The sequence below is a fragment of the Eretmochelys imbricata genome, chromosome 2 (genome assembly GCF_965152235.1).
Source record: "Eretmochelys imbricata isolate rEreImb1 chromosome 2, rEreImb1.hap1, whole genome shotgun sequence".
NCBI lineage: Eukaryota > Metazoa > Chordata > Testudines > Cheloniidae > Eretmochelys > Eretmochelys imbricata.
The window spans coordinates 15,880,247-15,952,335 of NC_135573.1; positions in this window are offsets into that span (position 1 = coordinate 15,880,247).

Here is a 72,089-nt window from a genome sequence, read left to right on the forward strand (position 1 = left end):
TAACACTCCACTGCAGGGTCGGCCTTATGGGTGGGCGACGTGGGCAACCACCCAGAGTGCCGTGGTCAGGGGGGTGCCGTGGTCAAGAGGATGCAGAAGGGCCGTGCCCACCCAGGAGGCAGGGGAGAGAATAAAGGGGGCTGCAGTGCGGGAGCCAGGCACTCAAACGTGTCCCCTCTCTGCCCTCCCAGCAGCATGACACCTGCAGCGCCGCCGTCGCTCCACCTACTAAGCGGCCACCCGCTGCTCAGGAACAGTACTGAAAGGGCATCAAAGAAAGTTCACCCAGGGCGCCATTTTCCCTAAGGCCGCCCTGCCCCACTCATACGAATATCAGGCTTCAGAGCTACCCAAATACTCTGCACTAGGGTGACTGCAGAAACAGGCAGACATTGCTGCATTCCCATTTGTAAAGGTTTTCTTCACAACCATAATAACAAGAGGCAATTTTTTTTAAATTATAGCTGAGAAAGTGGAACATAATAGGGCATTTGTTCGGGGTTGGGGGGGAAGGACCCTTTCATGAGACAGTCCTATTTAACCTTTAATGACAGAGATTATTACAAGGTTTTTTTCATCACTTATTTCATGCAGATGTTAATCAAAAATGCTCTGAGTTAAGTCATGTTATAGATTGAAATAATGAGTACCAGCAGGAGAGAGAAATTAAGAATTATAAGGAAGGGAGTTTTGGAGGAGATTCAGAAATAGATGGTGGGGTGCAGAGAAACTTGTGGCTGTTCCAGATGGAAGGAGCTTCATAGAAGGCTTTTGTGCTAGTGATGGTGAGCTTGAGACAGAGAAGAGGCCAATATCTGGTAAGCAGATAGAGAAGTCCCGGAAGATTGGAAAACGGCTAATGTAGTGCCCATCTTTAAAAAAGGGAAGAAGTATGATCCTGGGAACTACAGGCCGGTCAGCCTCACCTCAGTCCCCGGAAAAAACATGGAGCATGTCCTCAAGGAATCAATTCTGAAGCATTTAGACAAGAGGAAAGTGATCAGGAACAGTCAGCATGGATTCACCAAGGGAAAGTCATGCCTGACTAATCTAATTGCCTTCTATGATGAGATAACTGGTTCTGTGGATGAAGGAAAAGCAGTGGACGTGTTATTCCTCGACTTTAGCAAAGCTTTTGACACGGTCTCCCACAGTATTCTTGTCAGCAAGTTAAAGAAGTATGGGCTGGATGGATGCACTACAAGGTGGGTAGAAAGTTGGCTAGATTGTCGGGCTCTAGCCGGTATCTAGTGGAGTGCCCCAAGGGTCGGTCATGGGACCGGTTTTGTTCAATATCTTCATTAATGATCTGGAGGATGGTGTGGATTGCACCCTCAGCAAGTTTGCGGATGACACTAAACTGGGAGGAGTGGTAGATACGCTGGAGGGTACTAATAGGATACAGAGGGACCTAGACAAATTGGAGGATTGGGCCAAAAGAAGTTCAACAAGGAAGTTCAACAAGGATGAAGTTCAACAAGGACAAGTGCAGAGTCCTGCACTTAGGACGGAAGAATCCAATGCACCGCTACAGACTAGGGACCGAATGGCTAGGCAGCAGTTCTGCAGAGAAGGACCTAGGGGTGACAGTGGACGAGAAGCTGGATATGAGTCAACAGTGTGCCGTTGTTGCCAAGAAGGCCAATGGCATTTTGGGGTGTATAAGTAGGGGCATTGCCAGCAGATCAAGGGACGTGATCGTTCCCCTCTATTCAACATTGGTGAGGCCTCATCTGGAGTACTGTGTCCAGTTTTGGGCCCCACACTACAAGAAGGATGTGGAGAAATTGGAGAGAGTCCAGCAAAGGGCAACAAAAATGATTAGGGGACTGGAACACATGAGTTATGAGGAGAGGCTGAGGGAACTGGGGATGTTTAGTCTACGGAAGAGAAGAATGAGGGGGGATTTGATAGCTGCTTTTAACTACCTGAAAGGTGGATCCAAAGAGGATGGATCTAGACTAGTCTTAGTGATAGCAGATGACAGGACAAGGAGTAATGGTCTCAAGTTGCAGTGCGGGAGGTTTAGGTTGGATATTAGGAAAAACTTTTTCACTAGGAGGGTGGTGAAACACTGGAATGCGTTACCTAGGGAGGTGGTGGAATCCCCTTCCTTAGAAGTTTTTAAGGTCAGGCTTGACAAAGCCCTGGCTTGGATGATTTGGTTGGGATTGGTCCTGCTTTGGGCAGCGGGTTGGACTAGATGGCCTCCAGAGGTCCCTTCCAATTCTGTTATTCTATGATTCTATGATTCTAGAAGGGGAAAGAGGCAGAAACTGAGGAGGATCCTGATTCTCTGTTGCCTTGCAGCTCATGTAGTCTTTTTCTCGAGCACAAAGTGCTAGTCAATGAGAACTTCATACCTGGTGACTGCATCAGGTCCAAGCAGAGATTCAGCCCAATCGTCTGAAGTAAGGTGGAGGGTTTTAAAGGTAAAAGCAGGAACATTTGGAATTGGACCCAAGAAGAGGTGGGGAGCTAATGGAGTTTCTCCAAAGGCTTGGGGTGAGAGAGCTGTACTACTTGGTCCCCGTCAGAAAGGAGGCAGCAGCACTGGACACGCACTGGAGTCTGGGAGGGGAAGAGCATTGCAGCAGTCTAGGGTTGAGGAGGAGAAGGCACAGCTGAGGCTTTCAGCAGGGATGGTGCTGAGTCAGAGGTGTATATGGCCAGCCAGTGTTGTAGTGGTGGCTGTCTGAAGGTTTGGCACGCACCGACCTATGGAAGGAGAAGGACGGCCCATGATTCAGGAAGATGCAAAGGTTACAGAGTGGAGAGGAAGGGAGGAGATGGACTTGTGTTTCAGAAGGCTTCTCTGAGAAAAGCCAGAGATTGGCTCGGTCACCAGGAGCAAAGGGGCTGGATGGGGAGGAGCTATGGTAGATGTTGGAAGTGGAGGAATGTCAGCATGAAGGAGCCTGTGAGAAGACAGAGTAAGAACAGATGGAAGCGCAGAGGGCAAGACCTGCATCTTATAGGCAGAACCCTGCATATTTGACAGCAGGCTCCTGGATTCTGTGGCGTTCTCTTTGCCTTGTCTGCATCCCCTGTCTTTCTCTTTGCCCTCTCCTGATTCTTCCATCAATTTCAATTCGTATTTTTTCATGTCTCTCCCAGCCTCTCCACGGGCCTCTTCTTGTCCCCTGCTCCCCAGCACCATGCCTCTTTGAGCCTTCACCTCCTCTCTACACAGTCTGTATGCCTCTCTCTCCCTACCCTAATTCCCCACCTGTAGCCCGGTCTTCTCTGCTGGGTGGTTGCTGCTGTGCTCTATAATGAACAAGAGTCTTTCTCTTTCTCCAGGCCTTCCTTTGCACTGGCTCTTGAGCCATCTTGCACTCCTCTGCCCTTTGGTCCCACCTGCCTTCTCGTGGCCTGCAGGACAGCTGGTAGGAGAGACTCCAAGTTCCTCTATAGGAGGGACAGGTGAAGTGAAACAGAGCAGGTACAGGTTTTGAAAAGGGCAGGTGTCCCATACTGGCCCTCCTGGAACAATTTAAGTCCTAAAACAAATATCCTGCATCAACTCATTATCTCTGCTGGCAAGAAAATAACCCTCAGCTTGACTCCTAATTCCTGGCTTCTCCTTTTCTTGCTGTCGGTCTTGGTTTCACTGTAAATCTCATTTCGCTTTTGTCTGTTAGATTTCTTCTTATTAAAGTATAAAAAGAAAGGTTTGAAATAACTCTCTTTGCCTCCTACAATCCCAATCAGGTGGCAGACTCACTGCCTGGCAACCAAGTAATTTCTGTCACCTTCAGTTACTTTTATTGGAGATGCAGTTGTTGCTGTTGTATGATGACCTTGGGAGCACAGAGCTTTGTGGCTGTCAGCAGGGGGAAAGCTTGGCACTGTCTTCTCAAAACCACAGGTCCCTCCCACTTACTCTCAAAGAGAATCCCCTGTCTCTGCAGCAGTAGTCAAGTTTATAGTGTTGTTGTGCTAGCCACTCAACTGCGACAAGATTACACACATTGAAGCAAATCGGATATTCCCATCAGCAGAGGGCAGTATTGCACTCAGTTTTCCCTACCTACTCACAAGCATACAGTAAATTGTCCTGAGATGAGACATTTGTTATTCAACTTTGGGACATTTTGGCACAGATCTATGTTTTTTACTCCTGCTAAACTATGTTAAATGTTGAGCTATGTTAAGGCCTGTTATGGTTACAAAAACTTATGGGTTAGTTAATCATTACCTCAGATGTTTATCACCTGCACCTTTAACTATTTATTCCTTCTTTGCAGTACACACTGTTTTCATTATCTTTTAATAAGTAACTAATTTGAATGAGAATAAATACACCTGTTCTCGCAATACTCCAGGCACTTGCATTTCCCTTCACTGAACATTTTGACTATAAGTTGTTTTTAAACTTGTTTTCTGAAAGATCAAACACGAAAATTCTCCTGTTCAGTGATATGTATAAATGCAAACCTGGGTGTTTCCAGAAAATGAGATGAATCATTATTGTGGGGACAGAAAAGACCACTAGAAAAGGTCAGCCTGGCACTCCTTATTGCAATACTTTTCAACAGTACTTTAAATATAGTTCCCCCTAACATCAGAACTACTTGTCTGCTGCCATGTAGTCATTCTACACCTGTGCAAATTGGATACAACCGTCTACTAGTCTGTTTTCAGAGGTGCTGGGTATCTGTACTCCCCATGTACTTCAATAGAACTTGGAGGGAGGCGCCAAAATCTGAGTGGTAGCATCTTACATCCACTTTGAATTTGGTGCCAATGGTGACATAAGGATCCAGGTGCCCCCGTACACTCTGATTGCTTTGTGTAGCTCTGGTGATGCTGAGCAGCTGCAAACCCGGAATTATGGCAACTTTGCGTCACTGGACCAATGCACAGCAGCTGGAGCGCACCAGTTAATCTGGTCTAAAATGACAGGTAGGGAAGATTCAGGGTTTATGAGTGCTTTTAGTCCCTCCATATACCTCTTATCCTTCTATCATTTTGGCACTCTTTCCAGCTTTTCTAGATCTTTCCACAACTTAGGTAGCAGAACTATACGTGATATTCCATGTGCAGTTGCACCAGGGCTTTATACAGCAACAGCATTACTTCCCTAGTTTTACAGCTGATCTCCCTTTATGTGAAGCATATTGGAGAAAAGCAATGGCTTTATTTATCGTGATGCTGTTCTGCAGGCTTCTCTCACCCTTTGGTCTACCTTGGTCTTATGCTTTCTAGATGTGTCCCCCTGTCTGCAGATGTACTGCTGAGTTGCTCTCCATAGATGTATGCCTATTAATTTCATCTCATTACAGTGTTTAGCTGATTAGGCACTATAGAAGAACCATAGCTAAATAAAATAATAACTTAGATGGACAGGCAGATGAAGGGCCCACTTCTACTAATCTCTGCAGGTCACCTTACCGTTTGGATTGGTCCTTTTGTACATTTTCTGCTATTCCAATGTTATCTGCAAATGTAATTGCAACTGAATTTACAAATCCCTATAGATCACTAATGAAAATATCTTTATTGTACCTAGCACAATGGGGCCCTGATCCCTGAGTGGAATCTAGATGCTACAGCAATACAAATGAATAATAATGGTAAATTATGCAGTTCCCCCACTTAATCTGCCTCCACTTGGAGATTTGACCATTAATGTTTACTCTCTATTCCTTTCTCATCAACCGACATCTAATCCCTTCTCTAGTGATTCTGTTTGGTTGGCATTTCTCCAATGTCTTTATCAGTTTATGTTGACTGCCTTCCATATGTATAGATATATCCTGGGCCAAACTGGCACCTGGTGTAAAAGAGTTAATACCATCTTTGTAGTTAGTGGAACTTTGCCCTTTTCCACCAGCAGAGAATTTGGCCCACTGTAGACACTACATTTCCTTTCGTGGCTAGGGTACTGCCATGGCAGTTGTTTGCATGCAGCAGTTGCAGAATCAGGCTTAAATCAGTGGTTATGTTGAAGGAGAACTTTCATTTTGATAGGTTTCAGAGTAGCAGCTGTGTTAGTCTCTATCCGCAAAAAGAACAGGAGTACTTGTTGCACCTTAGAGTAATAAATAAATAAATTTGTTAATCTCTTAGGTGCCACAAGTACTCCTGTTCTTTTTGCATTCATTTTGATAGTGCTTAGTTATTCCTACTGACCCTGTGTGTATCTGTTCTTAGATATCTTTCTCTGAAACATCTCCATATTGACTTCCATTACTCAATGCTTGGAAATTTTGCCTGGAATAAATGCCAGACTCAAGGGCTAATAATTTCCTAATTTCTTTTTCCCAATGCTTCTTAAACATAATCACTCTAATCACATTTAAGCAGCCAGGTGCCTCTCTGATACCTGCCATTTATTTAAGACTTTTAGAGAGTTTTTTATGCCCTCCACTTCATTTAAAAGACTCAGGGGTTTCCCACCTGCACCTACATTTAATTTTGTTGGGTAATTTTTCCACTCTCTGTTTGCCCTTTGCTCTTGGTCTAACTTGTCTGTAGTACTCTCTGTACAGCTTTTCATGAGTGATGTACCCGAGTATTTGGACTCTAAATACCCAAACTGTATTGTTAAATTTATTGACTTAAATTTGGGTTATTGCTGATTATACACTATGGGTATGTCTACACTAAGAAATTAGGTCGATTTTATAGAAGTTGGTTTTTAGAATTCAATTTTATACAGTCGATTGCGTCTGTCCACACTAAGCGCATTAAGTCAGCGGAGTGAGTCCTCACTACCGTGGCTAGCATCGACTTACAGAGCGGTGCACTGTGGGTAGCTATCCCACAGTTCCCGCAGTCTCCGCCGCCCATTGGAATTCTGGGTTAAACTCCCAATGCCTGATGGGGCAAAAACATTGTCACAGGTGGTTTTGGGTCCATGTCGTCAGTTGCCCCTCCCTCTGTGAAAGCAGGGGCAGACAATGGTTTTGCGCCTTTTTTCCTGGGTTACCTGTGCAGATGCCATACCTCAGCAAGCATGGAGCCCGCTCAGCTCACCGTCACCGCGGCTGTTGTGGGCAAGTCTACTGTGGGGGCTGCTGTGATCCAAGTAGCCAATGCAATCATTGACATTCTGTTAACAAGGGCAGTGACTCTGGGAAATGTGCGGGCCCTTTTAAATTTTTAGGTGCATCATATTCCTGTCCTTTGTTGCTGGTGAAGAAGTCTTGCAGCCTGAAGTCTGTAGTGGGGTGGTCACCCGCTCCTGCCTGGAAGGGCTTAAAAGAAGGAGAGGGCTGGGGCAGGGGAAGAGCTGGGCTGATTAGGAGGCAGCCGCAGCTGTGGCCATGCCCCAAACAGACCCAACTGGCCCTATAAAAGCCAGTAAAGCCAGGAGCAGAGGACTCTCTCTCTAGCCTGTGGAGAGGGAGGGACCTGGCTGCTGGGAGCAAACCAAGGTACCTGAGGTGGAGCAGGGCTGGGGGAAGGCCAGAGGAGCTGGGGAGCTCTGGCCTGGAAACCCCCCCAGGCTGCAGGCCTGGAAGGCCAAATAGGTACCGGGGTTGCAGAGGGCAGCCCAAGGGGTAGGCAGAGGCAGCAGGTCCAAACCCCCCTTGCCTATGATGAGTGGCGCTTATATTGCAGTTGGCCCCAGGGAGTGGGGGCTAGGTGATGACTGGCAGTGGCTATAGACTGAGGCGAGGTGGGGGTAGAGGGTTGAGGGTTCCCCAGGGAGGGGAGACCCAGATCTGTGCGTGCACCCCGGCGTGAAAGGGATACACAGGGGTCCAGGAGGGAATCGGGACCCAGCGGCAGCGGGACACTGCTCTGCAGAGGGCGCTCTGGAGGCTGGAATGCTAATTCCCTGGATGACCAGCAGGAGGCGCCGCAGGGGTGAGTCATCGCCCCGCTACACAGCCGTACATTCCAGTCCAGTCAGCGCTGTAACACCCCATAGCACTTCTGTGGTTGACACATGTGACAGCTCCAGGGCTCTTGCTCTTTTGCCTTGGCCAAGTACCTTACCCTACCAGGACCTCCAAGCATTCGACACAGAAGCACCTGCAGCATCTGGCATTGCTGCACAGCAGCAGCTCCTGGGTGCCTTCACAGCAGACGGTGCAGTAGGACTGCTAGCTGTCCTCGTCCATGGTGTATGGCTCCACCACTTCCGCTGGAACTCTGCTCTCCTGCAATTCTGCAGCAGACAGTGCAGTAGGACTGGTAGTCAGACTCGTCGGACATCTAGCTTGGCCAGGGGTTCTGGGAACGTCTTCCCTGCCCAGCTCCTAGCAACCTCCAGGGCATGGTGTATGGCTCCACCGCTTCCACTGCAACTTTGCTCTCCTGTGAGCTGAAGGCTTCTGCCTCAGGCTGCTCTCCCAGCACCGCGTGGTCGCACCTACCCCAGCCTCCCCCTTGCTCCCATGGCTCATGAAGCCTGGACAGTAGAAAGGAGCAGTTCAACGATAGGCTGAGGAAGTGCAGAATGGTGATAGAATGTGCCTTTGGACGTTTAAAAGTTCGCTTGCGCTGTTGGTCAGACCACAGCGCAACCAACATTCCCACTGTTATTGCTGCTTGCTGTGTGCTCCATAATATCTGTGAGAGTAAGGGGGAGACATTTATGGCGGGGTGGGAGGTTGAGGCAAATCAACTGGCGTCCGATTTTGAGCAGCCAGACGCCAGGGCGATTAGAAGAGCACAGCAAGGCACGCTGCGCATCAGAGGGGCTTTGAAAACCAGTTTCATGACTGGCCAGGCTTCGGTGTGACAGTTATGTGTGTTTCTCCTTGACGCAAACCCGCCCCCTTTGTTGATTTTAATTCTCTGTAAGCCAACCACCCTCCCCCTTCGAAATAAAGTAACTACTGTTTTGAAACCATGCATTCTTTCTTTATTAATTAAAAAAAATGAGATAACGGACAAGGTAGCCCAGGTGAGGTTGGGGAGGAGGGAAGGACAAGGCCACATTGCTTATTGTAGCCACACTAAAAATCAGACTGTTTGAATGACAGCCTTCTGTTGCTTGGGCCATCCTCTGGAGTGGAGTGGCTGGGTGCCTGGAGCCTCCCTCCACGTTCTTGGGCGTCTGGGTGAGGAGGCTATGGAACATGGGGAGGAGGGTAGGCGGTTATACAGTGGATGCAGCAGGGGTCTGTGCTCTTGTTGGCTTTTCTGCAGCCCCAACAGATGCTTCATCATGTCCGTTTGCTCCCGCATTAGCCTCAGCATTGCGTCTTTTCCTGTGTACTTGGCTAGTGCATCGGAGTTCAAAGTGCTGTCCAGAGCGGTCACAATGGAGCACTCTGGGATAGCTCCCAGAGGCCAATACCGTTGATTTGCTTCCGCACTACCCCAGATTCAACCCAGCCAGGTCGATTTTAGCGCTACTCCCCTCGTCGGGGAGGAGTACAGAAGTCGATTTTAAGAGCCCTTTTGGTCGACGGAACAGGGTTGGTTGTGTGGATGCGGTCATTTTTAAATCGACCTAACACAGCTAAATTTGACCTAACCCCGTAGTATAGACCAGGACTAAATGTATCTTATGACTTTAAAAACAAACTTTGTATTTGTGGCTAATCTAAGCACTATTCCCAGATGTACAGCCACTCTTTTCCCAACCTGTGCATTGTATAATTTTAACATTAGCTTTAATAAAATTTTTAAATCTGTTCCCTCATTTCCTCACTAGCCTGGCCAGTGTAAATAGAGCAAAAATAGCTCTTTTGCTGTGACCCGCCCTCCAACCTTGCGATATTTCACTGTGCCTTTCTGCATCCCTTGCTTTCCTTGATGCACATCTTTTATTAGCTCTTTTCCATCCCCTCGCTTCAGTTTACTGCGGATGCAGAGTCTGATTTAGAACCCAATGTCATCAATAGAAGCATCCCTGTTGACTTCAATATCCTTTGGATCAGGGCCTTACTACACATGGTCTGCATTCCTAGCTTTGCCTGTGACTCCCATGTGATACTGCGCAAGCCAGAGGCTCTATTTACATATTTATAGGATGGGATATTGTTTACTTTGAGGGGTATTTGTGAGGATTAATCAATTGATGCATGTAAAGTGCTTTGAGATCTACAGATGATTGACACTCCGGAAGTACAAAGTAATATTAGTTTCTTATGAAATTCTTTCCCGTTGTTCATTTCTTTCCATAATTCTTTGTAAAACATATGATTGCCTTCTTTGTTTATTCTGCCGTTCCTCTCTGAACCACTGTCAAAATAACTCAGCATATAAATTCCTTGTGTGTGTTCAGAACCCAGTTTACTAATTTGTGACAATAATATGTTTTTACTACTGTTAGCCCTGCAGAAGCAATGTAGCTGCTGCACAATCAACAACAGGTAACTAAGAAAAGGAGTACTTGTGGCACCTTAGAGTCTAACCAATTTATTTGAGCATAAGCTTTCGTGAGCTACACCTCACTTCATCGGATGCATACTGTGGAAACTGCAGAAGACATTATACACACACAGAGACCATGGAACAATACCTCCTCCCACCCCACTGTCCTGCTGGAAATAGCTTATCTAAAGTGATCATCAAGCTGGGCCATTTCCAGCACAAACCCAGGTTTTCTCACCCTCCGCCCCCCCCCCCACACACAAACTCAGTCTCCTGCTGGTAATAGCCAATCCAAAGTGACCTCTCTCTTCGCAATGTGTATGATAATCAAGGTGGGCCATTTCCTGCACAAATCCAGGTTCTCTCACTCCCTCACCCCCCTCCAAAAACCACACACACAAACTCACTCTCCTGCTGGTAATAGCTTATCCAAAGTGACCACTCTCCCTACAATGTGCATGATAATCAAGGTGGGCCATTTCCAGCACAAATCCAGGTTTTCTCACCCCCCCACCCCCATACACACACAAACTCACTCTCCTGCTGGTAATAGCTCATCCAAAGTGACCACTCTCCCTACAATGTGCATGGTAATCAAGGTGGGCAATTTCCAGCACAAATCCAGGCTTTCTCACACGCACCCCGGGAAACACACACACACACACAAACTCACTCTCCTGCTGGCAATAGCTCATCCAAACTGACCACTCTCCAAGTTTAAATCCAAGTTTAACCAGAACGTCTGGGGGGGGGAGGAAGGAAAAAACAAGGGGAAATAGGCTACCTTGCATAATGACTTAGCCACTCCCAGGCTCTATTTAAGCCTAAATTAATAGTATCCAATTTGCAAATGAATTCCAATTCAGCAGTTTCTCGCTGGAGTCTGGATTTGAAGTTTTTTTGTTGTAAGATAGCGACCTTCATGTCTGTGATTGCGTGACCAGAGAGATTGAAGTGTTCTCCGACTGGTTTATGAATGTTATAATTCTTGACATCTGATTTGTGTCCATTTATTCTTTTATGTAGAGACTGTCCAGTCTGACCAATGTACATGGCAGAGGGGCATTGCTGGCACATGATGGCATATATCACATTGGTAGATGTGCAGGTGAACGAGCCTCTGATAGTGTGGCTGATGTGATTAGGCCCTGTGATGGTGTCCCCTAAATAGATATGTGGGCACAGTTGGCAACGGGCTTTGTTGCAAGGATAGGTTCCTGGGTTAGTGGTTCTGTTGTGTGGTATGTGGTTGTTGGTGAGTATTTGCTTCAGGTTGCAGGGCTGTCTGTAGGCAAGGACTGGCCTGTATCCCAAGATTTGTGAGAGTGTTGGGTCATCCTTCAGGATAGGTTGTAGATCCTTAATAATGCGTTGGAGGGGTTTTAGTTGGGGGCTGAAGGTGACGGCTAGTGGCGTAACTAAATTCCATTTTCAGGACCACCTGTGCAGTGCAGTCCCACTGTCTATGAACTACACCCTCTACCCCTGCCCAGCCCCATTAAAGACCATAAGGTGGTGCAGGTGTAGCTGAGCATCCTCTAAGTAAAAGGCAGTTGGATAAATATCCGAGAGGGCAGTAATTATTTTTCAGGACCTTTATTACAGATTATGATTTATGATCCAGAATATGCACAGCTTGACTCCCCGAGCCCAGAATGTTTTTAGAGTTCTGTTGATTACTATTGATTATTTAACTCTTGCTACCACTTTGCCTTCCTAGCTAGCACTATAGGCTATTTTACATTGTATTTAAAACCTGGTATCATAAAACTCACCCTGTCTTCCCTGTGCTCTTTATTAAGTTGCCTGTAAATTGCCATCTGTTTTACTTGACAGAACAATATTTTTTTTAATATTATCCATTTTCTGTTAACCCTGAAGGTTAATATGCAATCAGCCCTGCAATCTGCCTGGTCTGAAAGGCAAAGGTAAAGGGTAAACAAGAGGGAAGAATCTTTAAAATGACAGCAGTAGTTTTCCATTTGTCATCTACTGGAGGTAATTTGCTTGTTGAGTACAGATAAATAAGGGATTAATGAAGCACAGTGATCAGAAGTTTAAACAGACATGAAGCTCTAAAGAACAGAGAGAGGGCTTGATCATTTTAGATCCAGTAACAACATTCATTTTACTGAGAAGCTTTATGCATCACAGCTCAGTGTCCTTTAAAATAGCTCTGGTTTGGCATCCACTGTCACTAGTCCCCTTTAGAAAGCTTTGGCCACTGAAAATATCTTCCTCCCTGAATGGAATGTTTTCTTCAGCGTATTCCATAAGGCGTCAGCAAATCTTTAACCCAGTATCCTGCAGGAACAAAGAGCTTGGCAGCCTACTGCGTTATTCTCTGCTGAGACATTGTCTCTCTCTGACAAATTTGGTACCTTGCCCTCATAAACAGCACACCCTGCAGTCTTGAAAGCAAAGTACTGTATTGTCACTCCAAAATCTTGAACATTATACAGTCTGCTGCTTCTTTCTTTAACTGTTTGCCATCAGATGTGAATTTATGGTCATCAGAGAGATCAGTGGAGTGTATGCTTCATTATCCAAATTCCAATATTCAGAATGCATTTAACAACACAATGAATTTCATTTTGTAGCCCACAAACATTCAGCAAACTTGCATTTTCTAATTAAATATCCAGCTGGCACTTCATCAAACTGAAGCAATCCAGCTTTGATGGGCAGGGTCCTTCTTATTCATAGATACCCAAAACCAGGCTGCAAATGAGCTCCGTTGTCTCACCATTTTCCCATCACTTCTCTAATAATAAATGATTGCACAATGCTTTGTACCAACACAAATCTATCCCAAATGAAAGATGGTGATCATGGGACATGATCCATGCCTTGCATGCTGAAAATGATTTAAAGAACCTGAAAGTGCTAACTGTATTCTGAAATGGGGTTGGGGGGGGGGAGACTCAGAGGGCAAGTTGGCAGGAGGTTGTAGAATTTCACAAGTCTTTCATTCTTTATTTAATGGAGATTTGCGTGAACTTTGCCATAGTTCCATGGCAAACAGTAGGAAAATATTGACAACCACATAAAGGTATTTGAGGAGAAAAGCCAGCCAGCACTCCTCACTGTAGAATGTGAGCTTAACACTCCGGCCATGTAATGAGGTTCCAGTCAGTCACGTCCATCATGTGATAAGGGGAAGTCAAGGCTACCGGTAAACTTCCAAGCATAATGCACTGGTGAGTCTGCGGTACTGGTCCCCTTCTGTGCTCAAACTGCAGATGCTATTACTGTCCCCCGTTACCGAGGCTTGGCTCTTTATCTCAAGCTGTATCAGCTCATGCTTTTAGTTCTGGAGGTCCCCAGTTCAATCCTTAGTGCATCAGCCAAGATGGTGACCATCATACAAGCACTGAAAAGGATTTAGGGGTCACATTAGACAAGTAACTGACCATGACCCTCTAGTGTGATGCCGTGGCAGAAAGGGCTGATGTGATCCTTGGATGATCCTCCTTCTGTTTCTGTGCAACTGCCAACCAGATCTGAAATCATTTTCAGGTAAAACACCCTGAAGTGGGTATCTAAATGTTAGCTGAGGCAGCTACTGAATGAAACAATCAGTCCCTGGGCGTCTCAAGGTTGCATCTTTCTTGCTCAGACTATGTTGCAGTAGGGCTCGTGAGGGCCACTGTTGGCAAAAGGTAAGCGGATTGACCCCAGGGTTATGGGAACAGCTCAGTGGTTAGATGGTTAGAGCAGATGGCTGTGGGGTGAGAATTGCCCCATACATCTGTGAGGTGTTAACTGGCTTTGTCATTAATTTGCTGTCTGACCTTCAGCAATTTACTTAATCTCACTGTGTCTCAGTTTCCCATCTGTGAAATGGGGTTAGTGATATTTACCCTCTTCTTTAAAGTGTTTTGAGATTCTTTGATGAACGCTGCTTTTGGCATGACCATGTGATATCTGCACCTGCTACATACAGCTTGGAGAAGTTAACCTCCAAAACAATGGAAAATTCTTTTGTCTCACCTAGCCTGCCTGGGAACAGGCATCTTTCCATTTGTGTGACATTTTTATAAGAGGAGTGAAGGTAAACAATATACTAAAGAGCTCTTCTGGAAACAATTCATGCTCATATTTAGTCAATGGAACTGGGCAAGAAAACTTTTTACCAAATTTACATCATGATTCTTGAAAACACTGTAACAAGGAAAAGAAACACGATTTATATAGAACTCAAGCAGGGGTAGCTCCTGTGATGTATTCAGAGTTACCTTGGGCTGAAACAGGAAAAACAAGAACTGTTTTGCTTTACTGTAGCATGACTCTGTTCATGGCTGTACTGAATTGGGAAATATGCACGTGACAGGTGAGTATCACAAGGAGAGGTGTCACGTACTTTGCTGAGACACGCTTCTGGAGAGATTCACTTAGTCTCTGAGAGGACAGACAGCATACAGCTGCTGAGTCAGAGCTGGGGCTTTCTAATGTGCAAGGTTTTCATCTTGTTTTTCCTAGTGTTAGGCAACTAAGCCTAGAAGCTACATGGCTACACTTTTCATAGTGATTAGTCTAGCTGTGTCTATATCCCATTGACGTTTAACTTTGTTTGTGCTTTTCTCTTTATTTCCTATCCTGTGATAATAAGCTTTGCTTTTATTTATGATAGCTGGATTTGAATATGGTAGTGGCTGTTAAATTGGAATTACCCATTGATGGGCAACTTAAAGATGTCTACAGGAGTAAGTGCCCAAATCCCATTGAAATCCAGTTGGAGCTAGGTACCTAACTCTCTTATGCTGCTTTTGAAAATCAGAGGAAAAGGAGTCAGCTGGAGCGTGAGACAAAAGGCAGCAGGGAATGCAACTGTCCCTGCAAATGGTGCGGTGAGGAAGTAAACTGAGGCAGGTTGGTATCCACACACCAGTTAACAGCTAGTTAATAGCCACCTGAGCCACAGTGTTGGTTAGACAGTGTTTCAATATTTTCTGCCTCCCTTGGCTGTTGGTGAGGGATAGACAAGGGAGAAAAGATCCTTTTGTTAGTGAAACTGTGAAATGACCTGGAGAGAAATAGGATGGTTGTTCCAGATGGGTAGGAGCTGCTGAGGAGAAGGCTCTTGCACCAGCAGGGTGGAGCCTGTGTGGAGGGATGGAAAGGAAACCAGGGCAACTAAGGAAGAGTTGGGGCAGAATAGAAGGGGATCCATTCAGTAGTTTGGAGATAGTTTTCATGGAAAAAAGGGCAGTTTCAAACTAGATCTTGCGGTGCATAAGGCAGCTACTGGGGTTCTCTGAGAATGGGGTGATGCTGACTTCCCTGTGCATGTGAAAAACAAACTACTGGCTTGTCAGAACTTCCCTGCCATGCTCCATTTCCACAAGCAGCACTCCTAAGGCTTTTCACACTCCAGTGCCAGGAGCGGGAGGGGCACTGACTGTTAAACTGTCAGCTGCCCCCATTTGTGTATTGAAAGAAAAACAAACTTCATTGCTGAAACTAATTTTATTACCAGTACAAGGTCCAGTGTTGTTGTTGGCACAGGCGAGCGAACCTGTGACTTGAGGCCAGGCACTTGCATTGTAAGATTCCAAAGGAAAGTGACTGAGTGTTATAGCAACTCATTAGAATTTTTACAAAATACAGAGGTGGAGAAAACTCTTCACAAGATCCCCTAGAGTCCTCCCCCTGCAGTTTCTTCTCTTTTGTGCTTCCTTATATGAGTAACTGTCCCCCACATGTGTTTTACTTCTGATCTGATTAGCACCTTTTTTCCTTTTTCCAGTCTTGGCAAATGGTAGGAGACATTCAGCAGGTTCCTAAACTCCCCAAAAGCTGAACAGCAACCAGACTTGTAAATAAAGTCTTCCACTCTGCATTCGGATTCTCTTTTCACTTAGGCCCTATCTATACTGAGGACATTTGGGGTTCACCTAGGGTTCAGATTCCAATCTGCCTTCTTGTGCTCCAGAATCTAATTACAGGTATGTCTTCACTGCACAATTAACCCGGGCTCTGACCTGGGTTTTAGCCTTAAGCTCTTTAGTGCCCATGCTGAAAAAAATCTGACCTGGGTTTGGAGGTGCTTTAAGTTTCCTGACCTGGTGGTGGTGGGGAGTTACAACCCACTTTAACTCAGGCTGAAAGCTGCCCACTTTGCAGTAAGGACCCAGGCTAAATCACTTAAGTGCTGATAGTCCTCCAATGCCCTTCCCACAATCCCCCCCCCACCTCCCCCCGCAAAGGACAAAGTCTCCTGCAATTGACCCAAAGAATCCTACAGCGTTGCAGCACAAAAAACCCTGGGATATGCGTCCCCCCCCTCCCACACACACACATGCAGGCAAGTGCAGAAACAGTGAGGACACAGCAACACCTGGCTGTATCTACACTAGGAGTGCTTTGCCACTGTAGGAACACCAGTATACTGTGCCAGCAAAGCGCGGCTAGTGTGGACACAGCTCCACCAGGCTGATATACAGCTACGTTGGTCAGGGGTTACACCTCTTCACATCCCTGCCTGACATAGTTCTGGTCTGTAGTGTAGCCCTGGCCTGTGTGTCTAGCTGTCAGAGGTGTGAAGAAGAAACATTCACTTTACCTTTTTGCGGTAAACCAGGAGCCTGAGTCCAGAACAACAGCTGAGAGGTGAGAACTGCCCCATACATGTCAGTGAGCCATTAACTCAGATACCTGGTATATGGTAATTTCCCTGCCAGCGTTGATCGTGAAAGCACATCAAATAGGAGAGGGAAATTGCAGACCTGTGCAATCTGCTATGAGTGATGCCTCATGCTGGCACCGTGAGTGCGGGGCACTTGGGAGACATGGCCACTTACTTTTTTTCCCCCTCACTCAAGAAGGAGCCAACCCCAAAGAATCCAGTAGAGCCCATAGGTCTATGCAGACCCCCCCCCCCTCCCCGAAGAGGAACCAAGCTGAGTAACCCCCAGAGAGCATACCCAGTCGTAATTCAAACAGCTGCATAATGAATGCACTGCGAGCAGCGGCTCTTGTTGTCAACAGCCGCATGAGGAGTTTATTTTGTGGCTGGAGCTTGGAGTACCTTTCTTCCACCCCGCACCACTCAGCTTGACCCCGCCTATAGCCGTGCAACAAAGCCAAGGATAGATACGCTGCTGTGGTTTAAAACAGGGCTTGCAGCAGTGCAGCTTATCCCGGTTTGAAAGCTATCCTATTCCAGTGTCCTGAGTATAGACAGGGCCTAACACTTGGGGTGAGTCCACTGATCGCAGTGTGAGTGAGACACTTAGGTGCACTGTTCTGAACAAGCCTGATACTTTTTTAAATAAGCCAATAATTTCAGTTTAAATTCTCAGTCCGAAGGGGGTTGTTTACATCAGCTGCCGGGTGTAAAAGCCACTAACCTTCCAAAGAAGGCAAAACCTCTCTGCCAGCAGTCCTGGTGCTGCTTCCAGTCATCAGGCTTTCCGCAGATGGCTGCAGCCTGGCAGCACCTTGGGACAATGTCCAAGGCTGTTCTAGGCCTCTGACTGCATGGGCCAAGCAAAGTGGTTTTGCCCACACCTCTGTCTGTGGACACCGGTCCTCCAGAAAGTGGTTTGAATCCACCAATTTATCTGACCGAGACGACTGAACAGCATTCACAAGGCAAGATCTTTCACACACTATCAAGCTGGGCTACGTTTAACATACTCCATATTTCACTGACCGTCTTAGGAGCAATCCCATGCCAGACAAGGAGTCATTAGTATGTAATTCTATACACATGCAGGCTAGGGTAGTTTGGATATGGAGGAGCAGATGCTTTGGTGAATTACCATATGAATCCATGGCATGCACAATACCACACAAAAATGCTGCTTATGATGATTATGTCATTTTGTGGAAACAAAACCTGAAGCTAATGGGATAGAATTGCGCATATTGAAATCCCTGGATAATGCAAACTGTCACCAAGGCCTATTGGATAGCATGGGTAGAATGCTGTAAGCTGACCTCTTTGCAAATACTTGCTGGGAGAAAAAAGATGCAAAATACAGTTCCGAGTCTCTTATTTTTCATTCAGAATCTCAGATAGTATCAAGCAGTGGAAAGGTCACAGTTAAACATTCCTCTCGAGTTCCAGTTTAAATGAATGCTAATACAAAATGTATATAAAGATGGGAGTTAAATTAGATACTATCTGGAAATGAAATTTGCCTCAGGAGAGCTTTCTCACTGGATTTGTTTGCCAGTACATTTAAATAGAAACTCTTTTCCATCCATCAAAAGAGTTTCACCAGACAAGCTAAGGCATGCAGCCAGCCTGAAAAGAAATTGCTCTCCTGACTCTGGCTTACAGGTTTGCTTTCCATTATCAGCCTTAGCAAGGCCCCAATGCTGCGCCCATGCATAGCCCTATTATCTGAGCCTAAATTTGCTCACGGCTCCAGGAGTTATAGTTACCACAATCTCCTCTACGGTTTATGGAGATGTCCTGTCTGCGGTGCAGCGTGGCAGCTGTACCGATCCAGCTGTACCGATCCAGCCTGGTGCAGGCACCGTTTGCCGATGGGGAGAACTCTCCCTTCGGCATAAAAGAACCGTCTCCATGAGCAGCAGAAGCTATGTCTCCATCGCCAACGCCATCGCCAACATACTGCTATGCACACGAGCGCTTCTGTCGGTGTAACTGGTGTCACTCAGGGATAGTTTATTCCTAAGCTATGCCGACGTAGGCTGTAGCGTAGATATAGCCTTAGTCACTCTGCTCTATGGAAACTGACTAGGGCTCCGGAGGAATCACTCGGTGACCATACCGGTTGAAATACTGGCTCTATTGCAAAGACAAAATGCCCATTGACATTAATAGGACTTCACCCATAGAAGTTAATAAAGAATGAGATCGTTACTATAGAACTTTTCTTTTAAACCAGCCAAGAGAATTGTATAGGATGGATTTACTTTCCTATTCATTTCTATAGAGTATTTTAAAAAACTATAAAGGATATCATGTTCTATTAAACCCCACAGGACTTATTCATAAAGGGCAAACCGGTGCAGCCTTCTTTATCAAATGTCTTCTTTAGGCCTCTGAGGCTCCCCACACAGGAGCCCTGTCTCAATAATTCAACTTGCCCCGTCTGATATGGGTACTAGAAGCAGGTGGTGCCTGTCCTGCTGGTTATTGTGCCAGCCAAACAGAGACCTGGATGAAATCTCAGAGCCCTAGCTGGATGGAACCAAATTACACAGAGTCACACCCTGCTTAAAAATGTAAAAGGTTCAGATTAGAGCTGATATTATAAAGAACTACACAGTTCCTTCCCATCTCTTATCTAATACATTCTGATCTTCCAAGGCTTTTGGAGAACACCGGATGATAAGAAGCTATAGTACAATGGTTCTCAATCAATGGTGTTAAATATCATCATACTTCAAGGGCACCTAAGGGTGGAGTGTATCTTCACGAATATCTGATCCTATCTACAAACCATGGTGTGCAATAACGGCAGTCTATCTAGAGAAAGAGAGGATTGCTGTCTATCTGCCTACCTACCTAGTCATATGGCTCCTATCATCAGAGAATGTGGACTCCACCCTAGAACTAAAATCTCTCTCTCACACTTTCTTTTCAGCTTTATAGTGTATTTTATTTGGAGGAGAGGGGAGGAGGGCTTACATTTGTGTGTACAGTTTACTATGGAAAAACTAAGGATATGACCAGTGAATGGGGTATATATTCAGTAGCACGGAAGTCAGACACAGTCTTTTCAGCAGCAGCACATACGAACATAAGGACAGCCATATTGAGTCAGCTCAATGGTCCAGCTAGCCCAACACCCTGTCTTCCAACAGAAGCCAATGCCAGGTGCTTCACAGGGAATGATCAGAACAGAGCAATTAGTGAGTGGTCCACTCCCTTTCCTCCAGTCTCAGCTTCTGTACGTCAGAGGTTCAGGGATACTCAGAGCATGGAGTTGCATCCCCGACCATCTTGGCTAATAGTCAAGATGGTCCTGTCCTCCATGAACTTATCTAGTTCTTCTTTTGAACCAGTTATATTTGTAGCTTTCACAAGGTCTCCTGGCAATGAGTTCCACACACTGACTGTATGTTGTATGAAGAAGGACATACTTTTGTTTGTTTGCCTGTTAATTGCATTGGGTGACCCAGGTTCTTGTGTTTAGTGAAGGAGTAAATAACACTTTCCTATTCATGTTCTCCACACCAGTCAGAACTTTATAGATCTCTGTCAGATCCCACCTTAGTCGTCTCTTTTCCAAGCTGAACAGTCCAAGTGTTTTAATCTCTCCTTACACAGGAGCTGTTCCATCCCCCTAATCATTTTTGTTGCTCTTTTCTGATCCTTTTCCAATTCTAATATATCTTTTTTTAGACCATTTTTTACTTAAGATTGTTAAGTCCAAAGCAGACTGCAAAGAGTTACAGAGGGATGTCATAAAACTTTGGGTGACTGGGCAACAAAGTGGCCGATGAAATTCAATGTTGATAAATGCAAAGTGATGCACACTGGAAAAAATAACCCTATCTATACATACAAAATGATGGGATGTAAGTTAGTTGTTACCAGCCAAGAAAGAGATCTTGGAGTCACTGTGGACAGTTCTCTGAAAACATCCGCTCAATGTGCAGCAGAAGTCAAAAAAGGTAACAGAATGTTAGGAACCATTAAGAAAGGGATAGATAATAAGACAGAAGCTACCAGAATGCTACTCTATAAATCCATGGTACACCCACATCTTGAATATTGCATGCAGTTCTGATTACCCCATCTCAACAGAGAGAGTTTCATGGAGACTAGGTCCATGAATGGCTATTAGCCAAGATGGTCAGGGATGCAACCCCATGCTCTGGGTGTCCCTAGTCTCTGTTTGCCAGAAGCTGGGATTGGATGACAGGGGATGGATCACTCAATAATTGCCCACTTTCGTTCATTCCCTCTGAAGCATCTGGCACTGGCCGCTGTTGGAAAGCATGATGTTGGGCTGGATGGACCACTGATCTGACCCACTATGGCCATTCTTATGTTCTGATGAGATGAGGTGACCAGAACAACACGCAGTATTCAAGGTGTGGGAGTACCATGGATGGTCATCAGACTGCTGCTGAACACACCACGTCCACCCAGTTGGAACTGACTAACATGCTGTTAACTATACTCCATGAGACTCCTCCATTATGTGCAGGAGAAAAGCAGGTTCCCCTGGATGCACTGTGGATGCTGGGCAGTCCAGTAGGTGCATTCCAGGAGGGTATGTTGGCAGCTCAGCCGTCATGTTCCTCCTGTCACACCTAATGGAGTGAGCAGCTCAGCAGCTGTAGGTTAGTACATTGAGCAGTAGTGCAGAGGCATCCTGACAAGCAGCAGTAACAGGCAGGGGAAGCTGGTGTTTAGTGGGGCTAATCCCCAGCAGCAATGCCCTAGCCGTTGGCCACACCATGGATGTTGCTGAGCAGATTTTCAAATGCTTAGCACCTTCAACTGGAGCCAGATTGTCAAAGGCTCTGGCCCCAGCGGAGGGTGTTGATACTCAGCCCCCATGCTGCGGTGTGGTTGCAATACAACATGGTGCCATTGGCTGCCACTGTGAGCGCTTGGTGGGGCTGGAGCTGCTTTGTGCCGTCCATAGGCTGAAAGCTGCAGGTGTTGCTCAGGAATTCCAGGCCTCTGCACATCCTGGCGGCTTCTCCAGCCACAGCAACAGGAAAGGCAGGAGTTGGGGTGGGGTCTCAGGTTGCAGGCGAAGCTGACCAGGAGGAGGGGCTTCCTGAGCTTATGGGAAAGGGTTTTTCCAGAGGCAAATGGCTAGGGAGGGGGAGGAGGGACAGGACATTGTGCCTGGCCTTTGGGGGGTTGGGAGGGGCCTTCTGAGTAGTAGGGGTGGGCTGGAAGGGACTGAGGTGGGAGTTCTGAGCAGGGCGGGGGGTGAGCTGATATAGCATGGGGGAAATGGTGGGGGTGGGAGTATGAGCGAGGTGAATGGGTAGCAGGGGGCATAGCTGGAGGGAGAGAGGAGGAGCAGGAGGCTGGTGTGGGAGATGAGAAGAGATTGCAATGGGGAGAAAACAGCCCAGCCCTTATTCCCTCCCACCTTGTATGGTACCATATCCTGGTTTTGCATGGTGAGAGGTGATGGAAGAGGGAAGAGTCGGGCCTCCTTTTCTATCCCCTTCCCCACCAACTTCCCTTATCCTCTCACTAGACCCTTCCCTGCCTCGGTTGCTCACTTGGAGCATGTAAGGTGGAGGGGAGTACGTGGGCCAAGGAGACAGGGGAGTGGGGCTCTGATACCTGCCACCTCATCACATATTTTTCAGCACCAGCTGTTGCTCATTACGGGGCAATAAAACCAGCAGAAATAGGGCATGCCTGGGGTTTGGTTTGTTTTAATAATAGATGCAAAAGATGAACCTTGCAGCCATGTTTGCAGGATGATGGGACAGAGTGAAACTGCAGCGTGACACTGTTAACCATAAGCATTTCTAAGCAACACATCCTCCATCCCACCAAGGCACCCTCCAATCTAACATGGTTCATTTTGCTTTTTTGCAAACACTAAAATGTGCCTGAAAAATCAACAAGTTGAGGGGCAATTTTGACCCCAAAAGTGCAGAGGAACAGGGCGAATGGAAACAGTTACTCCTGCTGGTCTTTTTAGGGGTCGAAAATACGGGATCCTTTTTCAGCTCTGTGCCTAGCCTTTCTGATAATAAAGAGCAAAACAAAACTTGAAAGGCAGCAGCCGCTGAGGCATTACCATCTTATCTACATATTTTTTTTAAGATTCAATCAAACAATCAGGCTAGCAAGTAAATCTTGTGACTTGCTTTCACCCACTCACTCATGCTTCCCAGACCCAACGGAGGATATAATAACATTCATTGTACTGTGTTAAAAATACCACGGGGGAAGTAATACTTCCCTTTAGCTGAATCAGCCTGAGGCAGATTTTTCTAGAGAAAGGCGAATCCTGTAACAGGACATTTCACATTTTGAAAAATGCCACCGCAGACCTCAACAAAAGCTTGTGTGTGGCTCTGCTCATCTGCCTCAGGCTGTGAATATCCCAGTATAGGGCTTGGGCTACTATGCGGACTGCTCAAGCTTCTCCCTAGGGCTGCAAAATATTAGGGTTGCAGAATGTTCAGTAAATATTTGCTTTGGGCAGCTATTGGGGCAGTAGAATCTGGGGCAGTTTGCTTGGGGCAGTTTGCCTGGGGCAGTAGAATCTGTAGACAGCACTGCCCCCAGTACATAATGCAGTGAAGCAGTCTGGTCTAATGAGGCTGTGTTGTCTAGTGGTTACAGCATGGGATTTATTTTTGGTTTGGGTTTTGGGTTTTTTTTTTTGGTTTTTTTGTTTTTTTATCAAGACCTTGGTTGGGGATGGAGAGGAAACAAGTTTGAGGGTTATTGGATTTGTAGTGAGAAATTGCCTTCAACCTTAATTCTACAGAAGTTACTGCTGTTCCAGAATTAATATACATGATCTCACAACTTGTGGCCATCACAGAAGAGATTACATTTCAACGGAGAGACAGGGTGGCACTTAGGAAGCTTGGGTTCTAGTCTCAGTTCTGTTACCAACCTTGGACAAATCACTTCACCTTTCTGTACCATTCTCCCTCCCGCCTTTTGACTTTCTCGTCTATTTTGACTGTAAGCATGGGCAGCGCGGAACGCCCACTCTTTGGGGAAGCTAGGCTCCCTGCCCTGCCCTTTCTGCCCCACCTCCACCCGCCCGCTGGAGTCCCATCTGAACCACCCTGAGCACAGGCCCGCTCATCCCAGCCACCCTGAGTCTCAGGCCAACCCCTGGGCTACTGGCCAGCCCAAGCATGAGCCCAGCCACTGACCAGTCCGAGCACTGGCCTGACCACCCCAGCTATCCCACCCTGGGTCACCAGTCAGCCCGAGCTGCCTGTTGGCCCAAATTTCCCCTGGCCACCGGCCAACCTTAGCCGCCAACCAGCCAAGCCCCAGACTCCTGGCTGCCGGCCCAAGCTGAGCCCCCGCCAGCTTCAGGGGAGATGGGGAGCGAGAGCGGGGCCTCAGGGCGGAGCACGGGTGGGACCACAGCCTGGGTTTGAGGAGGCTTGGCCTCTCATGGCCTATTATACCTGCTGCCCCTGACTGTAAGGTCTTTGGGGCAGGAACTGTCTGTACAGTTATCTCTGTTGGGAAATCAAGGTGCTGCTGTAATATTAATGAATAATAATAATGGTTTGAATGAGCAGAGAGAGACGGCCTAGTGCACGGGGATGGGAGATTGTTCCGTGCACAAGGACAGCATGGAAAAAGGAACTAAGTTGTGAGTAGGAGACGAAAATAAACAGGGAGTGAAGCATGGCAGCAAGATTCCTTTATGTGACGGAAGAAGTGTTGTGTCTCCGATACCTCTGTGTAGTAATGGTTGGCTAATGCTGACTGCTGTACTCATGCCTGTTTTTCACCAGCATAAATATCTATATATCCTTTCAGTGAGAAATGCAAAATCTGAAGGAGCAGCATAGCTCTATGTTGGAGAAAGGGAAGCTTTTGGTAAAACTTAAGCATCTTATTCCCCAAAGTTCTAAGATCTCAAATAATTAGTGTAAAGTCACTTCTTGTTCTTTTCCTTCTAGCGGTTCCTCATAATACCAACGTATTTGCCATCCTTCATAGGGCTTATTCTGATGAGATTGTATTGAACTCTCTGCTTTCAACTAGTCCTAATGGTGTTTGTAGACCTCTGCTTTTATCATAAATATGTTGATGGTTCTGGAGGTGGCACGCTTCCCTTTGACTTACCCACCAGTGCCCCAGCATGGGGCGAGGGGGCTACAGATGCACTGCTAGAAATGCCATCTTTGGGAGAAGATGTCAGGCCAAAGACCGCAGGATGCAATGTTTAAACTCCCATAAATCTCTGCTGAGCAGAAGGAAAAGTGTAAAGGATGGTTGTGTAAGCTCCAGAGGATGGCATTGGTCCAGCCTTATCATTTTCCAAGGGTTTCCTATTACCAAAGGAGGTAGGGTAATGCTTACAGTGCAGAGCACCTGCAGTCCCACCCTGGGGTTAGTAATCTCTTACAAGGGATAATAAGAATTTAATCAATAACTGACATCCAGTTTGCTTTTACCAGAGGCCGTGGATCACTATTGATCTTTGGTCAAGCACATGACCGGTGTCTGAGAAGCATACGAAGTTAAGTAAGTCAGAGTGCTGTATTTCATGAGGTCTCTTGAACAGTGGAATTGACAATATTTTGGCTCTCAGTGAAGGGCTTGTATAGCACAATGGAGAGCGCAGCTGGGAAGATCCAAAAGGGAGATTAAACTGGACTCCCCCTCCCCCACAGATCTTTTTCTTGCTGAAAGGGAATATATAGATTTATGCTGGTGAAAAATAGGCACGAGTACAGCAGTCAGCATTTAACCCCTCCTGCAACATTGAGGAAGTTCAGCTCAAGGTCAGAAGTTGTGGTTAGCCACACGGGGCCTTGTGACACGTTTCTGGGGCACCGGCTCCTAGTTAAAAAGGAATTAATCCTGGCTCAGCTTTCTGCTCCCTTTGCATAGGGGCTCTTACCATGACTGTAAAATGGCTGCTTGGGAAAGCGAGGGAGAAGAATGCTCTTGGGAATCTCATAGGATAGTGCTGTTTCTCAGACAGAGGAGTTGTGTTCCCTTTTCTACATATATGATCTTATTCTTCTGATGAGTTAGTGCATTAGCTGACAGGCCCAGAACAAAACCTCAAACCCCAATGCCCTCAAACCTGGGTGATGTTTGCATCCACAGCTGGACATTGCAGCCTGAGCCATTTTCCCCATTTCTCCCCAGTCAAATGGACTTTCCAGGGGGATCTCTATATGGGTATTTGCAGAGGGAGCTAACGTCCCGTATGCCCTAACCGAGGGGGGACCTGGCAACATTTGTCATAAGACATCTTTTAAATTGTACTGCAGTGCTACATGCCACCTACATGGGTGAGTGGCAATGGATGTGTGCAGGGTTTTCCTCCAGCATGTAATTTTATCGACATTGTCAAATAAGGTTTTGTTGTTGCTTTTCAACCGTCTCCATTAAGTTTTTATCTGGCACACTGTCTTCCATTGCGCCATCCTTTTCTCTGCTCCGCAGAGGTGCTGGAGCAATGTGTATAGTGGGGGTGCTGAGAGCCATTGAACCAAACTGTAAACCCTGCATATGATGGAAGCCACCCCCCGCACCCCTAGTTCCAGCACCTATGCTACTCCAGGTAGATATTCAAACTAATCACACTTTACGTTCTTGGCAGTGTGGTCTAGTGGAGAGGGCACTGGAGTGGGGCTTGGAGACCTGGCTGTATTCTGGGTTCAGCCTCTCACCTGCTTGGTGAATTTGGCCATGCTGCTTCACCTTGTTATGCCTCTTGTTTCCCCTCCCACCGCACGTTGGTCTTGTCTTTTTAACTGTAAACTCTTGGGTGCTGTCTCTGACTCTGTGTTTGCACAGTGCCCAGCACAGTGGAGACCCAAGGTCAGTTGGGGCCTCAAGGTGCTTCCTATAAGCATAATAATAACCAGAGAGGAAGGTTGACTCGATGACTTAGTAGATGCTAAGGATGCAAAAGGTGTATTGCAAAGCTGATCTTCTCCCACAACAGCGAACATCATGCCCTTCCACAATACTGAAGTGTCTGCTTCTTCATCTTCCACTAAAAGGCTTGGCAAAGGACTATGTAAGGGACTTGTTGCATAAATTTCATTAATTCAGCCTCTTTGTCAATGCAGCATTCCTAAACACTAGAACCAAAACACCAGGAAGCCAATTCAAATAAATGTGGTGGCCTGTGGTGATACCTCACAGCTAAACTTAAAACATCTCAGGGATCAGTAACTCCAGCAATGGAATCTACTGTTTTGAGAGAGGGAAAACATACAGGTTATGGCAGATACTGCAATCCCATGCAGTACCTTTGGTGATCACTGTATTAAATCTGTCACTGGCTTATGTATGGCTGTGTTCTACTCCAGGGGGGAGGGTTACTGCAGCTCCCCAGGAACTAAAAACAGATGGGAGGTGATTAAGGTAAGTCACTGAGACTAAACAACTCTAGAGAGGTACCATCCCCTGGAGAGGTTTGCTTGTACTGCTTCAGGCTGGGTTTTCCAGAGACTCAAACTAAGAAAGGGCTTTTGGTATAAAAAGGCTTAGTTTAACCTGACTCTGGGCCTTCCTTCTGATTCAGCAAATGAACAGGACCTTCTATCCAAGGAGGGGCCTGAACCATTGTGGAAGGGTTGGAAAGACTTTGGCCTGCTAGGGCCCCATTAGACTGGTGGGTGACTCCTGGTGTGGGTTTAAATCTGTTTATTGTTTTTATTGTGTTTTCTCTGTAATGCTCTTACCCAAAGAATAAATGTGTTTGCTTAGAAAGAGTTGTGTGGTAACTGGCACTGTCCATAGCCCTCGGAGAGAAAGCAAAGCACTGGCTTGTTGTGGATATCTCAGTGTATGGCAGGTGGCTGTGCAGCCTTAAAACCCCTGGAGAGAAGGGAGTGGGGCAAGGGTCCCAACCAGGGGTGATGGAAGCTCCCTAAAAGTGGGGTGGCCACCGGCACCCAAACTGTGGCCCTGCGCCCCCATGCCACCCCTTCTCTCGTGCCACCCCTACCCCCGAAGCCTCCTGCCCTTGCGCTGCCCCTTTCCCCGAGGCCACTCCCCCATGCCACCCTTTTCCCCCGATGCCCCCACCCACTTCCCTCTTAGGCCCCACCCTCACACTGCCTCTTCCTCCTGAGGCCTCACCTCTTGCTCACTCCTCTCCACCCCTCCCCCCACATCTCTCACTCTTATGGACAGTGAAAGGTGGGAGGGCATAGCCCTTCCGCCTTTAAAAGTGATGATGCCATGGTTCCCTGCCCCCCACCGTTCTGGCGTCCCTGGTCCCAGTCCAGAGACAGGTGATGGCTGGAGACTTGAGACCTGGCTGGCCACTCCTGGAGTGGACTACCTGGAGTGGACTATGGAGGGGAGGGGGGAAGGACGGGGAGGGGAGATACAGGTGCAGTTACTGTGAAACCATGACACCAATGATGAGAAATATTGGGCCAAATCTTGCTCACGGTACTGACATACCATTAGGTCACAACTACTGAGGTGAGTAGGTGTTTTCTCAGCAAGGGTTGAGCTCATTACCACGTGTGTTTCCAAAGGCTGACACACTTTTTCTTTTCCCCCCTGCTTCAACCCAAACAATTGCACGTTCACTTGCTATATTAAGATCCTATATAGCAAATCCTGGGGATTTTGAAGCATTAGCCAAGTGCATTAACACTCCATTACTGTGTTTGTGTTTCTGGCACATTTATTCCCTATGAACACGAAGGCTCCACCTTGAACCAGCCCAAGGATGGGCTTCCCCATGGAGGATGGTAAAGGAGGATAGCATACCAGTCATGCTTTTATAGGCTGTTGGACAGCACTGCCAGTCTAACCCCAGATAAGTAATGGAATGTGCTTCAGGAACGTAAACAGATCCAGAAGGTTACAGGATCCAAAGCAATTAATTTTAAGGCAGAGTCCCTCACACAGAGTATTACACACGTTTGGATGCACACACACAGTTGTGTCTCCAATCAGCTAACAGACAATGCCCCTACCAAAAAACCTGCAATTTCATGCATTGTTGGGGTGGTGGAGGGTTATTCATTGGCCAGTCAGGAGGCTCCTGTTCCTGATGTTGTATTAACAGTATTGACCTGGGTTTAATTACAGTGCATGAAAACTGTACATAAAATATATTTCTTTGAGGAGGTGAATTTGATTAAATAAATCTATCAGGAAGCGAGAACAACCCGACCTCAAGTGCAAAAAACAAAAACAAAAACTATTCAGGCATTTATTGAAGCCTCCGGTCATCTTAATCTTCCAGTGCAATCCTGTTAACTCCCTTTTCTGAATTTTTATACAACTCAGCTAGAACTCTTCTCCAGGTTCTCATCCTTTCCTGTCTCAACGGCTGCCTTTACCTTCCTTCTGGCCCCCTCTCCTGCAATCTTATCCCTTTCCCCTCAAACCCATCCAGAACATATCTGCAGAAATCACTGCCTAGCACAGTGTGGCCCTGATCTTTGATTAGGGTTCTTAGGCATGACTGCAATACAGATAGTAATAATCTTCCCGGCTTATTGCTTTGACCACATTGCCCCCAGGTTTGCATCCATCCATTGGCTCCCGCTTTCCCGTTGCATCAAGCACAAACTGCTGTTCTTCACTTATCAGCCCTTTATGTCTTAGCCCCTGGCTGAGCCGCGAATCTACTGTCAAGCCCCATCGCTGCCTCTGCTCTGCCAGTGATGGCAGTCTTCACTGTGCACTGAATAATGAAACTTACTGATGAAGTTATATCCATTCTTCTACCAATGTACTGTACCACAGTTTGAGTGTGTGTCTTGTGGGCCTAAAATCCAAAAGTGGCCTTCGAACCAGCCCCCACAAAACTGTACGTGCACTTGGTTGCATGTGAAAAAACACGAAACTTTGCACACATCTGGACTACTGTTTTCAGTTCTCGGCAACATATTACAGAAACACATTGGAAAAACTAGAGGGAGTTGAGAGACGAGCAATAAAAATAATCAAAAGGCCAGATGCATGTGAAGCAGAAAGATTACAAAAGCTAAATATTTACCTGGCTAAGGGCCTGATTAAACATGCATTGAAATTAATGGGAGTCTTTCCATTTATTTCAGTGGGAGCTGGACTGCACTCCAAGTGACAACCAAAGTGGACTCAACAATAATTTACAAAGTTTTGCAGCAGAGATGGGTCCAAGTCTCAAAGTCCAAACTCCTTCAAATGCCAGAATGTTTGTTTGGGTCCAGGGTTTCAGCTCTGTTTGAAACCTCAGGGAGAGATTATTTAGGGTTTATGAAATGTGGATCCATGGTTTCAGTTCAGGCCCCTTTCCCATTTTAAACTGGCAGTTTTTGATTCATGTTGTCACATTTTAATCTCACTCTTTTTTCCCCCAATGCCCTAGCAAACTGACCATGTTTAATATGCTTGAAGTGAAGCACATTAAATAAATAAACAAAATGTACCGAGAAATAAAAGATTAAAACTACCACATGGAAATGTCTCACTTTCAACAAGAATTGTTTGGAGACTATTCCAAAAACACTGCTAACTGCAGTTGCTTAATTACCATTGTCTTTTTGGCTACTCATCTTATTCAAGCTATTAAGTTGGGAAGCCACTGATTTGTTTACAAGCTAAGATAAACTATTGAGTTTTGTGTGCAAGGTCTTGTTCTGATTTTGTCCAGACACATGGCAAAGTCAGCAATACTGACAGACTTAAAGAATGGTTCTCCTCCTTTTTAAACTTAATTTGGTTTATTTCAACCTAATAAAAAGTAATGGGTTTATTCCTAAACCAGAATGATCTTTAACCCAAACTTCCTCTCAAGTGCATGTGAGATGATTATAGATAGAGATTACAGGTGAAATTCTGTCCTATCCCTTCCAATGTGGAGAAATTAGGCTAGAATAAAATCATTTTTATTTTAGAATAGTGTCCACACAGGGATTTATACTAATATAACTATAGTGGAATAATTATTTTGGTATAACTAGGCCAGGAAATTTCCCCATATAGACAAGCCTTAAGAGGCACAGCACAGAACTCTTATCCCAGGGGAAGAGGGAGCTAAAAGGCTTTAAGCCACCTTTGCACCCTCCCAATTCTAGCTGCTTTTGGGTCTGGAGATGCCCCTGGCACTTATTTAAATTAAACTGAATTAAGGCCACTTTAACTCTGAATGACATCATCTGCACTGGGAATTAATTCAGTTTTAATTAATCCACTTTAAACTTACTCCTTTGGTTAATATGGATTAATTTTCCTGAGTGTCTCAGTGTGGACAAGACCTTAGTATACAAGGAAATAGCAGAACTGAGTGTACATTAAATCCTTCCAAATGTAACCAAACTGAAAAATAGAGAAAAAAGGTGTTTTTCTCTAGTCTTTTTTCAGTTGTAGTTATCTTAAGTGATTCTTTTAACAATCACAGGTACCTAGTTTGAAAATAGAAATGTGCTTTGGCCTCTTTATGATGTATGAAGAAGACTGGAAAAGTTTGGGAGCTTTTTTCTGTTTGCTTTTACATTAGAAATGCAGGTCTGGTCTAGTCTGGAAGAGTCAATGATGACTGGAGAACTCATGGAATGATGTCACAAGAGTCCAGAAAGTAAGCATTGGGAAGTTGAGAGTGAAAGGGATTTTCAGCCAGTGTACAAAGCTCTTAGATTTTGTTTGCTTTTTTTGAGGACTATTTTTTGCGGACTAATTTACAGGTTTGAGCAGGGAAGTTCTTAGAGATTCAAAAGCTCCTCTCTTAGGTTAAGGTGTTACAGAACAGAAAATACCTCCCTTGAGACCTTCACCTTGAGAGGAAGGATGGTCCATTTGCTAGGATACTAGCTTGCATTCCCTGCTCTGCTAGAGACCTCCTGTATAACCTTGGGCAAGACACTTAGGCCCAGACTTCAATGGGAGTTAGGTGCCTAAATACTTTCGACAATCTAGGCCTTAATCTTTCTATGCCTCAGTTTCCCCATTTATAAAATGGGGATTACTACACTTCCCTGCCTCCTAGAGCTGTTGTGTCAAACACAGAGGCACTCTGATGCAATGCTAATGGGAGCCGTATAGGTACCTAAGATAGATTCAGCAGGTCCTTCAAAGAAGACATGAACTGATACTCCTGATATTTTTAAGATTAAATAAATTCACCTTTCAGGACCCCATAAAGAAGCAAAAAAAGACAAATTAATATTTTTTGTAAACTCTTTGTGGGTCCCTTTTAAGGGCTACTTTTTAAAAGCATCTTCCTTTTCGGTGTGCACCCATTTTCCAACAAAACTCTTGCATTTGCAAACAGATTGGGTGGCCACAGACAAATTCCTGCATTCACACAGATTGCGGGAGATTATATACACACATTTTGGCCATTAGAATGAATACTCTATGTTGAGTTTCACTTTGCACTGGCTTCCAGAGGGCAGACTGGGTCACATTATAAGCTTTTGTGTATCTAACTTCTTCATATCAAAGGACTGATTGCTGAAACCCCAGGAGCTTTGAAATGACATATTAATGTTATTTCCACACAACAAAAAACACAAACAAAGCAAACCAACTTTATTATGGGTTAAATTTGTTCCCCTTTATTAATATAGCCCATAACAAGAAGATACAATTAAGACACATAAAAGCTTAAAAAGTTATGGCATTGAGCCATTAAGGTTGATATATATAAATGTTCCATTACCCTTACAGCTGGTGCATTCAGTTAACAATATACATATGTAAAAAATAAAATTCACTATACTTTTCAACAGCCTTCACTCTGACCCACAAATCTATTTGCAAGCGCTTTCATTAATATTTGTTTTAACCCCTAACAAAGGGATTTAATCCCATTTTAACTGGAAAATTAATCACAGCCATAATTACAGAGCCACTAACAACACTTCCACAGCAGAGGACTGTAATTTTTCCTAGAAGTTACTTTGAATAGGGGTGGGGAGGGATCAAAGCCTCCCTGCCTAGGCAGCCAGCTGGCACTGACTGGTTTTAGCTGCCGCAAACCTCCTGGGGGAAATTCACTCCAATGTGGAGGACATTTGCAAGACCACTGACCTCTCAGCACAGGGCCTAAATGGGGCTTAGTGTTGTTCAGTGCCTTATGCAGGACCTTTGTATGGAGGTGGATTTCATCTTTGCAGGGTAAGTCTCTCCACATCCCAGCAAAACGATTCGGCAGGGCAAAGCCAAGTTGGTCATCCTTGCCAACAACTGTCCGGCTTTGAGAAAATCAGAGATTGAGTACCATGCTATGTTGGCAAAGACTGGTATGCATCACTACAACGGCAACACTACTGAATTGGGTACAGCATGTAGAAAATACTATCGGGTGTGCACACTGGCTATCATTGATCCTGGCGATTCTGACATCCTTAGAAGCATGCCAGAGCAGACCACTGAGAAGTAAAAGCTGGAGACCTGTCATCCTTTCTATGATAAAACTGGTTATAGACTTGTTAAAAAAAAAAGAGAGCGTTTCTGGTTTGTGAGTGACTCTTCTCTGTAATGAAGGTATGATCTCAGGGTTACCTTTAATCCAGCTGATCCTCTTTGGTCTTTGCCAGAAATAGCACAGGCCTGATTCTATCGTCCTAACAAATGCAGAACTCCAGTTAAAAACCAATAGGAGTTACACTCTATGAGGGCGATAGGGGCAGGGAGCTTTCTGAAGCACTTTCAGGTGAAAGATGCAGAATAAATGCGAGCAGGATTTTTCATAAGCTTTCCAGTTATGCTTATCCTTGTAGTAGCTGAGCATCTGACAAACATGCAGCCTCACCATCTCCCTGGGAGCAAGGGAAGTCTGATTTTTCTCAGTCTGGCTTCCTGAACTCACACAAGTAGTCTATGGCGGAGATGAGAATAAAACCGAGATCTCCTGATTCCCTTGTCTGGGCCTTAATCACAAAGCCATCACTTTGCTTTATTGATAAAACAGAGTCCTGAAAGCAATGTACTGCACGAGTCTCAACCCTCTAAAACCGAACTGACAGGTTTCAGAGTAACAGCCGGGTTAGTCTGTATTCGCAAAAAGAAAAGGAGTACTTGTGGCACCTTAGCGACTAACCAATTTATTTGTGCCAGCAATGCCCCTCTGCCATGTACATTGGTCAAACTGGACAGTCTCTAAGTAAAATGGACACAAATCAGATGTCAAGAATTATAACATTCATAAACCAGTCGGAGAACACTTCAATCTCTCTGGTCACGCGATTACAGACATGAAAGTTGTGATATTACAACAAAAAAAACTTCAAATCCAGACTCCAGCGAGAAACTGTTGAATTGGAATTCATTTGCATATTTGATACAATTAACTTAGGCTTGAATAGAGACTGGGAGTGGCTAAGTCATTATGCAAGGTAACCTATTTCCCCTTGTTTTTTCCTACCCCCCTCCCCCCAGACGTTCTTGTTAAACCCTGGATTTGTGCTGGAAATGGCCCACCTTGATTATCATACACATTGTAAGGAGAGTGGTCACTTTAGATAAGCTATTACCAGCAGGAGAGTGGGTTTGTGTGGGGTGGGGGGTGGGGGGGGTGAGAAAACCTGGATTTGTGCTGGAAATGGCCCAACTTGATTATCATACACATTGTAAGGAGAGTGATCACTTTAGATAAGCTATTGCCAGCAGGAGAGTGGGGTGGGAGGAGGTATTTTTTCATGCTTTGTGTGTATATAAAAAGATCTTCTACACATTCCACAGTACGCATCCGATGAAGTGAGCTGTAGCTCACAAAAGCTTATGCTCAAATAAATTGGTTAGTCTCTAAGGTGCCACAAGTCCTCCTTTTCTTAAAACCAAACTGTCACACACGCCTTTTAAATGTGTGGCAAAGTCCAATAAAAGGGATACATGATGAAAATTGAAGAGTGTACCACTTGCATTCATGCACAATTCCTCTTTTTAAAAGTGAAGCTTGAAAAAAATACATGTGCAGTCATGCTTTATCCCTTAATGGGATTTACTTTAAATATTTATGCAGTTTGTTTACTTTTTGCATTTCACTCAACATGGTCATTGAAACTACACTGGTCAGTTTCACTTTCTAGTTTTAATGAACGGTCTGGGAAGTGCTGCAGGGGAATTTTTAAATCTGGCTTTTCACATGTTTAAATCTAAAACATCTTACACTGTTTCTGCTCATTTATTTTAAAATCATGAAGACATAAACCTAGATTTTGTAAAATTTCTTTATGCAAAATCTATATTTTGAACCTAAAAAATGACGGTGTCTCTTTAAGATGTATCCATCTTATTTTTAATAACTTAATTTTCATTATTAAACATATCTGATGTTAATAATTTACAATAATAAAGAGTGAGAGATTACCAAGTACGTGAGGGACAGAGGTAAATTTAGGTCTTAAATATGCACCACAAGATATTCCATAATCGATTAGTCCTGATAGGTATGGTCCAACCATTAAAATAAACCTTGTTCAATTAAATATATATTACATACACAAAAATGCATGAAAAGAACATTATTAAGCTTACAAAAATCAAGCACTCAAAAGTTGGGGAATGCCAGAATTAAGGTTATCCATACATAGCAATGTGTGCGTAATTCCCTAGGTTTTTTTAAAAAAGCAAACAGAAAAGAACAGAAATTCCATCATGTGTCATCACATTGAAACCCACATGAGTGATCATCAGGGTTGGAACCTTTATCCACCGGAGGGATCTCTGCCACTTGAGATAGCAGAGAAACCGACAGCAGTAATAGGTTGTCTTTCATTATGTGGAGCAGCATTACACGGGGACATGACACTTTGCCAATGAGTTCCACAGTTATCTGCTGACAGCAGTGGAACGGTGAGAGTCCGGAATCTTGAGTTCCAACCCAGACTCTGCAAAGGAACGTGCTCGAGCAGGCACAGACATTTTTTCCCATCCCTTCCCTCCGAATCTTGTCCCCTTCTGCCTCGCCCCCTCCCATCTGTCCCTTCCCAGTCCTGTTTCTGTTCCACACCTGGCTCCTCATCCCAGACCCATTCTCCTCACCTAACCAGCTCATCTCCCACTCCTCAGGTTTCTCATCTCAGTCTCCTTGCCCAGCAAGTTCTAGTCTACTCCTCCATAGTCCTCCTGGTTCCAATCTACTGACTTCCCTACCCCAACCCACCCCATACTGGCTTCTTGTATGCTCTGTCTCTCTCCAGCCCCTGGTCTTCATTGCTCCCACTCCCCCTTCATTGTTCCCCATCCACTCTGGCTCTCAGTCCTTGTCTCCCTCCCTGAGCTCTTTGTTTAGCATCCGTGTCCTAGTCCCCACTCTTCTTGTCCCAGACTCTTGTCCCAGCTAGTCCCTCACCCTAGCTCGGCCAGTCCCAGTTTCCCACCACTTCCAAGTCCCAGTTCTCCTCCAGACCCAGTCCTCCTCCTGCCTCGGCCCCTTGTCCCAATCGACTTCCCCTACTCCCAATCCTGCTCTTGTCTCCTCTGCATTCAGATCAGATAGTTTTCTCCTCCATACTGCCTGGGCACTGCAGGGTGGTCACTGAAAGCACAGGAGAGACAAGCTCCCTGCTCGCAGCTCCAGTATCTGGCCCTGGCACTACACAGCCCCAGCAGCCCAGAACTGCAATTGCAGAGACAGTCCTGCTCAGCCCAGTCTGAGGCATGCTCAGTGAGGACAGAGTCTTCTGAGTTTTTAGCAGCAAAGCTCTAGAAAGTCGCTACTGAGCATGCAGAAACTAATTTTTTTTTTTGAAAGGCTTATGATTTGGTCAAATTTGGGAAGATTTTCACAGGGACAGCAAAAGGGACATCACTGACATGAAGGCCACTGCTCCACCAAATTTTAAGTCCCTGGTTCACTAGAGCTTCTCAAAGAAAAGGTCCTCAGAAATTTTTAACATGGGCAAAATAGCATATTTCCCCCCTAACTTCGTTCTCAGAAATGGCTGAACTGTTTTAGCTGAAATTTTCCAAGAATTTTTTTTTTTTCCAGCCTGAAGCAGAAACCCAGCATGGAAAATTTCAGGCCAAACAGTTAAAGTTTGGCAAAGTCATAAGGAACTGAAAACTGGGTAATATAATGGAAAGCTTCAGGCAACCTTCATCACAGGTAGGGCTACCAGCCCCCTCTAAATGATTAGAATTCAGTGTGATTAAAATACCCCCATTCTTGGTACTGATCATATAGCACTAGCTCATTCTAATCCCCTTCATGCATCTGAAACAGAAAGAACCAGTCGATTAATTTCAGCTTCTTATCATTCTTATACTTTGTCTTATCATTTGCTTAGGCAGTTGCATGGATGACAGTCTTGCCATCTGACTTTGCTGTTTGTCATGTAGATATTTATTAAACCTTCAAAGCTAATCTTCTGAACACAGGTGCCTTCATTTCTTATCCTGAATATCCATTTTGCTAGCAAAAAGAAAAGGAGTACTTGTGGCACCTTAGAGACTAACAAATTTATTTGAACATAAGCTTTCGTGAGCTACAGCTCACTTCATCGGATGCATTCAGTGGACATTTTGCTAGCATTTCACAAAAAGGGCAGACTTCTGCAAAGCTCATAGAGCAGAACAAGGATTTCTACTTATGCACAGGTTACAGAACAATGCCAGCCTGATCTTGCCGAGCTTGTTTTGCATGCTTTCAGAATTATTTACATTGGGGAAAAGAGGCTTTGGCCCATTTTGTGTTGGAAATGCAGAGAATGTACTAAGGACTGCGCTAAAAAACCTCAAGATCTTTGGCTAAGAAAGGTAGCTGGGATGAATTAGTAAATTTCTCAGCCCATATGAAATGTGCCTTATCAAAACAGAGTAATCAATATCGAGTTTCATCCGCAGATGCACTGTACTCCAAAGATGTTTGCATACAGGTGGTTGTCTATTCCCAGTGATCCCTGATGGAAAATTCTGAAAAACCTTCTCTCACCAGCTTCCCCTTATTTAGTTCCCATGTGTGTTACATCAAAGTCTTTGTCTGCCTGCATGCTAAGGGCATCACACAGGCAAATCCTCAGATACTAGCCAAAGCCAATTCCTACATGCAGTGGTGAGCTGGAGCCGGTTCCCACCGGTTCGCTAGAAGCGGTTGTTAAATTTAGAAGCCCTTTTAGAACCGGTTGTTCCATGAGGGACAACCGGTTCTAAAAGGGCTTCTAAATTTAACCGGCCAAAAGTGGTGCCTTAGGCGCCGACTCCATGGGTGCTCCAGCCCTGGAGCACCCAAGGGGAAAATTTGGTGGGTGCAGAGCACCCACCGGCAGCTCCCCGCCTCACCCCCGGCCCCAGCTCACCTAACCTCCGCTCCGCCTCCTCCCCTGAACACACCACCCCGCTCTGCTTCTCCGCCCCCCCCGCCAGGCTTCCCGCGAATCAGCTGTTTGTGCAGGAAGCTGGGGCAGGCTGAGAAACAGGCCGCGGCTTCCCGCTCAGGCCCAGGGAGGCGGAGGTGAGCTTGGGCGGGGAGGCGCAAGGAGGGCCGCCCGCACCGCAGCAGGTAACCGGGGGGGGAGGGGGCCCGCAGGGGAACCGCTCCCTGCCCCAGCTCACCTCTGCCACCCTCAGCCTGAGTGTGAAGCCGCGGCCTGCTTCTCAGCCAGCCCCGGCTTCCTGCTGACCAGCTGATTCGCGGGAAGCCGGGGGGCGGAGAAGCAGAGCGGGGCAGTGCGTTCAGGGGAGGAGGCGGAGGCGGAGTGGAGGTGAGGTGAGCTGGGGCCTGGCGCGGGGCGGGGAGCTGCCGGTGGGGGCTCTGCATCCACCAATTTTCCCCATGGGTGCTCCAGCCCCGGAGCACCCAGGGAGTCGGTGCCTAAGGCGCCACTTTTGATGTGATCAGTCAGGGAGCACCCGCTCCCCCTGCTCCCCCCCAGCTACGCTCCCCCACCCCTAGGAGCCAGAGGGACCTGCCAGATGCTTCCTGGGAGCTGCCCCAGGTAAGCACCGCTGGGACTCCCCACCTCGTCCCCTGGCAGGTGCCTCTGGCTCTTAGGGGTGGGGTGGGCACCCACTACGGTGGCCCACGAGACCCTCCTGCCCAGTTCTGGGGGAAGTCAGGGGACAGGGGAGGGGAGTGGATGGAGCAGGGGTCCTGGGGGGGGGGTGCGTCAAGGAACACGGGGGGGTTGGATGGGACAGGAGTCCTGGGGGATGGGAGTGGGCAATGACCCCCTCGTGGGGTGAGGAGGGAACCCATTATTAAGATTTTGGCAGCTCATCACTGCCTACATGTCTGCCAAATCTGAAGCCACAAAGATACTTTCACTGACTATTCCCTTTATTGGTTTCTTCAACACAAACCAGTTCTGGACATGTTCCCATTACTTTATCCCATAGGACTGACTCCCCTTACCAGCTGGTGTGATATAGGATCTGGGGGCAAGTTAGGTTCCATGGTGAAACTTCGGGTATTAATGGTTTTGCAGGGGACCCCAGATTTGTTTCAACCAGCTCTGAAAGATGGGCCCCTTTATTCTAGCTCTCAGTGGATTCCTTACAGCATAACCATTTCTAAGAAGGGAGCCCATGTACATCTAATTATTATTATTAGAGCTGATTGAAAAGTTTCCATTGAAACTTTTTTGTTGATAAAAAGGCTTTTTTCTCCATATTAAAATATTAAAAATTTGCGGGATTTCAACTTTTTTTTTTAAACTGAAACTTGAAAAAAATCTGATTTCAAAATCCAAATAATTTTTGGTTTTCAATTCCAGAAGCTGGAAAAAGTATTTGGATAATTTTTGGTTATTATTATCTCATGGAAAATACATATCTCCTGGCCAGCTCTTGTGATTGTAATATATTTTGTGGATCCAATTCTTAAGTGCCTATCTCTCCCTATGCATTGTATTGAGATTCTGGGCCCCTAACTCAGGGTTTGTGGATTCCACTGGATAAACAGGCACCTAATTAGGCACTGCAATGATCAGAATTGGAACACCTACGTTCCTTTGTAGATTTGTGCCAATGTGACAAAGAGACTGGAGACAAAGAGAGAAGGAGATCACTGGATTTGATGCCAACACTGTTCTGGGTAGTTAAATGTATAACTAGGAGTCTTGGATGAGCAAATAAATCGACCTGATATCAGACTTACATGACAGATGCAACAAAGATGATTAATAGCACCTTCATAAGCTATCTCCCCCCCGCCCACATGCACCCTATTACTATAAGATATTGCATGAAGGAAAGAGCAGAGTTGTGTTGGAAGTTTAAATCTGATCTGGGCTATTTTCCAGTTGCAAAGGGAAGCCAGGAGAGGAATTCGAAGAGCGGGGTCACCAACTGAAACACATTGTCAGCAATTAATAAACAGTAATAATACCAAACCCATTTATGACAGGTTTCAGAGTAGCAGCCGTGTTAGTCTGTATTCGCAAAAAGAAAAGGAGTACTTTTGGCACCTTAGAGACTAACAAATTTACTTGAGCATTAACAAATAAATCTGTTAGTCTCTAAGGTGCCACAAGTCCTCCTTTTCTTTTTGCGAAACCCGTTTATGTTATCCTCAGGAGTCTGAGACCACGGTGAAAACCACTATTGTAAATGGGACATGCGCTGCTAGATTCTGGACATATAACTGTAAATAAAGTACAATTAGTCACCAAATAATAGCTACTTTCAAACTAAAAGCCATGTAATGTGCTGTTGCAAAAATGCTTTGTCTGCATCCTCAAGGCTATCCCTTTGAGATACTCTGTGATCCCACAAGACAAACAGCCAAAGGGGAAAGTTTACAGAGCCAGAGATATTCCAGCACAGTCCCCTTTGATCATTGCAGGAGTGCAGAAGGCAATGGGTTAGTGTTTGTAGTCCATTACACTACAAAGGAGTCTTAAAGGGAGGATTTGAATGAGAAGAGGGAGGAAGACTCATATCACTGATTTCTCCTCCAAACAGAAACAAATTCACAAGACAGGCCCCAAATCCTGGCTAACTGCTGAGGCTAAAGGAGCTACAGTATTATTATCTATTCACAGTCTAGGCTTTTGTACTGTTAAAATGCTGACCATAACTGCTTCATCAGAGCAACTCTGGTAGTTAAAAAGCTCCTATAGTCAACATGGAAGGCCAAGACAATGCCTAGCATTGACCAGTAGATCAGCTCCCTTTTCCCATTCAGCTGACTTGGAGACATATCGCCCACTTAAGACTATTCGTTATGCGAAGCAGCAAAACGTAATTTTGTTTCTTTTGGACTTTGCCTCCTTTATACTTGTTTATAATAAGGACTAAGAAAAGAGTATCATCTAGCAGGGCTGTGAAGAATGTGAGATGCTTATTTTTATTATGCTTTTTCTAGGGTTTGCAGCTATTATGGCTGGCAAATTGTGATATGAAAAAAGAAAGTTATTTCTTTTAAAAAAGCCTATTGCATTTGATATTTTCTTTGCAAAGCATCAAAGCTCCCATTATCCTGATATGCTTCTTAGTTATGAGCTGAGTACCCTTGGTGAACAAGAATCACAACATATTGGGTCTCTGGTTGAATATAAGCTCTGGGGACTTTCAATATTCATGGCCATTCCACTGTTATGGATCACCCCTAAACTTTGCACGGATGCAGCCTTCCTCATTAGAGGATCTTGTAGTATTTTAGAGACTCCAATGGGCAACATTAACTCTGATCTCATACTTTTCCATGTGCAAAAAGCTCTTTATACCAGTGCACGTGTCTAGAAGGTGAAATTCTCCCTGTGTATAGAAGGCCCATATCCCACTTAATCTAGGGTGGCCATCCATCCCATTTTTAAAGGGACAGTCCCATTTTGGGGGACTTTCTCTTATATAGGTGCCTATTACCCCCCACCCACTGTCCCATTTTTTCACAGTTGCTATCTGGTCACCCTAACTTATTCTCTATTGTGAGACTTAAGTATTGCATAGGCATTGTGCAAGCCCTTTATACAGCGGTGAATTTCACTTGGAGGGAACAGAGGCCATGTCCTCAGGGGGTATAAATATCAGCATAGCTCCATTAAAATCAGTGAAACCACCCACATTTAGAGCAGCTGATCATCTGGACCTATATTTCAATTGATTGTGGCTGGAATCAAGGTAGAGTGTGATTTTTAGAGTGTGGAGGACCAAGAGGGTTTGTTGTGGGGTGGAGGAGCCTGTGAGTTTGCTTGGTTAGTGGGACAGTTGGGCATTATGCCATGTGATTGACAGTTGCCTTAACTTGTGACTTCCTTGATTTTTGGTGGGATTGCACTGAAGCAATCTTACCACTATTCTAACTGTGGTTTAGTGGGGAATGTTAACTGTAATACACTGAGCCTCTACAGTACCTTTTATCTGAGGATCTCAGTAAGCTCTACCAACCATTAATTAATTAAGCTTTGCAACACACTTGGGATGTAATTATCATTAACAGATAAGCAAACTGAGGCACAGACACATTAATTGGCTTGCCCAAGGTCACAAAAGCTATAATAGAGGTGGAAATCAAACCCAGGAGTCCTGACACTCAGTGCTGACTCTAAATACTAGAGTATATTCTGACAATATATAGGAAATGAGGAAACTGGGGTCTCAAAGGGGAACCTGACAAAAGTTGAACAAATCAGGATTATGGCAGCATTGCTGCAAGGAGGGAATCATGGTCTCTAAACAACAAGGACACTCAAGCAGTAATGTCACAAAACGAGCAACTTTTGGCGTTAGGATTTTTGTTGTTGTTGTGTTTGTGACTGATGGATTAAAGGGACTGCTAAGCTTTTAAAAAAGTCAGTAACTGCTGTAAATGACTCTTGCATGGCCATGCTGACAGGCAGACTTATTGCAGGGGGCACAGACTGCTTTATGAAATGCAGACATCTCTTTACAAAACTGTACGAAGAATGAACTCTGGGTAGTAGAACTCTGGTCAGGTGAACCTATTTAATAAGTAACAGCTATTAACATATGCTCAGCAAAATTCTATTTAAGGGTTGTTGATCCTGTTCCCAACAGAGTCAATGGAAGCGTTTTATACTGACGGGTCAGATCTTTATCCCCTTATCATTGGCACAGTGTCAGTCTTTTGCGGCGAGAAGGTGAATCAGATCCCTGAGTTACTCTTCCTTTGCATCCTGATCAATTGAAATCAATGGGAATCTATTAAGTTTAAAGGGAGCAGAACTGGGCCTTTATGAGACGTGCACCACAGTTAACATCCAGCAGCTAGTTTAAAATAAACCCAAGGGAAGCCTTTGTTTGTTCTGGATTACAAACCTCTTCCTTCCCACACCTGGAGCACAGCACCCATCGCATACTGTAAGTTCTGCTCTGGGGACAAACCGAGGATGGCCAAACTCTGGAAGAACAAGGGACGCATCGCAAACTCTTTGGGACAGGGCCAGTCTTTTTCTTCTGTGTCTGCTGAGCACCTCGCACAACGGGGCCCTGGCCCATGACTGGGGCTCCTAGGAATTAATACAATGCAAATAAAAAAACAAAAATAACAATCAGATTGCTCTGGGGCCGCACCTAGTTTGCATATAAATGTGCATAATTTTTTAAAGTGAAAAAATAATCAGGGTTAATAATAATACCCGTTTGCACCTGTATTTCCCCTGGCAGAAGAGTAAAAACTGCCTATCTGAGTTTGTCAGGAGTTGATCAGCTCTGTCTTTACTCTGCAGGGAGTATTATATATTGTCTCTTCCTGAAATTCTACTCACAAATGAACCCTTTTCCAGTTATGACCACGCTCCATCTCCACCTAACTAAACAAGATCAAGTGCCTGCCTGCTTGAAAGGGAGGAGGGTGTGGAGCTCGGTCTGCATCTGCGTGGTCTGGAGCAGTACAGAGCTGGGCAGGCACAGATTGAATTCGCAGGTGCGGAGAAGCACGTCCCAGGTAATGAAAGCCCCACCCCATTATTGAATAGGCATTACCTCCACTCTGCTGCCCTCTCCTCAACACTCCTCCTGTCCCGCCCCCAATTGTTTCTTCCTCCATCTGCTCCTTAACAAGGAAATGCAAACGCTGGCTGACTCACTGCTTCTGCCTGTGGGTGTATTGCCTTTTTGGTAATGACTTTTTGCACTTGCATGTGCTTTCTGTGATCTTTAGCACGTCCCCTGGCTGGCAGACAGCAAAACTCTCTTCCAAACCAAACCTCACATGTCTAACTGCTTTCACTCTCAGCTTTTGGGATTGCATCAGAGTCGATAATAACTGGCTTCTTCCTGGCTAAGTACCCCATATACTGGGTCATGGTCCAGCCACAAAGCACAGCAAATTTCCTCTCTTGCATCCAGTTCCTCTGAAGTGCAGGTCCACATACAAACCTGCACTGTGCCATGAGGGGTAGGATTGCACACTCAGGGGCATGGAGTAGGAGACTTGGCTGGGTGTAAGGAAGAGGGTTTGCCCCTTTTGTACTGTGGGGCTGAGAGGGCTATCATTTAGTTATTTAGGTTTGCAAGTCAAACTTTAATAATTGGAAAATATTCCATTTGCTGGCACCAGATCAGTCTTCATATGGAGCTTACAATTCTACTGTACACTCTTCAAGGCAGGGATTGTCTCTTCCTATGTGTCTGTATGGAGCCTAGGTCAACACGGCCTCAATCCTGGTTAAGGTCTTCCACTATGCAAATAGTGACCAGTGGGGTAACTGCAGCACAGACAACCCATTTTAAGAGGGAATCCAGGATGCGAAAGGCAACATGAGGACAATATTTGTGGTAAATGGACAAAAACCAGAATCAATGTAGTCATCCAGTTGGAGAGCCATAGTATAGACATCCCTTGGGCCGTGCCGTTTCCCGCAGCCCCCATTGGCCTGAAATGGCGAACCGCAGCCAGTGGGAGCCTTGATCGGCTGAACCTGGGGACCCAGCAGGTAAACAAACCAGCCTGGCCCACCAGGGGCTTTCCCTGAACAAGTGGCGGACTGGCTTTGAGAACCACTGCTGTACAGTACAGTCTGTGTTAAACTGCGGAAAACATAAAGGGAAAGTTTAATAAAACGATTTGACAAAGTAAGGAAACTGTTTCTGTGCTTGTTTCCTTTAAATTAAGATGGTTAAAAGCAGCATTTTTCTTCTGCATAGTAAAGTTTCAAAGCTGTATTAAGTCAATGTTCAGTTGTAAACTTTTGAAAGAACAACCATAATATTTTGTTCAGAGTTGCGAACATTTCAGAGTTGCCAACAACCTTCATATCCGAGGTGTTTGTAACGCTGAGGTTCTACTGTAGTCATGTTGGTCCCAGGATAGCAGCGGGTTGAAGTATTCTTTTTTATTGGACCAACTTCTGTTGGTGAGAGGGACAAGCTTTCAAGTGATAGAGAGCTCTTCTTCAGGTCTGGGAAAGGTACTCAGAGTGTCACAGCTAAATATAAAATGGCACAGATTGTTTTTAGCCTATGCAGTTAAGGTGAAGTGGCCTGTTAACGCCTCTGCAGTCATAGGACAAAAAATGAATTCAAACAGAAACATGATAAAGGACAAAAAGACCCTCTCACCATGATGAACACTTTTCACAAAACGATCACTCCACATCCGATCTCTTAGTCCCAGTCCTCAAAGGAAACCTACACGCAACCTTCAAAAGACAAGCCTGGGAGCTTAAATTCATAACTTTGCTAGATACTAAAATCATAGTCTTAATACAGACACTGGTTTTATGGTTTATTACAACAATCTATAACCCACTGGTCCACCTTTTTTGTCCTGTGACTGCAGAGGCGGTAACCGGCCACTTCACCTTGAATGGTCTCTTATGCCAAACAATCTGTTCCACCTTGTATTTAGTTGTGTCATTCTGAGTACCTTTCCCAAACTGGAAGAAAAGCTCTGTGTAGCTGAAATGCTTGTCTCTCTCACCAACATAATTTGGTCCAAAAAAAGATATTAACTCACCCACCTTGTCTGTCTTTCTTTTTCTGTTGGTGTGTGTGTGTGTGTGTGTGTTTCATGAGTTCAGTGAGTGTTTTGCCTTAAGAAGGAACACATTAGGACAGCAGAATTCATCCCATGTCCTTCAGTGGGAGTTTGTCTGAGTGAGGAGCGCAGCACTGGGCCCGAACCCCTGAGGATTCTCTTCCCTACAATCACCATCCCAGTCCAAGGATGTCCCCTTTGATCTAAAATTGCATGCCTAATAGAGAAACATGCCTGAAGCAGGGAGGATGGGATCAAGTAAACAGGGTGTGCTCTGATCTGCTCTGGGCTGTTTGGAGCATTCTGATTTACAGGAGGGTGTGTCAGTTGGGAAAGATTGCCCAGGGCATATTTTGTGACTATCATCTGCAATTCATAACATAAATGTTTCCCCACAGCAGCTACCGTATTACGTGCCGCTCAGTCATGCAGTCTTCTAGCGAGCATCTTTAAACCCACCTCCACATCATGTGATGAGAATGTTGGCACTTTGAACAAAGGTTAGGAGCATCTTTCAGTAAAGCTGAGCCAAGGTGTGAGGTAATAGCTTTTATTGGGCCAGCTTGTGTTGGTGAGAGAGACAAGCTTTCGAGCTTACACAGAGCTCTTCTTCAGGTCTGGAAAATGCTCAGGCTACGTCTATACTAGCACTTTTGTTGGTAAAACGTCTGTTGGTCAGGGGTGTGAAAAAACACACCCCGGACCAACATAAGTTTCTCTGACAGAAGCACTTGTGTGCATAGCATCTCTCGCCAACATAGCTACCGCGGCTACATAGATTCATAGAAGATTAGAGTTGGAAGAGACCTCAGGAGGTCATCTAGTCCAATCCCCTGCTCAAAGCAGGACCAACCCCAACTAAATCATCCCAGCCAGGGCTTTGTCAAGCCGGGCCTGAAAAACCTCTGCGGATAAAGTTTCTACCACCTCCCTAGGGAACCCATTCCAGTGCTTTCCCACCCTCCTAGTTAAATAGTTTTTCCTTATATCCAACCTAGACCTCCCCCACTGCAACTTGAGACCACTGCTTCTTGTTCTGTCCTCTGCCACCACTGAGAACAGCCGAGCTCCATCCTCTTTGGAACCCCCCTCCAGGTAGTTGAAGGCTGCTATCAAATCCCCCCTCACTCTTCTCTTCTGCAGATTAAATAACCCCAGTTCCCTCAGCCTCTCCTCGTAAGTCAGGTGCCCCAGCCCCCTCATTATTTTTCGTTGCCCTCCGCTGGACTCTCTCCAATTTGTCCACCTCCCTTCTGTAGTGGGGCGACCAAAACCAATACTCCAGTGTGGCCTCACCCATGCTGAATAGAAGGGAATAATCACTTCCCTCGATCTCCTGGCGATGCTCCTAAAACATGGGAGACCTTACAGCAGCCCAGCGATAGCAGTACCGCTGTGCTGCAGTAAGGTCTCTAGTATAGACATAGCCTCAAGCTATGTCGACACTACACAGCTTTTAGCGACATGGCTGTGTCATGCCGTGCCACTAAAAGTCATGCAGTGTAGCGGCTCCTTGTCAGCTCTTCTGCCAACAAAAAACTTCCACCCCCAAAGAGAGTTTGCATTGTCGTGCTGTTCACACGGGCACTGGTTGCGGCAAAACTTTTGTCTGGGGTGGGAGGGGTTAACACCCCTGAAAGACAAAAGTTTTGTGGTTCAATTGCTAGTGGAGACATAGCCTCAGCGTCACAGCTAATCACAACGTGGAACCGATTGGTTAGCATAAGTCGTTAACACACGTTTCAAGGGACCATTCAAGGTGAAGTTAACACCCCTCAGGTCATAAGTGGGGAAAGGGGAAAAAAAAGCCCGCTGGGGTGTGTTGGTGGGGGAGGTTATTAGTGGCTTATATATTGGTGTAATAAGCCATAAGTCCAGCATCTCCATTCAGTCCATGATTTTTAGTGTCTAGCAATTATGAAGTTAAACACCCAGGCTCATCATCTGAAGGAGTTCTGCAGGTTTCCTTTGAGGATGAGGACTAAGAGGTCAGATATAGAGTGATGGTTCTGTGTTTTTTGTCTTTTATTATTTTCCAGTGTGAGTTCATTCGAGAGCATAGTGATCATCTGGTTTCACCAACATAGTTGTTTATTGGGGCATTTAGTACACTGGATGAGACACAGCCAGTGTTGTGATAGGCATGTGTAGGGACCGTGGATCTTGAAAGGTGGGTTGTGTGGGGTGTTGATCATCACAGTAGTGGAGATATGTCTACAGGTCTTGATGTGTTGTTATGGCAGGATCTGGGGTCGTTTTGAATTGGTGTCTCCTGGTCTGTGGGGAGTTTGCTTCTGACAATGAGCTTGGAGAGGCTGGGGGGTTGTTTGAAGGCCAGAACTGGGTTTCAGGATGTGGTCCCCATCAAGTATGAGGTGTCATTATTTAATGATACCCTATATGGGTTCCGGTGTGGGGTACTAAGTGACAACTAGGGGTGTGCGGTAGGAGAGGGGTTTTTATTTCCATATTGAAACGGGTTCTCTCAGGATATTTGTGTAAGCTCAAAAGCTTGTCTCTCTCACCAACAGAAGCTGGTCCAATAAAAGAGATTACCTCACCTACCTGTACCTCTAATACCTGGGACTGACATGGCTACAACACGCACATTTCAATAAAGCTGACATTTCAGTCATTTTAGAGCCTCCCTTTTCTGAAGTATTTGTTTTAAAGTGTGTGTGTGCGGGGTGGGGTGGGAGGGAGGTTGGCTTCACTTTGAGAAGATTTTTTCTCATTTGGGGCCAGGTCTTGCAGCCCTTGCTCACCTGAGTAGATTCAGTGACTTCAGGACTGGACCCTTTATGTGTGTTGGGGAGAGAGGAGTTGAATGTCTTTGTTTTGTTTGGACCCCTGTGTTACAAGGTGCTGAATGCTTTTTGAAATCAATGGGTACTAAGGACACTCAGTATCTGGCAGGATCAGGCTCTTTGCTTGCACTAGAGTGTCAGTGGGTGGTAGGATGGGAAACACCTACTGTGTGTTTTCATAGGGCTACCTTTCACCTGCTCATGACCACTTGGGAAGCAGGATTTCCTTCTCACTATCCCTCGTGCCATCGGCTTCATTGTTGAATTGGAACCCAATAGTATCTTCCGAGCACAGAGGTAACTAGAGCAGGAAGATCCTGCAAGGAAAACCCCTAGAAACAACCAAAAGTTTTACAAAGTGCAATACAAATCATCATTTGTATGAAAGTTTGCATTGGAAATGCCTCGTTTGTTATTCGTGAGTTAGTCGACCATGCAATATGAACAGCGAAAAGCCAAAGTAATCCCTATGCTGAAAGTCACTCTGTTCAACCAAAGTATCTGGGCAATGCTTCGGAATCATGAATACAAGCCAAAAAGATCAGACTGGCTCACGAATGATTCACTTACAGAACAAAGTGAAATACTCCCCTGTGCAAAGCGCTTGTCTGAGGCACTCACCCCACTCACGTCCTCAAAATAGACCTTATGTGGGACTTCAGGGGTGCATAAGCCTTTTGCTGGCTAGCTGCACAGGGCTGAATGTTACCCTAAATGTGTAACTGAGTTTGACCCACCTTTTCTTAAGACCCTGGTAAAAGGCAAAGAGCTCTTACTACAGGTGGGTGAGGCGATTCCTTCTGAAATAATTCGAAAAGGAGTTCTTGCATAGGTTACACTGGGAGCCCTGTGTTACGTGTGAATTAACTTGCTCCGGATGCTGTGAACTCCATACTTTAAAATGGAAGCAGAAATCATAGCCATTTACGGCTGGATATTTCCATTTCATAGGTCCCCATCTGCACATGTATTTAACTCCAGAGGCAGCCCCACCTACAGAAGCCCCATTCAGCTGCTCTGGCACATGTCTGTTATTGAACAGATGTCATTTTTTAAGTCCCCCTAAGCAGCTCCATTTTCCAATCAGAATTGTAACCAGAATTATGTATGGCAGAAAATCACAGCATTTATAAAGGAGAAGCCTAGAAGAACTGACTTGCAGCTCAGCAAATTGAGGTCACTAGTCAGGCTGCTACAGATGACCCACTTGCTTTTTCAAAAAGCCAGATGACTTTATTACAGCCAGCTTACTGAACAGATACCATTTATATCACAAGCCAAGCAGGAAAGCTTTTGACACTAACTTATTTTTTTAACCAGACAACAAATCAATGCATGCAGTATCATCAAACAGGTAACAGTCTCGTGTGTATTATGGCAAATTATCATCACCTTTATAATAATTTGTATCTGTTTAGCCCTCAAGCCCACTGCCTCTTCATGTTTTCCAGTGTTTGCTGTCTACTCTGTGACTGTCTTGTTCAGTCTGCAACCTCTTTGGGGCAGGGACAATCTATGTTCTGTATCTTGCATAGCACGGAGCACATTACTGGCAGTGAAATAAAGGGCCTGATTCTGCCACCTGTAATCATTTTGCATAATACCACTGAAATCACGTACGAACATGAGAAAATGTGGCAGAATCTTGCCCGATAAATAATCATTCTAAGGAATCACAGAATGTTTCTTTTCTTCCTCCCCCTCCGATGGCTGTACAAAAGGTCAAAATACATTAGGATTAAATTCTCTTTAGAGATTTCTAAAGAGATATTTTACTGGCTATTAGTTTAGGCCCCTATTTTTTAGGTAATATGGGTCAGATTCTTAGTTAGTGTAGATCAGTGTAAAACACCAGCTGAGGTTCTGACTCACGTGTTTTGCCGTGTTGTGTTTGAATCCAGAAATTAAATCTTTGGAAACAGCATTACCTAAATTAAAATGTGGATCTGGGTAAAATCCTCAGTCGACAGTGTTAATACTAACTGTAATCGCAACAAAAAGTAAATAAAGACCTTTATGACAGACAGAATGGAACTCTTTAAATAAAAACAAAAACCCCCATAAAATTATGCCTTGCAGAGTTAATTTTCGCCAAAAGAATCATAAGATACCTTCACACCCCCCACCTTAACTCCATGCTCCGTTCATGAGAGCTAAAGGACTGATTGCAATAAGCATAACAGTATGACAACTAGTTGTGATATTAAACACTGGATATGCTGTTGATTTGGCTCAGATCTATTGTGTTTTGGAACACTGGCAGAACCTTATGTCCACATGGAGGCCATTGAAAGCAGTGGAATTCCACTGGCAGTGCAAGGGTCTGCCCATGTGGATCCTTTTACCGAAACGGGCCTTTGCATGCAACCTTGGGCAAAACAATTAGATTCTCTGCAACTCAGTTTACCCATCTGTAAAATGGGGATAAGGATACTTGCCTGCCTTTCTAAAGCACTTTGAGATCTACAGATTCTGGGTGAAATCCTGGCTTTCTTGAAGTCAGTGGAAGTTTTGCCACTGATTTCAATGGGGCCAGAATTTCACAATGTCTGCAGAATGGGGAGCGCAATCACTGTAGGCAGCAAAGGATTAAAAGGGTTGCAAAAATCTAAATTGTGGGGCAATCAAAGTTTACTAGGAAGATGAGATGATGGGTTACTTCTGTGCCATGTATATGAAATGTCATAATAAAAAAGTAACACTTTGTCCATTACGTCTGAGGATGGCTACCTGCTTTATTTACCTCAGTTTAGCCTTCGATTTAAAGCTCTGGGGGTACTGTAGACCCTGATTTCTATGTGTAACATGGCATACCTGCTCTTTAAGGAAATAAAGTTTGACATTTGAAGACTACAACTGAGCAAGAGGAAGTGGTCCCAGGATGACAGTTTGTGGTTTGTCAGAGAACTTAGGCTACAGGCTGTCCAGGACTGGAGACTTGAAATATGTCAAGGCTTCTTTTTCTCCCAGTCAAAAAGACTCCTGAGAAGTGTAGCCCCTGGGCTACTGGAATTTGTAGCATGCTGGAGTATGATATGAGCAGTCTTTCCCCCACATAGCAGGGAAGACTGTTGACGTGACTGGAGGTGGTCTGTCCTACAGAGAAGGAAATTGTTACTAACTAATTTTGTGGCCTTTGACTGCCAGATCTCTAGGAAGAGTCTGGATTCCTCATAAAAATGTCTGAGGGAAAGAAACCTCCTAGAAAGGAGCTGTTTTGTTTGCTTTGAACTTTAATACAAGACTTCCAATTTGTTTGGAGACTTTCCCATTGGACTTCTGAGGAGAGCCTGGGCTCTCCAGGCAATGACCTGGGGTGGGGCTGTATTGCTTGTTTTTAAAAGACGTCTGCAGGCATGACTTTCTGTGAATATTCTCTTCCTTCCACACCCTATTTTGCAATAGCTTAAGGATAGTTAACTCTCCCCAGTACAACTTTAACTCTTAATTCCCTTGCATAATGACAGGTTTCAGAGTAACAGCCGTGTTAGTCTGTATTCGCAAAAAGAAAAGGAGTACTTGTGGCACCTTAGAGACTAACCAATTTATTTGAGCATGAGCTTTCGTGAGCTACAGCTCACTTCATCAGATACATACCGTGGAAACTGCAGCAGACTTTATATATACACAGAGAATATGAAACAATACCTCCTCCCACCCCACTGTCCTGCTGGTAATAGCTTATCTAAAGTAATCGTCAGGTTAGGCCATTTCCAGCACAAATCCAGGTTTTCTCACCCTCCACCCCCCCACACAAATTCACTCTCCTGCTGGTGATAGCCCATCCAAAGTGACAACTCTTTACACAATGTGCATGATAATGAAGTTAGGCCATTTCCTGCACAAATCCAGGTTCTCTCACTCCCTCACCCCCCTCCAAAAACCCACCCCCATACACACACAGACTCACTCTCCTGCTGGTAATAGCTCGTCCAAACTGACCACTCTCCAAGTTTAAATCCAAGTTAAACCAGAACATCTGGGGGGGGGGGGGGGAGGAAAAAACAAGAGGAAACAGGCTACCTTGCATAATGACTTAGCCACTCCCAGTCTCTATTTAAGCCCAAATTAACAGTATCCAACTTGCAAATGAATTCCAACTCAGCAGTTTCTCGCTGGAGTCTGGATTTGAAGTTTTTTTGTTTTAAGATAGCGACCTTCATGTCTGTGATTGCGTGACCAGAGAGATTGAAGTGTTCTCCGACTGGTTTATGAATGTTACAATTCTTGACATCTGATTTGTGTCCATTTATTCTTTTACGTAGAGACTGTCCAGTTTGACCAATGTACATGGCAGAGGGGCATCGCCGGCACACGACGGCATAAATCACACTGGTGGATGTGCAGGTGAACGAGCCTCCGTTCAATCTCTCTGGTCACGCAATCACAGACATGAAGGTCGCTATCTTAAAACAAAAAAACTTCAAATCCAGACTCCAGCGAGAAACTGCTGAGTTGGAATTCATTTGCAAGTTGGATACTGTTAATTTGGGCTTAAATAGAGACTGGGAGTGGCTAAGTCATTATGCAAGGTAGCCTGTTTCCTCTTGTTTTTTCCCTCCCACCCCCCCCCAGATGTTCTGGTTTAACTTGGATTTAAACTTGGAGAGTGGTCAGTTTGGACGAGCTATTACCAGCAGGAGAGTGAGTCTGTGTGTGTATGGGGGTGGGTTTTTGGAGGGGGGTGAGGGAGTGAGAGAACCTGGATTTGTGCAGGAAATGGCCTAACTTCATTATCATGCACATTGTGTAAAGAGTTGTCACTTTGGATGGGCTATCACCAGCAGGAGAGTGAATTTGTGGGGGGGGGTGGAGGGTGAGAAAACCTGGATTTGTGCTGGAAATGGCCTAACCTGACGATTACTTTAGATAAGCTATTACCAGCAGGACAGTGGGGTGGGAGGAGGTATTGTTTCATATTCTCTGTGTATATATAAAGTCTGCTGCAGTTTCCACGGTATGTATCTGATGAAGTGAGCTGTAGCTCACGAAAGCTCATGCTCAAATAAATTGGTTAGTCTCTAAGGTGCCACAAGTACTCCTTTTCTTCTTAATTCCCTGGCTCTGAGGTCTGTGCAGGCAGGTGGTGTTTTTAATTACAGACTTCTATTAAGGTTTTCCTCTAAATAAGGTTAATTCCAGGTTAACACATGTTTTAGTCTTGGAATTCCCTTACTTTGGGTTCTCCCATTAATTAAAGAGTAGCAATTAATGCATGTTAATTGCTTGGAAGTACCATGCCGGTTGGCCCATGAATTGTCATTTTTCAGTAAGGAAATAGTTTCCCCATTTTGCAGACAAGGGTCCAGTTGAGTGTGCTGATATTTCATTTATACCTTTAAAGTAACACTTAACTGATCTAATCTAAGTAACCCAACATGCTCCTCACTGTCATCCTCCCTCCAATGATCCCTTATTTCTCTACTTCTTTTACCTTTTTCTTACAATGGGCTCTTTCGCGATGCATGTTTGTACAGCGTCTAACACAAAGGGCCCTAGAGGAACAAGAAGGCCTCTGGGAACTACTGTAATGCAACTAACAAACAATGACAGCAGTAATAAAGAAGACGAAACAATGGCACAGAGGTTACCCCGAATGGTTTCTAATCTTTGGCTTCTGAAACACTGGGAACCCTAATGTTCCTGGACTGGAATGCAGACCTGGGGACAATTCCCGCCTCTGCAGCTAACATGCTGTGACCTTGGGCAAGTCACTTTACCTCTCTGTGCCTTTGCGGTCCTTCCCATTCATTGTCTGTACAGACTGCAAGCTCCTCAGGGCAAGGCCTGTCTCTTAATATATTACTGTTAATTCATGTGTATTGTAGTTGTAGCTAGGCATTTTAAATGCGGATGGATGGTCCAGTGGTTAGGGCATTAGCCTGTGACTTGGGAGAACAAGGTGCAATTCTCTGTTGGGTGATCTTGAGTGAATCCCTGAGCATCTCTGTGCCTCTGTTTCCCCTTTGTAAAATGTTTCCCCTCTGCTAGCACTGCCCTACCTCACAAGAGTGTTGTGAGGATAAATACATTAAAAGATTGTGAAGTGCTCAGATGCGATGGTGGCGGGGGCCATATAAATACCTAAGATAAACGGACCAGGGCACCTTGTACTCAGTGTAACACAAACACTGAACAAAAAGCTGGCAGCCCTAAAGCGGTTACCATGCAAGTGGTGTGTTTATGTGTAGTGCCTGGCAGAATGAAGCTCTGGCCACTGTAGAAGTTTTTAGGAACTACTGAAATACAAATAAAGAACTGGTTTTTTTCTGACTTAAGGCCATATCCTAGCATCATGGGCCATATCCTATGACTCATACCAAGTCATACCTTACTCCAGAGTAGTCCCAGCGAAGTCAGTGGAGCTACTCATGGAGTAAGGTAATACTCGGTACAAAGAAAGGTGGCAGAAACTAGCCCGACACAACTAGCTGAATGCAGCCATCCATGCCAAGACCAGCAGCTTCAACAGAAATCTGGAGATTCTAGGCCAAGCCATTTTGGAGTTGTACTGAACCACCAAGCATTAAATCACCTCCATTTTTAACTCAGATAGCATTCTAATAACCTTTTTCGTTTCGCCTCAGGTGTTAAAGGAAAACACTGCCCTGGCTTAAGATTGTGTCCATGAAAATAGATTTTTAATGGCCTAATCCTGGCAAAGGTGGAGGGGGAAGATTTAAAAATATACAGTTATAGAATCATAGAATCACAGAAGATTAGGGTCGGAAGAGACCTCAGGAGGTCATCTAGTCCAACCCCCTGCTCAAAGCAGGACCAACCCCACCTAAATCATCCCAGCCAGGGCTTTGTCAAGCCGGGCCTTAAAAACCTCTAAGGATAGAGATTCCATCACTACCCTAGGTAATGCATTCCAGTGCTTCACCACCCTCCTAGTGAAATAGTGTTTCCTAATATCCAACCTAGACCTCCCCCACTGCACCTTGAGACCATTGCTTCTTGTTCTGGTATGTATCATTCTATAGATATAACACACACACACACACCTCACACTACTATAATACTATCATTTGCTAAAAATGTTTTTAAAGTCAACATGTAAAATAAGAGCACTATAGCCCATTAAATAATATAGGGCAAAACCTGCCCTTCTAATCCTTAGTGACAGCAGCAGAGCAGAACTGCCTATCACTGAACCATCCTGCTTCAGTTCAGGTTCATTGCGGTTGGGAGGGGATGTTCTGTCTGGTATCCCTTACAGCTCTTGGTGTGAAATACGCACCCACCTGTCTAATGCCTGGTACTGATCACAGATTATGAGTAGGGGGCTGGGGGCTTGACCTCTTGGGGCTGTGTACAATTGATATTCTGAGCACCAGATTAGCAAGTAGTTTGGGGGTGAAATGGGTCCCATTGCCCCTTCCCTCCAGCTTGACCACATAGAAAAGGGTAGGATTTTGCTCACAGTAGGGAATGTAACAACATTACCCTTCAACATCGGAGCAATGCATTTGCACTGCTCTCCGTCCAAGTCACATACTAAGTCTAGTTTTACTGAGTTTTGAATGTGCTTCTGGGTTCACAGCTTCCTTGAGGAGCTAAACTGTTCTGTTTGCAACCTCAGCTGCATTAATTGTGGAGTTTGATACCTGATACCAAGCTATTTCCTTGCTCAGCAAAACTGGATGATCACAGATATGTTACTGGCAAATGTTGTAAATATCTTGTTGAAACCCAGCAATGAAATGACACTATGATATTCTCTGCTAGGTGGAGCCTAATTTTAATTTTTAAAATCTGTTTAATTACTTTTTTTTCCAGTTTACTCCAGAAAGAGAGACTTTTCTGTACATCATATAATAAAGCCCTGCTACAATAGGAGCAATTGCATAGAATTGGCATAGATACGCATCACTTGTATTTTAAAAATTAACGGGGAAGCCCTTGCCTAATCAATTGATCCAGCACAATCATTTGATCAATGAGAATTGATTCTAAGAGTTATACTTAACTTAATCAGGGATTTGAAAGTACACCACGTAACCCTCTGACGGTATGTGCCCCTCAACTTTAGCCAACACAGCTCAAATTTTTGCTACCAAATACTTGTAACCAACTTCTTCCAAACAATCTGGAGACAAAGAATTACTCATAGAAACTGTTTTGTGAATAATTTCAAATAACAAATACATTGGGAAAAAATCATAGGCTGTGTGTGGACAACTCATGAACAGGGAAAGAGGCTGAATTTGTCTAATAATTTGTTCTCACTGCTCTTGTAAGTATTATCCGCATTTAACAGATAGGAAAACTAAAACACAGATACATTGAGTTACTTGCCCAAAGTCACAGAAGGCAGCAGTGGCAGATCTGGGAACAGAACCCAGATCTCTTAGTCACCTACTCTAACAACTAAAATACCTCCCTTTAGCTAATTATTCATTATTAAGCATTTGGAAATAAATTGGTAGTAAGAACGTAAGAACAGACATACGGGGTCCAACCAATGGTCCATCTAGCCCAGTATGCTGTCTTCCAACAGTGGCTAGTGCCAGGTGCTTCAGAGGGGATGAACAGAACAGGGCAACTATCAAGTGTTCCATCCCCTGTCCTCCAGTCCCAGCTTTTGACTATCAGAGGTTTAGGGACACTCAGAACATGAGCTTATGTCCCTGACCATCTTGACTAATAGACATTGATGGCCCTATCCTCCACGAACTTATCTAATTATTCTTTTGAACCCAGTTATACTTTTGGCCTTCAAAACATCCCCTAGCAATGAGTTCCACAGGTTTACTGTGCATTTTGAATACCGTCTGGTCCTAGTGATTTATTACTGCTTAATTTATCAATTTGTTCCAAAACTTCCTCTACTGACACCTCAGTCTGGGACAGTTCCTCAGATTTGTCACCTAAAAAGAATGGCTCAGGTGTGGAAATCTTCCTCCCATCCTCTGCAGTAAGGACCAAGGCAAAGAATCCATTTAGCTTCTCTGCAACAGCCTTGTCTTCCTTGAGTGCTCCTTTCGCATCTCAATCATGCACAGGCCCCACTGATTGTTTGGCTGGCTTTCTGCTTCTGTGCGTACTTAAAAACAAATTCGCTGTTCATTTTTGTGGCTTTTGCAAGTTGCTCTTCAAGTTCTTTTTTGGCCTGCCTAATTATTCTTTTACACTTGATTTACCAGAGTTTATGTTCCTTTCTATTTTTCTGCAGTAGGATTTGACTTCCAATTTTTAAAGGATGTCTTTTTGTGTCTAACCATCTCTTTTACTCTGTTGTTTAGCAATGGTGGCATTATTTTGGTCCTCTTACTGTTTTTATTTTATTTTTTTTATTTGGGGTATACATATAGTTTGAGCCTCAATTATGGTGTTTTTGAAAGTTTCCATGCAGCTTGCAGGCATTACACTTTTGTTATTGTTCCTTTTAATTTCTGCTTAACTAGTCTCCTCATTTTTATATAGTTGCCCTTTTTGAAGTTAAATGCTACTGTGGGTTTCTTTGGTATTTTCCTCCATACAAGTATGTTAACTGAACAGTTCAGCTATACTCACCTCTTGAACCAGATCCTGGGTGCCACTTAGGACTAAACCAAGACTTGCCTCTCCCTTTGTGGGTTCCAGGACTAGCTGCTCCAAACAGAAGTCATTTAAGGTGTCAAGAAATTTTATCTCTGAATCCCATCGACAGGTGACATGTTCCCAATCAATATGGGGATAGCTGAAATCCCCCCTTTATTATTGGGTTTTCTGTTTTTGTAGCCTTTCTAATCTCCCTGAGTATTTCACACTTACTGTCACCGTCCTGGTCAGGTGATCAGTAGTACATTCCTACTGCTATATTTTTATTAGCCAAGTATGGAATTTCTATCCATAGAGGTTCTGTGAGCTACTGTTTGATTCATTTAAGATTTTTACTATATTTGACTCTATGCTTTTCTTTCACATACAGTGCCACTCCCCAGCCATGCATGACCTACTGTGTCATTTCTATATATTTTGTACCCTGGTATTACCATGTCCCATTGATTAGCATTGTTCCACCCAGTTTCTATGATGCCTGTTATATCAATATCCTCATTTAATACCAGCACTCAAATTCACCCATCTGAGCATTTAGACTTTTTGCATTTGTATACAAGCACTTATAAAATGTGTCAATATTTAGTTGTCTACCTTCATGAGATGTAATGGAATAGGACTTCTTTTTGTTTGACTGTTTCTCTTCAGTTCTTATCGGAACTTTATCAGTTTGTATGCTCTCCTCTTTACTAGGATATAGAGTATCCCCTGTGATAAATCCTCCCCCACGGGAAGTGACTGTTCAAACTCTGTGCTCCTCCGCACCTGTCAGCTGACATTGAGAAGGTTAAGCTCATTACATTTAAAGACATCTCACTGGCATCTTTTCATCTGTTTGGGACTTGAGTTAATATATTTTGGCACTGACTAGTCTGCATGAAGTGAAGGACCAACTGCAGAAGGTCTCCATGAATAACTAAAGGTCAACATTTGTTTTGGTTTTTGCAGCACGTCCCATTCGTGAACAGGCTGCAGAACGTGCAATGCGTAATCCTGTTTCAGTGGATGTAGCATTTTTCAGTCAGTGAAGAAGTTACTTCAGTCAGTTCTTCACTCTGTCCTTGAAGGACTTCTACTCCTACCATCCACTTCCCCTCTCCGTATCTTAAACTACCGCCCTCTCTTCGAGCTTCTCTTTCTCAGCAGAGTGTTTAAAGCACTAGCTCTCTCTTTTCTCTCCCGTCACAGAACAATATCCTTGGCTGTTCCCCATCTGGGTGGATGTGGGCATGCCTGGAGAACATACTGCTCTGTGCCATTAGCAGCTGCCTTTCTGCTGGTGAAGGCTCTGCCTCTCACTTCATAGTGCTTGACTTCAGTGCTCTCCTCAGTATTATTGGACCCGCCAAGGCCACCCTCTTGCAGCTTCCCTCCTGTCATGGCTCGTACAGCGCCTGTGTAGCTTCCGTCAGTGCTTCTGTTGCTGCTCTTCGGTGCCATGGCCCTATAAGGCTCCCAGACGCCACCTCCTTTCTGTCTTTTGGCCAGTCCTATCTCTACTCTCAAACTACCACTTTTACATTGATGAGACACTGTACGTGTCTTTTTACACTTTAGATGACACGTCTCTCTGCCTGCCTCTACCTAGCAAACTTGTGGCTTCATTTCAAATGCACAACGTTGCTGCTGCATGCCACTGCCTCAGCTCCACCTCTCCTGAAATCCTCCATCCCCCCATCGTCATTACTGGAATTCTCTCAACCCAGGAGTGTAGAAATTAGAGGTGGGGAAAAGCCGATTAGGTCATCTTGTCTACTCCACTGCATCCCTGGTGCTCTCCATTAGGTCTCCAGCATGGGCACAATGCTTCTGGCTGCCGCACATATACACAGACAAATGACCCCCATCCTCAAGCAACTCCAATGGACGAAATTCAAACCTGTTTTGTTTTAAGCCCCCCTATAGACGTGTTCAAGAATACTCCGTGGATCTTGTCTCTCTCTCTGTCTCTCTGCTCCCATTCCCGCTTCCTTTGCTAAGCTCACGCCTGCCTCCTTTATCTCCGTTTGTAGTTTCACCACTATAAATGTAGGAGCCTCCTCTGAAGCTCCATCATCTGGGAGAGCCTTCCTGTATCTCTCCACTTCATTGAGACTCAGCCCTGGTCTACACTAGGAGTTGAGGTAGAATTTAGCAGCGTTAAATCGATTTAACCCTGCACCCGTCCACACGATGAAGCCCCTTTTTTCAACTTAAAGGGCTCTTAAAATTGATTTCCTTACTCCACCCCCGACAAGGGGATTAGCGCTGAAATCGGTCTCGCTGGGTCGAATTTGGGGTACTGTGGACACAATTAGATGGTATTGGCCTCCGGGAGCTATGCCAGAGTGCTCCATTGTGACTGCTCTGGACAGCACTCTCAACTCAGATGCACTGGCCAGGTAGACAGGAAAAGGCCAGCAAAAGTTTGAGTTTCATTTCTTGTTGGCCAGCGTGGCGAGCTGCAGGTGAGTGCAGAGCTCATCAGCAGAGGTGACCATGATGGAGTCCCAGAATCGCAAAAGAGCTCCAGCATGGACTGAACGGGAGGTACGGGATCTGATTGCTGTATGGGGAGAGGAATCCGTGCTATCAGAACTCCGTTCCAGTTTTCAAAATGCCAAAACATTTGTCAAAATCTCCCACGGCATGAAGGACAGAGGCTATAACAGAGACCCAAAGCAGTGTCGTGTGAAACTTAAGGAGCTGAGGCAAGCCTACCAGAAAACCAGAGGGGCAAACGGCCGCTCCGGGTCAGAGCCCAAAACATGTCGCTTCTATGATGAGCTGCATGCCATTTTAGGGGGTTCAGCCACCACTACCCCAGCCATGTTGCTTGACTCCTTCAATGGAGATGGAGGCAACACAGAAGCAGATTTTGGGGATGAGGAAGATGATGATTATGAGGTAGTAGATAGCTCACAGCAAGCAAGCGGAGAAACTGGTTTTCCCGACAGCCAGGAACTGTTTCTCACCCTGGACCTGGAAACAGTACCCCCCAAACAGACCCAAGGCTGCCTCCCAGACCCGCCAGGCGGAGAAGGGACCTCTGGTGAGTGTACCTTTTAAAATACTATACATGGTTTAAAAGCAAACATATTTAATGATTAATTTGCCCTGGCATTCACGGCTCTCCTGGATATACTCCCAAAGCCTTTGAAAAAGGTTTCTAGGGAGGGCAGCCTTATTCCGTCCACCATGGTAGGACACTTTACCACTCCAGGTCAGTAGCACGTACTAGGGAATCATTGTAGAACAAAGCATTGCAGTGTATGTTTGCTGGCATCGTTGGATCATATTAAAGAAGTTCTGTATTAAAATCACAAATGAGTTTGATTCCCCATAGTTTAAATTCCAGGGTATTACTAATTAAGAGGTCTCTTGGTTTTTGGTACTGTTTCTCTCCCTCTATGTGTGAAACTTGCAAGCTGCTAATTGTGTTAGTACATTCTAAGACAGAGTCTTGTTCTCAAAGCAATTCTTTGTAACAACAACCACTCATACAGAGAGAGACTCAAAGCAATACTCTGTAACAACAGAAACAGCACCCAGAGACTCCCCGCCCTTTTGTTGTAGTCATCTGGCTTTGTTAACAATTGTGATTAAAATAGAGATAGAGGATGTATGTGGATGGATGCTTGGTGTGGATAATAACTGAATGATCAGGGAGGTGCCAGCCTAAGAATCCAGTGTCCATCGGCTGAAGAAGGCGTCAAGTGGAAATAACCAGAGGATCCCCAGCGGGCAAACTGGAATCCACCCAACAGCCTCAACAATGGGAGAACCAAAGAACAAGATAACATCTAGTAGCACGGAGCCGTCAGGAATGTGCCATCTGCTGATTGATTCAGCAACAGCATGATGAAACAATTCCCATAGACTGGCATAGGAAGAAATTCCTATAAAAATGGACTCTAGAAAGCGAGAACTTTGGGGTCTGATTCTGCAAACCAACTTCCAGGAGCATCAGATGAACATCTGACAAGGCCCTGCTCCCTCCTCATGTCCAGGCCACCTGTCCAGTGGCTTGGCATGAGCAACTCTAAGGCTGGTAACTATGATAACAACCTTGCAGAACCTGTGTGTGTGTGTTTGTATGAATGAATGTGTGAATAAATATGAGATTGAATGGAATGTTATAGCTATAACTAACAGCTTACTATGATAACAACCTTACAGAACCTGTGTGTGTGTGTTTGTATGAATGAATGTGTGAATAAATATGAGATTGAATGGAATGTTATAGCTATAACTAACTGCTTACTATGATTCTTTCTGTATTCACAATAAATGTGGTATTTTGCCTTTTCCTCTTTAATAAGATCCTGCTGGTTTTTATTTTATTGGTATAACAGCGTTCAAACAACATCCGTTCTTTATCTCTCTGTGTTATCCTCAGGAGAGTGATATCATTCATGGTCACCTGGTTGAAATAGGGTGCTTTTCTTAAGGGGACATTCAGAGGTGCCTATTCCTGCTGGGCTGTTTGCCTGTAGCTGAACAGAAATGTTCTCCGCTGTTAGCCACGGGGAGGGGAGAGGGGGGAGAGGCTAGCCACGCGGTGTGGGGAGGCAAAATGTGACCTTGGAATGAAAGCACATGTGCTATGTATGTAATGTTAACAGCAAGGTTTACCGTGAAAGAGTGTACCCATTGTTCTATAAAATGTGTCTTTTTAAATACCACTGTCCCTTTTTTTCTCTCCACCAGCTGCATGTGTTTCAAGGATCACAGGATATTCTCCTTCCCAAAGGCTAGTGAAGATTAGAAGGCGAAAAAACGCACTCGCGATGAAATGTTCTCTGAGCTCATGAACACAGCAAATGTTCTCTGAGCTCCTCCCACACAGACAGAGCACAGACGAATGCATGGAGGCAGACAATGTCAGAGTGCAGGAAAGCACAAAATGACCGGGAGGAGAGGTGGCGGGCTGAAGAGAGTAAGTGGCGGGCTGAAGAGAGTAAGTGGCAGGCTGAAGAGAGGGCTGAAGCTGAAAGGTGGTGGCAGCATGATGAGAGGAGGCAGGATTCAATGCTGAGGCTGCTGGAGGATCAAACTAATATGCTCCAGCGTATGGTTGAGCTGCAGGAAAGGCAGTTGGAGCACAGACCGCCGCTACAGCCCCTATGTAACCAACCGCCCTCCTCCCCAAGTTCCATAGCCTCCTCACCCATGCCCAAGAACAGGGTCGGGGGGCCTTTGGCCACCCAGCCACTCTACCCCAGAGGATTGCCCAAGCAACAGAAGGCTGGCATTCAATAAGTTTTAAAGTTTTAAACTTTTAAAGTGCTGTGTGGCCTAGTCCTTCCCTCCTCCACCACCCCTCCTGGGCTACCTTGGTAGTTATCCCCCTATTTGTGTGATGAATGAATAAAGAATGCATGAATGTGAAGCAACAATGACTTTATTGCCTCTGCAAGCGGCGATCGAAGGGAGGAGGGGAGGGTGGTTAGCTTACAGGGAAGTAGAGTGAACCAAGGGGCGGGGGGGTTCATCAAGGAGAAACAAACAGAACTTTCACACCATAGCTTGGCCAGTCATGAAACTGGTTTTCAAAGCTTCTCTGATGTGTACCGTGCCCTCCTGTGCTCTTCTAACCGCCCTGGTGTCTGGCTGCGCGTAACCAGTGGCCAGGCAATTTGCCTCAACCTCCCACCCCGCCATAAATGTCTCCCCCTTACTCTCACAGATATTGTGGAGCGCACAGCAAGCAGTAATAACAGTGGGAATATTGGTTTCGCTGAGGTCTAACCGAGTCAGTAAAGTGCACCAGCGTGCTTTTAAATGTCCAAATGCACATTCTACCACCATTCTGCACTTGCTCAGCCGGTAGTTGAACAGGTTCTGACTACTGTCCAGGCTGTGTGTGTATGGCTTCATGAGCCATGGCATTAAGGGGTTGGCTGGGTCCCCAAGGATAACTATAGGCATTTTAACATCCCCTGGTTATTTTCTGGTCTGGGAATAAAGTCCCTTCCTGTACCTTTTGAAACAGACCAGAGTTCCTGAAGATGCGAGCATCATGTACCTTTCCCGGCCATCCCATATTGATGTTGGTGAAATGTCCCTTGTGATCCACCAGTGCTTGCAGCACTACTGAAAAGTACCCCTTCCGGTTTATGTACTCGCCGGCTTGGTGCTCTGATGCAAAGATAGGGATATGGGTTCTGTCTATGACCCCACCACAGTTAGGGAATCCCATTGTAGCAAAGCCATCCACTATGACCTGCACATTTCCCAGAATCACTACCCTTGATAGCAGCAGCTCAGTGACTGCATTGGCTACTTGGATCACAGCAGCCCCCACAGTAGATTTGCCCACTCCAAATTGATTCCCGACTGACTGGTAGCTGTCTGGCGTTGCAAGCTTCCACAGGGCTATTGCCACTCGCTTCGCAACTGTGAGGGCTGCTCTCATCTTGATATTCATGTGCTTCAGGGCAGGGGAAAGCAAGTCACAAAGTTCCATGAAAGTGCCCTTACGCATGCAAAAGTTTCGCAGCCACTGGGAATCGTCTCAGACCTGCAACACTATGCGGTCCCACCAGTCTGTGCTTGTTTCCCAGGCCCAGAATCAGCGTTCCACCACATGAACCTGCCCTATTAGCACCATGATGCCCACATTGCCAGGGCCTTTGCTTTGAGAGAAGTCTGTGTCCATGTCCTTATCACTCTCGTCACCGCACTGACGTCGCCTACTCGCCCGGTTTTGTTTTGCCAGGTTCTGGTGCTGCATATACTGCTGGATAATGCGGGTGGTGTTTAATGTGCTCCTAATTGCCAAAGTGATCTGAGCAGGCTCCATGCTTGCCGTGGTATGGCGTCTGCACAGAAAAAAGGCGCGGAACGATTGTCTGCCATTTCTCTGATGGAGGGAGGGGCGACTGACGACATGGCTTACAGGTTGGCTTACAGGGAATTAAAATCAACAAAGTGGGTGGCTTTACGTCAAGGAGAAACAAAAACAACTGTCACACAGAATGGCCCGCCCCCTCAAGGATTGAACTCAAAACCCTGGGTTTAGCAGGCCAATGCTCAACCCACTAAGCTATCCTTCCCTCTGGTATTTCAGGTAGGACTGAATCTCCATTAAAGTTTTCAAGGAGCCCCTGACAGACCTCACCAAAATGATTGTCGGCCGTTGATTTCACAGAGGGAGGGAGGAGGGAGCAAATGAATACAAAACAAATCTGGTCTATTTCTTGTTTTGATCCACTCCATCTATCTTTTTCATCTTTGGCTGGCAGCAGACGGTGCAGTATGACTGCTAGCCATCCTCATCTCCTGCCTGCCCGGCAGAAGATGGTGCAATAGGACTGCTAGCCATCCTCATCTACTGCCTGCTCACCATAAGATGGTTCAAAGGGACTGCCTGCAGGACTAAAGAGAATGACCTGGTCGAGTCACTCCTAATTTAGTCCCTGTGCCCATGTCTGCCCAGGCACTCCTGACCGACCTTACCAAGGAGGCCAGGAGCACCTTGGACATGATGACGATTATTTTCAGGCCTATTGCACCGTCTGCTGCCACAAGGCAATGGGTTGCTGCTGCTGTGTAGCAATGTAGTACCACGTCTGCCAGCACCCAGGAGACATATGGTGACAGTGAGCTGAGCGGGCTCCATGCTTGCCGTGGTATGGCGTCCGCACAGGTAACTCAGGAAAAAAGACGTGAAACGATTGTCTGCCGTTGCTTTCATGGAGGGACGGAGGGCCTGATGACATATACCCAGAACCACCCGCGACAATGTTTTTTGCCCCATCAAGCATTGGGATCTCAACCCAGAATTCCAATGGGCGGCAGAGACTGCGGGAACTGTGGGATAGCTACCCACAGTGCAACACTCCGGAAGTTGATGCTAGCCTCGGTACTGTGAAGGCACTCTGCCGAATTAATGCACTTAATGTACTTAGAGCATTTTGTGTGGGGACACACACAATCGACTATATAAAAACGATTTCCAAAAAACCGACTTCTATAAATTCGACCTAATTTCGTAGTGTAGACATACCCTCAGTTTTCAGATGGCCATCAACCACACCTTTCCCTCCTTGCCTAGTCCTCTTCATTTGTCCAGCCAGTAACTCTTGTTCCTGCACAGTACTGTGTAACTGCAGTATTTCATACTATCATGTGTTTTGTGAGGTTATTCCCAATTTACACTGGTGTAAGTGAGAAGAGAATTGGACGGATTCTCCTTTCACTTACACCAGTGTAAATTGGGAATAACTCCACTGAAGTCAATAGAGTTATTCCAGTCTGGTGCAAAACCAGTGTGAGAAAAGAATCAGGCCTGTAGTTTATACAGAAGATAGTATGCAAAATGAAGGTGTGCTGCATTATGTTATTGTCACAGTTATGAATTCTGACCTGTGTGTGTCATGTGATAGCCCTGTTAAATGAGCTTGAACAGTAACATTTTATTGCCAGCCTCTTAAAAGTATGCGAGGAGCAAAGTGCCGACAATAAACTGCAGTATTAACTGCAGTCACACACTAGAATTTTCATTACTGTTTACAGACTTTCCATATAAAAGGCATTGTTGTAGCTGAAACCTGGAGTCAAACTGGCTAATCATTTGTAATGCTGTTTACTTTGTCCCAGGCTTATCTTGTAAGATATGAACCAGTTTCATAACCTTGTCTTATAAACCTAGTGTAAGTGCCCATTACTCAATCTCATTGACATGATCATGGTAAATGATTTTAATAAATTTATAACTGAGCAGCAAAACAGAATGATTAAGAGACAAACTGTACACTGTATGAGATGTTTTTATTTAAGAGGCAATAGGCCATATTCTATTCTCCATTAGATTGATTTACATTTGGAGTATCTCCAAGGAATTGACCAGTTTTAGCCAAAAGAGTAATTAACTTCAGTGGTATTATTCTAGCTTTACACTAAACCCATATGTCTAGTGATAAGAGCAGGGGACTGTGAGAGTCAAGACTCCTGGATCTTATTCATGGCTCTGTCACTGACTCACTAGGTGACCTTGGGTAAGCCACTTAACCTTTCTATACCTAGGTTTACCCATCTGTAAATTGGATGAATAATACCATTCCTAATTCCCAAGAGCATTGTTAGTACAGCTGTACAAGGATGGTGACATATTTTCATGACGATTTTTTTGACTGGGCATCTCTGAAAGTTTGCTGTTCAGCGAATCAGGGAAGACTGGTGGTTTTTCATATCTAAGTATTCTTGGGACTTTCCTGATCCTATTGTCTTAACCACAGGCCAGTTCTTTTTAGGCACAGAGTCACCCAGAAAAGCCCAGGATCAACTTTATAAGCTGTCTTTCCCAAGGGATGTAGTTACTTGTTACAATATGTGACTTCAACAGTATAAATGGTGTCAAATTTGGCTCTCCGTTACAAATTAATCGCGCCATTCCTCACTGATGCCAACTACCGTCTGGATTTTTGTTCGGTATTTTTGTTTGTTTGTTTGTTTTTTACCATATGTGTTGGGATCCAAAGTTGGAGCTACAGAAGACCCTGCTACCAGAAGCTTTATGAAAAGAATCAGATTCTGCTCTAAATTACCCATTAACGTCAATAGGATTGCAGTGAGTGACCTCACCTAGCCAATGGCATCCATTTACACTATTGTCAGTTTGATAAATATGGGGGAAAGGCATTAAAGAAGGGAAGTTCCTTTTGTTAAATGTTACAAAACCATTGATTACTGAACTTTGGAGACGTTCTGCCTGTGGGTCAGTTCGGGAAACTAAATATCAGAACACACACACACGTGGTGGAACCTTCGGTTAGCCCTAATAGTACGTCACAGCACATAGGTTTATAAGTTAAAAATATTGATGAAGAGTGGAAAGGACTTTAAATAAATGTTGGAATTTTGTATTTATTTGGAGGGAATTGTCATTTGGCAGAACTTTATTAATGGATATCCTGAGGGTCTCTTTCTGGGTTCTGTCTCTACAATATATCCTTGCTGGCTGTTTTGACAATATCTACTGGCAATTATCTATCTTAAATATTGATATGGAACCATTCCCCACAGTAGCTGCAATAGTTGTCACTTAAACACTACAGAGGAACATAGAATTCAGTACCAGTGGCATGCTATAAAAAGAAGCCTAATGTGGTCAGAACTGCCGTGGAAGACTGCGGGGATGCTGTGTGTACTAGGCTTGCTGGATTGGGCTCTCATCAAAGACTGTGCCCCCCAAAATATATGGTTATAAGTCCCAGGTACCTATATGAAAGTTAGAAAAATTCAGTGCAAACAAACTGCTTAAAAAAGGGTAGCCTGTCTAAAGGAGAAAGATTATGCATTACACCTCTGCGTTGCACACACCCACATATTATTATATTATGACACACTCTGTGCTGTTGTAAGCTTTCTAATGTAGCCACTCTACGCCAACAGGAAAGAGCTCTCCCATTGGCTTATTTACTCCAGCCCCCACGAGCGGCGGTAGCTATGTCAGCAGGAGGAGCTCTCCCACCGACAGGCCACTGTCCACACTGGCGCTTATGTCAATGTAATTTATGCCGTAAATTATGCCCACATAAACTGTAGTGTAGACATAGCCTCTGGCTTTCCCAGCACAGTGTGCGTCGCTGCGGGTGCTTGGCTGTGGAATGGGCAAAGCTATTTAGATCATGTGGGTCCAGTTGTTATTATTTTGGCCTACTACTGCCAGAATTTTCCTGAGGAACACAAGCAAGAGAAGGGATATGGTGATTTTTGAACAGTTTATAACTCAACTAACCCTGAATGGAATTTCATCGGACAACGAACTCTAGCCCTAGAATTTCCCCCCTGCTGAATTTCAAAGGCCTGCTGCAAACAATGGACATATGAGAGCATCTCAAAAAATAAAATAATAAAATTCAATTAAAAAACTTGTAACAGTCTTTTATAATAGAAAGTGTTAGACAATCGAAATATAGGATTGGTTCCTGCTCCCCAGATCTGCAGAGAAACTGTCATTAAAATTCATCTTCATTAGCAAGGAGGATAGTCCCTTTTGAAACGCTGCAAAAGGGCATGTTAGCTAGGACAGCAGCATAGGGCTTGGAAGTGGATTCTGGGTTGCAATGTGTTTTTACACCTTGTGGTTTCCCTTCTAGAATCATTCTTTCCATTAGGACACAAAGGCCTTTGTTTGACTTCAAAAGAAAAACACAGCTTTGCAAAGGGCAAGATCAGCCAGCATTGCTCATTTTAGTACCCAAAGCAGTGCACAATCCGGGCCTTTGTGAAGATTGCAAGAAGAACAACATATGTGAGCATTTAACTGGGAAATAAAAAGAAGTGCTGTGTCAACCACCCAGGATCTGCGATGCTTACCGATCAATTTCCTAAGCGAGTGCAGTTGCAAGTGAGTAATTAGCGAATGATTAGTAGAAGCATACACAGTGCTCACATTTAGAAACCCCGAATGAGAAGGGCATGTACAAGCAGAAGCAGTCCAAGGGACACTGTCCAGGAGATTAAGCCACATCTGTATCTCTTTTACAGCGTGGATGGGTTACAAAACCAAGTATAAACAGAAACATTGTTGTGCATTTTTAGTTAAGATTTTTTTCTTTAAACATTCCCCAGCAGACAGTGAGAGGATTGACATATGAAAGTGTGTAGGCAAATCAAACACATTAAACAGCAAAGGAGGACTATAAATTGTTTCAGTTTCCCTTGGGAATGGCTTGCTTTTAAAGCAGCCGCTCACCCCACTCTGAAAGGTGTTTTGCTGCCTTGGTTGTAACAAAGAGAGTTTTGGACATTTATCGCATCCTGGAACTGTGCTTTTTGCCTGGGAAGGTACATAGTGGGGATACAAATGAAAGCTAATTTTTCTCAGTGGATAAATAGATCCAGTTGCTTTCCATATTCTTTCTGGTGTCCCCAGAAGGCTCTTTGTCCTTTGTCCTTGTGTCTGCTGGAATTTTAAATGAGTGAACTGAGCCACTCCCTTTCTTTCCTCTCATCCAAGCACCACCACCCATATATCCTCTCTAAGCAGTTTAATTATATCATCTCAGGAGCTGGTCCTCCCTTTCAGAGAGGTTACCAAAAGGGGCGCCAATCTCTCTGTCATTCTGATCAAATTAAGGAGCTCTGTTCCTTATCTTCCTTTCAAGTAACAGGTCTGTGTGTGTACGAGTGTGTGGGGAGAGAGATTAGATATATACTTGTAGAAATTTACCATTTCACAATTGTCTTTCTTTCACAATTCTCGGCACACAGTGATTGAGTCACACAGTTAGAAGTCCTAAAGAGGTTGAATGAGAATAACCTCTCCTCTGCCCACTCAGAACTGTGCTCAGTGGTGAACGGCAACTGGTATTTTGAGAGCCTCAATCAACTGCTGTTCCTTCCTAAGCTAATGGGTTGCCAATTAAAATGTACGCCAAAGCAAAACGAAGAACAATACATGCTGTGTATGTGTATCTAGCACACCATTTCTCAAACTGAGGGTCCTGACCCAAAAGCGGGTCACAAGCCTAAGGTAGGGGGGTCGCGGTATTGTTACCCTTACTTCTGAGCTGCCTTCAGAGCTGTGCAGCCAGAGAGTGGTGACTGCTGGCCAGGAGCCCAGCTCTGAAGAAGTAAAGGTGGCATGGTATGTGGGGGGAAGGTTGGTCACTTTGGGGAGGGGGGTCATCACAGCCTGAAATATTTTCCCAGCAAAAAAAGTTTGTGAACTCCTGCACATAAGCAGAAGAAACCCCATCAGCTCTGTTTGTCCCTCGGAAGCAGTGTTTCTTGATAATTCCTTCAGGGTAGGAAGTGCAGGGGGAAGGGGCAGAGGAGTCATTTAGGTAGCTGGCAGAAAAACAAAATCTCTCATCAGATGATTGGTTGGCTTGTCTGTTTGTTGGGCTGGACAAGCTTTATGATATGGGATTTAATCTAGACATTTTAAAATTAAATACATGGGGCCATATTGCATTCTGGGATCCTGTGGATTTCTGTCGATCCCAGCCGAGAGGCTGTGAAACAGGAGCATGGTAATGAGGGAGATATAAAACCCCCTTCCCTACCTATCTCACAGCAGCCCATCTGTGGGTGCATGGCACAGTTTGTTGTCTGCTATATGGGCAAATCTAGGTAGGCAAAGAGACCACGGGGATGGCTGCTCTCTGTGGCACCAACCATTTACCACCTGTGCAGGGTATTAGCAGGGGCACTACAGACTGAATGGACATATCTGGCTCTAGATAGTAGAGAATCTTAGAGAATTCATGGGTTTAGGGGACTCGCTGAACCGTGAAATCTGGGAAGCTGCATAGAAGGGACTGACCTAGTGGAAGATCTGGGACTAAAAATCACACAGACTTTCCAGTCTCCTGTGCCAAAATTACTAGTGTAGGGGACAATATGGCCCCTGTTTTTGATGCATAGCTCAAATCTGGGACACTGACAAAACTGTATTGAACAATGTTGCCTGAATGATACTGATACATTTGAGGTGTTTGTACTGGACCCAGTCATCTGCTCCCCTCTCCCCAGTCTGTGTGGGGAAGATACCGTCCACGTGTGGTTCTCCCCTTTCCACAAGGAAGAAGGGAGGTCAGGGGGAATGTCCACTCTTTTCCAGGGTTGGCTGAAGGACTGTGCATCATCCTCCTTCCAACCCTGCAGGAAATCCACTGAAAAGTCTTCCCCAGGAACCCTACTTCATGCCGTGTGGTGAGGTCTCAGGGGCAGCAGCAGGAAGCTAAGCCTTGGTGGGACAGCTCCATTGGAAGAGTGCTATCGGGCAGCCAGTTTTACCTGATCCAGTGTAGAGACACAGACCCTCCAAGCAGATAGGTAGCCTTTGGTTGTGCCCCTGGCCGATCCACTGACATCTGAGTTTCTGAGGGCAGGATCTTTGGCTAGTTCCAAGGGGTCAAACCTCAACCTTACCCCACTCCAAGAACATAAGTATCTGGGGACAACTCACTAGCTCTTCTTTCCTACCTCTCCCACACATTCTGCCATGGAATGGTGGTGGAGGGGGGCAATCTGGTCCAATTTATCTAGGCTTCTTCACAATTCATTGCCTGAAACATGAAGAAGAGCATTTTAACTC